The 66083-nt window shown below is 38.9% G+C and overlaps 5 protein-coding genes and 1 pseudogene across 8 annotated transcripts in view; 5 read left to right on the top strand and 1 right to left on the bottom strand.

Annotated features, from left to right (window-relative positions):
• The first annotated feature begins 5849 nt into the window (after window positions 1–5849).
• Window positions 5850–11960, top strand: LOC102194670 (cytochrome P450 2G1-like). Its single transcript, XM_005745052.1, has 9 exons — window positions 5850–6017; window positions 6191–6353; window positions 6495–6644; window positions 9491–9651; window positions 10489–10665; window positions 10865–11006; window positions 11151–11338; window positions 11465–11606; window positions 11779–11960. Exons 1-9 carry the CDS (start codon window positions 5850–5852, stop codon window positions 11958–11960), a joined length of 1473 nt encoding a protein of 490 aa, XP_005745109.1.
• Window positions 11961–13583: 1623 nt separating this feature from the next.
• LOC102194368 (cytochrome P450 2G1-like) lies at window positions 13584–17420 on the top strand (annotated as a pseudogene).
• Window positions 17421–20207: 2787 nt separating this feature from the next.
• Window positions 20208–24002, top strand: LOC102215576 (cytochrome P450 2F2-like). Its single transcript, XM_013913809.1, is given in 9 exon segments — window positions 20208–20378; window positions 20695–20857; window positions 20944–21093; window positions 21920–22080; window positions 22223–22399; window positions 22626–22761; window positions 23010–23194; window positions 23285–23426; window positions 23644–24002. Coding segments are annotated over 9 exon segments (1467 nt in total). The 3' UTR covers window positions 23826–24002.
• Window positions 24003–24924: 922 nt separating this feature from the next.
• Window positions 24925–29612, bottom strand: LOC102214921 (cyclin-dependent kinase-like 1). 4 transcript variants are annotated; one of them, XM_005745040.2, is made up of 12 exons: window positions 29477–29612; window positions 29289–29341; window positions 29116–29204; window positions 28762–28951; window positions 28451–28572; window positions 27641–27713; window positions 26634–26724; window positions 26114–26314; window positions 25700–25782; window positions 25562–25618; window positions 25231–25383; window positions 24925–25061 (listed from the first exon to the last, which is right to left on the bottom strand). In XM_005745040.2, the coding sequence occupies exons 4-12, from the start codon at window positions 28927–28929 to the stop codon at window positions 24966–24968; spliced, it is 1044 nt and encodes a 347-aa protein (XP_005745097.1). In that variant the 5' UTR covers window positions 28930–28951; window positions 29116–29204; window positions 29289–29341; window positions 29477–29612; the 3' UTR covers window positions 24925–24965. The 4 variants fall into 4 exon arrangements, with proteins under 4 accessions (XP_005745097.1, XP_013769261.1, XP_013769262.1 ...); XM_013913807.1 differs by having other exon boundaries at window positions 29289–29612; XM_013913808.1 differs by lacking the exon at window positions 29116–29204 and having other exon boundaries at window positions 29289–29612.
• A 3648-nt stretch (window positions 29613–33260) lies between these two features.
• Window positions 33261–43941, top strand: tgfb1a (transforming growth factor, beta 1a). The gene is made up of 7 exons (XM_005745039.1): window positions 33261–33641; window positions 34884–35302; window positions 40582–40866; window positions 41001–41232; window positions 41638–41788; window positions 42493–42603; window positions 42703–43941. Exons 2-7 carry the CDS (start codon window positions 34978–34980, stop codon window positions 42748–42750), a joined length of 1152 nt encoding a protein of 383 aa, XP_005745096.1. The 5' UTR covers window positions 33261–33641; window positions 34884–34977; the 3' UTR covers window positions 42751–43941.
• A 14496-nt stretch (window positions 43942–58437) lies between these two features.
• ppp5c (protein phosphatase 5, catalytic subunit) overlaps window positions 58438–66083 on the top strand; it is a 7660-nt gene continuing 14 nt past the window's right edge. The window contains exons 1-13 of the mRNA XM_005745036.1: window positions 58438–58554; window positions 60482–60723; window positions 61346–61493; window positions 61608–61729; window positions 61831–61896; window positions 62104–62202; window positions 62349–62454; window positions 63063–63205; window positions 63519–63606; window positions 63711–63751; window positions 63875–64053; window positions 64141–64222; window positions 64963–66083. The exon at window positions 64963–66083 is cut by the window's right edge and continues 14 nt beyond it. Coding sequence (XP_005745093.1) covers window positions 58458–58554; window positions 60482–60723; window positions 61346–61493; window positions 61608–61729; window positions 61831–61896; window positions 62104–62202; window positions 62349–62454; window positions 63063–63205; window positions 63519–63606; window positions 63711–63751; window positions 63875–64053; window positions 64141–64222; window positions 64963–65025 — 1476 coding nt within the window. The 5' untranslated portion in view covers window positions 58438–58457 and the 3' untranslated portion in view covers window positions 65026–66083. The remainder of the gene's footprint in view (window positions 58555–60481; window positions 60724–61345; window positions 61494–61607; window positions 61730–61830; window positions 61897–62103; window positions 62203–62348; window positions 62455–63062; window positions 63206–63518; window positions 63607–63710; window positions 63752–63874; window positions 64054–64140; window positions 64223–64962) is intronic.

Genomic DNA, 66083 nt, shown 5'->3' with positions numbered 1-66083 from the left:
TTTTTTTCCAAATATCTTGATATTTACAGTGAAAAGCAATTATTTTTAATCAGAGTCCTTTGTGTATCTCTACAGGGAAGAGAAACTGTGTTGGCGAGTCTCTGGCCCGTACGGAGCTTTTTATCTTTATAGTATCATTGCTGCAGGATTTCACTTTTTCCTGTGCTGGAGGCCCTGACAGTATAAACCTCATTCCTGAAAACAGCAGTTTTCTTAATGTGCCTTGCAGATACCATATCATGGCCACACCTCGTTAAAAGAGATGAATTTGTTCAGACAGAGTTATAGTCTGGTTGAAGCACTCCAACAAGGATGTCTTCATCAGCTTCTTGTGAAACAGTGATTAGATGTTTATTTTACAGTTAGTTTGCTAGTACCTCACTGATGTAGAACACAAGACCATCACATGTAAATCTTTTACCTCAACACAATTGCAATTTGTGTTTTTTTGGTCATGTATTCCTTTTCTTTAGTGAGTTATTTGTTCTTGTATTATTTTGATTTTATTTTCTCTATCCAATAAAGATTACTACTGATTTTAACCAATAATTACTTTAAAAAAAAATACACACCTATCAATGTTAGATTTGTATTGTTTATTGTCATTTATGCTTAGAAATATTTAACCATATATGCTTAGAGGTGTGATCCTTAATAGTCTTCAAAGGCTTTGTGTGCATTCCAGAGTGCTCTGGCTTTCACACCCACATTCTGGGAGCATGGGAGAGGTCGTACCTTGTCTTATTGTTTTATGGTAGGATAAACGTATCTATATCTGTTTTAGGCTAAGTGCCTTTTGTTTAGATGAACTGCTGGACTTCCAGACTAGCAGGTTTAGGGAAGTCATTTATGGGGTCACACTCTGACCCCCCCCACACACACACACACACACACATACATACATACTTACACAACGCACAGGCAAGGTACTCTTTGTTTGTATGTAGACGTCATATGTTAATGAACCTATGTATATTCATGTAACCTCAATAAAAGAGCAGTGTTACGGGGGAGCGGACGAGAGCGACTGGGGTCAAGCGAAGGAACGGCGCTTGTTGTGGTTCTCTCCCTCATGCATGCATTTATTTTAAGCTCTTATTAAAATTATACAATTATTATTAATGTTAAATAATTAATTAATTATTTATGTTATTATTGTATGTCTCAAACTTGCTTTTTAAACAATAATTGCATTTCTGTTGGCAGTTATCAAAATGACTGTCTCCTGCTTTTTTATATTTAGATTTTTTTTTAGGTTTTTTTTGTTTTAAATTTATTGGACTTAAATCTTTTACAGGTGGCATATAACAATAATTCCTAACAGTCCAGACACCCAAACTGTTTGCAGTGCATGGCTAACAAGCAGAAGCGTTAGCAGGGCTCCATAAAAAAATATAACTTTACTTTAATATTGCAAACCATGCCAACCTTGGAAATATAACACTGCACAGCCGTGGATCAGTATTCTGCTTAGATAATATATTTTTCAATTTCATGCAAGATTTATGAGATATGTGGAAGCAATTACATTACATTTTAATATTCTTATGATAACTTTTATTTTAATTTATTTACATTGATCGGTATCTTACACCAAATACAAATAAAATATATGTTACCTTTGTGAATTTAAATTCTCATCTAGTAAGTATTGGCAAATTTAACTTAAATAATCCTCTGGATATGTTAACAGTGTGTAGAATAAAAATAAATTTCCCAAGGAGCTTCTTGCAATTGCACACATTTTTTTGACAAAACAACTCACCTGCGTCATTATATATAAGAAAGGCAGGTTCAGGTTGAGTGGAGTCGGGTATGGGTAGTAGGACCCCTAAGCCTTAGCCATAGGTTTGATCTTCTTGGTCAGGCACCAGGTTGTCAGATACCTCTATATACAGTGACTTGCAAAAGTATTCAGCCCCCTTGAACTTTTCCACATTTTGTCGCATTACAGCCACAAACATGAATCAATTTTATTGGAATTCCACGTGAAAGACCAACACAAAGTGGTGCACACGTGAGACGTGGAATGAAAATCATACATGATTCCAAACATTTTTTACAAATAAATAACTACAAAGTGGGGTGTGTGTAATTCAATACTTTGTAGAACCACCTTTTGCTGCAATTACATCTGCCAGTTTTTTAGGGTATGTCTCTACCAGCTTTGCACATCTACAGACTGAAATCTTTGCGCATTCTTCTTTGCAAAACAGCTCCAGCTCAGTCAGATTAGATGGACAGCGTTTGTGAACAGCAGTTTTCAGATCTTGCCACAGACTCTTGATTGGATTTAGATCTGGACTTTGACTGGGCCGTTCTAACACATGGATATGTTTCGTTTTAAACCATTCCATTGTTGCGCTGGCTTTATGTTTAGGGTCGTTGTCCTGCTGGAAGGTGAAGCTCCACACCAGTCTCAAGTCTTTTGCAGACTCCAAGAGGTTTTCTTCCAAGATTGCCCTGTATTTGGCTCCATCCATCTTCCCATCAACTCTGACCAGCTTCCCTGTCCCTGCTGAAGAGAAGCACCCCCAGAGCATGATGCTGCCACCACCATATTTGACAGTGGGGATGGTGTGTTCAGAGTGATGTGCAGTGTTAGTTTTCCGCCACACATAGAGTTTTGCATTTTGGCCAAAAAGTTCCATTTTGGTCTCATCTGACCAGAGCAGCTTCTTCCACATGTTTGCTGTGTCCCCCACATGGCTTGTGGCAAACTGCAAACGGGACTTCTTATGGTTTTCTGTTAACAATGGCTTTCTTCTTGCCACTCTTCCATAAAGGCCAACTTTGTGCAGTGCACGACTAATAGTTGTCCTATGGACAGATTCCCCCACCTGAGCTGTAGATCTCTGCTGCTCGTCCAGAGTCACCATGGGCCTCTTGGCTGCATTTCCGATCAGCGCTCTCTTTGTTCGGCCTGTGAGTTTAGGTGGACGGCCTTGTCTTGGTAGGTTTACAGTTGTGCCATACTCCTTCCATTTCTGAATGATGGCTTGAACGGTGCTCCGTGGGATGTTCAAATCTTGGGAAATCTTTTTGTAGCCTAAGCCTGCTTTAAATTTCTCAATAACTTTATCTATCTATCTATCTATATTTGTTCGTGTTTTGGAGTTTGTAATTGCTTTGTCTCTAGGTGCCACCTTAAATATTAAACTTTTATTTATTCACTCCACATAAAATTTAATAAATAAATTATAAAATTCAAAAACCAATTATTTACATTTCAGTTTTTAACTATTTAAATTTTCAGCTTTTTCCTTTTAAACACTGCAAACCACAATACAATCAAATATAAATTAAAATATGCAAAACAAAATGAAGATGCACATTCTCTGTCATTTAGGCCTGGGATGATTTTTTGGGAGTGTTTTCCTGCTTGGAATTGCATAGGATTCACTGCATGAATAAACTTCCTGAATCCTTTATCATCCGCAACTGAAAATAGTTGTGGACGCATTCTGGGCGATGCGATGGGCAAGGCCACGAGTACTCGGACTGTGCTTATTGAACACAATATGGATAAGATCTTGGAGAAGCTCAAGACTCTGCAACAGGGAATCGATAGGTCTGGGGACCAGTGATGGACATTAGATCAGCTGCGAAATTGGATGCAGTTTGTTTGCACTAAACCTAACCCAAACAACCATTATCTTCATGTGGCTGCCCGGGGCCAGCCAGAAGGCTCCAAGGGCGAATGGCTCCAAGGCTGAATGGCTGGCTGGCACAACAATTTCTCCCAGATTACAAGACTGTGTTTTGACTCTCTGACCCTATCCTTCAAGGCTCAAGGCCACCTGCATCGGCTGGAGGACTGTTGACTTTTTGCTTAACCAGGTGAAAGGACGGTCTCTCTCAGTTGAACACGGGACACACACACACATGCATACATATGCATGTGCACTGAAACAGACACAAACTCACCCCCCTCCCTGCTTCCAAACACTTGCGATGCTTACTTCCACCCGATGAAGACGATGGGTCTGCGTCCCGCACTGGAGAATAGCTGCAGGATAGGCTGTTGTATACACAGGTTCACTCCATGAAATTAAATTCCTTGCCAGTGCTAGTACATCAACCTTCAGAAAACCGAGAAGCCTATTACATATTACTTGTGAACAAGAGCCCAAGATATTTAAACTCTTCCACTTGGCTGTAATGCATCCCTGACTTGGAGGGATTCCTTCTGAACGCAATAGTTTCAAACTTGAAGGTGTTTATTCTCAGAAAGTTATAAGGAGTAAAACAAAGACAGAGCTATATATACACAGGGGCCTGGGGAATAGGGATAAGATGGGAACATGTGGAACTAGTCACTGATAATGACAAAAGGAGGTAAAACAGCCACAAGACACAAAGAACAAAAGACTACCAAAATAAAACAGGAAGTAGCATGATAAGGAAAAATAAGAGACAGAGAAAAAGTCTTGACATAATTCATGAGAACACAGGAGAGGCACAAAACACTGAAAAACAAAGAATTAAATATGAACCACAAGCAGAAAGTAGATTCCAAAGGGTAACAAAACTATAAGACAGACTGAGAACATAATCATAAAGAAACCAACCAGACATTTTCTGCTGACTGCAAAGAATACAATACTGTAAATGTGGGCACAGAACACAGTGTCCATGACACAAACAGAAACTAAACATTATTCACTGTTAATAATTATAAATTGCAGTTGCAAGGATTTTATTTAATGATAATTTAGTTATACCTGTCTTTAACAGTCATAATGATTATATAACTTTATATGAATGTTTAATAAGAATGTTATAATCATTTCCACTTTAAAAAAACATATTTAAATCATTAATCAGTGTTATCCTTTCATATAAAATAGAACATCAGATTGTGTCATAATTTATATAAATACATTCTCTCTGCTCTCTGAACTTAATGGATTATTAATTAATTATCCATTTACTAAATTCAGGTAACTTGTTACTGGTTTCTAAATGGATACATAGTTCAACATTTACTATAGACACATTATGAGGGAATTTTTGACTCGGGTCAAAATTTAACCAAACCAATAAGCACAGGCATGAAATATAAACAGTATGTGTTCCAGTTATAAGTTAACTAACAGCTAGTACAAATTACTTTAGACGTGTCAACAAAGCATAAAGGTTTTATGAACATCAAATTGTAATTGCTGTTTAAACTAAGCAAAACTATGTTTCTCGTTAGTGCTGAGCAGGTAACCCCAGTTTCATATGAAAAAGAAAATAAACAATCCAAATAAAGTCTGAAAAAGACTTGATATTGAATAATTTTGTGAAATGCTGCTTTTAGATCATGAGTATTTGCTACTTTAACAGCATTCACTATTAGTTTATATGTGCCTATGCTGTTACAGACAGCATATAACTGTTCAAACAGGTGTCAGAGCAGTTTGTGGGTCAAATCTTGATTCCAGTAGAGGGCAGTGTAGACTGTCAAATAACTGTCGTTCATGTGAGATTTTATTATCAGTTGTTCTTATCAACAAGGTCTGGTTATATTTTGTGTTAGTTGGCATCATTATCAAGTTTGTTGTGTAGTGCAGCAAATTTACATTATTGCCAATTATTTTTATGGATATTTTACACCAATTTTCTATTTAAATCTAGCAAAGTTTTTATCTTTATTATTCAAATCAAGTATTGCAAAGGATTTTGTCAATGGGAATCATTAATGAGGTAAAAATGTGCTAAGGTGCACAAGATTACAGCATCATATTGGTCATGTGTGTCCAACCAGCCAAACCTCTGTTAAATATAAACTAGCTACAGGAGCCAATCACAGAGAGAAAGTAGGTATATAAGGAAGGACAAAAATACAAAAATGATACAACATTATGGAGTTTTTTGCCACAGTGATCTTGGCAGGGCTAATCTTAGCTCTGCTGTGGCTGTTTAGTGTAAAAAGAAGGAAGTATCGTCTGCCTCCAGGACCTGCTCCACTTCCTCTTCTAGGAAACCTGCCACAAATAGACAAAAATGTACCTTTTAAAAGCATACTTAAGGTGAGTTTGGAATTTTTATTTATTTATTTATTTATTAATTTTTAGCATTTTTCATATTGTTAAATTGTTCAGTAAGAATAAACAAGAGCACCCTCCATTACTGTTCTGGATTTTTATTTTAGCTGCATGCTGATGTTGCATAAATACAAACAAGGTTTTTCACTTTGTCTTAGTTCAGTGAAACCTATGGTCCTGTGATGACACTGTACATGGGCTGGCAGCGCACAGTGGTTCTGGTGGGGTATGATGCTGTGAAAGAAGCCTTGGTGGATCAGGCAGATGACTTCACAGGCAGAATGCCCATACCATTTCTGTTCAAAGCTACCAAGGGTTATGGTAACAAGACACCATATATCAGTTTTCAAGACCAGTGATTTCTTTGGCATGACTCTAAGTCAACTTTACATGAAAATAAAGAAATTTCAAACAACAGTTTGTGTAAAAGTTTTTCCTAATCCTGACATTTCATCTTCTCAGGTTTAGTAATCAGTAATGGGGAGCGCTGGCGCCAGCTGCGACGCTTCACACTCACAACCCTGAGAGACTTTGGGATGGGACGCAAGGGGATGGAAGAATGGATCCAAGAAGTCAGCGAACACTTGAGGGTTCACATACGTACATTTAAAGGTGCATTTTCAGCTATTGTGTGAGTACGTATTACATACAGGGTGGATTTGAAAAATCATTCATTGCTCAATCATTGCTTAAGTTTCTCTCTCTTTTTTCCAGTACAGTAGCTTGACTATGACAAAAAAGATTTCAATTCAATATTTACCTCAGAATTGACTGGCAGTTTAAGAAATAAAACATAATAACAAGAACATTTCTTGCAATAATTGCAAAACTCTTAATTTGTGCCTGCACAAGAAATAGGCTGTGGTAAGAAGCAAAAATAAATATGTACAAATACACATAAAAATGTTGATAAAATATGTCAAATAATTCAGTAACATTTGAAGTCTATCAGATTTTGCAATTAACATACAAATCCTGCTTTGTCTGAACTCTTTAAGGTTTGAACAGAAGACATGGAATATTGCATAACATGCTAAAACACTAAACTATCGTTTATAGCGTCTGCTTGCTGTGACATGAGTGATGCACTTGGAAAGGATAAACGTATCCATGCCAATTTACAGTTATATGTTTTAATAAAATTATTTACTTTCAATCGTCATATCCACCTGAAAACTGAGGAAAAATGGATCTTTCAGTCAAACTTTTTTTGTGATTTGTGTGTCAGCTGCAGAGGAGCTAACTGAATAGGCTAGGTCTCAGGAGAATATTATCAATAAAAGTTAATGATCTAACCACAAGTTTGGAGCAAAAGCAGTTTATACAGAGTGGCCTATATAACAGAGACTAAGTAGGAGTGAACACACAGATAATTTTGTGCCATGCCTAGGAACTATGCTGCTGTTAATACTTAAAGTGGAATTGCACTATAATGGAGTAATGCTGCTCTCTGGTCAGTCTGGGCCTTTATGTGAAGAGTTTGCAGCCTCAGAGTCCTCTCACAGTACAAACAAATGGGTTTCAGTGTATTTGTTCATCCTAACCTGGCTGTAGGTGTGTCTTTGTCTGCCTCTTTGTGTTAGCTTTGTGATAACCTCGTGACTACTGGGGTACACGCTAGAAACAAACAATCCAAAAAATACTTAAGTATTTACTCCATAGCAGACAGTGAAGTACAACAAAGTACAGCAAGTAGATTCCAATGAAGCAACATAGAAGGGTGGAAATAGGAGATAGCACATGCTGGTGGTAATAATAACACAGCTGGAGACTTGGATGAGCAACAATGATAAAGTGGACATGGCTGAGGGAGATTTTGAAAGGTAGAATGACAGAAAAACACTGAGATTTAAAGCACACAGAGCAGAGATTTTTTTGTTATGAAAATCAAATCAAATTAGAGAATCAGCGTGATGATGAAAGAATTCGATTTAAAAAGAGGAAAGCAGGAGTGAGAAAAAGAAAAGAATTGCAATCCAAAAGCCCAAAAATCTTCATGTTATCATCATATGATAATTAACCTTAGTGGACTTCAGTTGATTAATGTGAAGAACTTTTTTTATTTATCATAATGCTCTCTTTTGTCAGTTGTTGTGAAAGTGTAAACAGCCGAATGGCCAGTATATTTGTGGAGCAGACAAAGAAGCAGAATAACAAGAAACAAGACTGGAGTACAACAAAAAGCGAGTTGTTTATTTTGGCTGATGAAAACACAAAAGCAAAAGGCAAAGGCAAAAACTAAACTATAACCTAAACTGGGAAACACTAAGACTAGACAAGAAAAACATTAACATGAAAAAGAGCGTGCAAAAACTGAGACTAAAGACAACATTAAATCCATGGATCATAAGGCGAGGAAAACAGACGACCTGACAGTGAACAAAGGGAGACAGAGGAGTTAAATACACAGAAGGGTAAAGTGGAAACATATGGGGAACACAGCTGACACAAATCAACATGACACCAAAGGGCAAGCAAAACTAATACTGAACATGGAACACAAGACTGTCAAAATAAAGCAGGAAACGTGGAGAGATGTAAACTGGGAAGCACAAGCTTGACACAAGGTTCAAGAGAAAGCAAACATGAGAGACAGACAGAGGGACCGAGGGAAAACAAGAGTGAGGGAGCACTAGAGAGAGAGGGAGACTTAAACAAGGGGCACTTGAGAAAGAGGGAACGAGACATGACAGAAAGGACAGACATGGGACAGGAAGGGGAGACGAGACACCTGGACCAGACAACATGGAAGCAAATGTAACTAAGCATACTGCCAATGCTAAGAGTAAGTTAATACTAAATAATAGAAAACTACATCCATGAAGTTTTCTATTTTTCTTTTACTTAGTGCCAACCACCCATCCATGGTGCAGCACAGTTGCACGGTGGTCAGCTGATGCCACACAGCAGGAAGGTCAATTCCATCATCAGGCCGGGATCTTTCTGTGTGCAGTTTGCATAGTTCTTGCATGTGTTTGCGTGGGTTCCCTCCAGGTACTCTGGCTTCCTCCCACCATCCAAAGACATGCAGTTTGTGGGGATAGGTTAATTGATTAATCCAAATTGCCCAAAGGTGTGAATGCTGGAGTGAATGTGTGCGCGAATGGTTGCCTGTCTCTGTGTGCTAGCCCTGCGACAGACTGGTGACCTGTCCAGGGTGTACCCTGGACAGGTCACCCCATGACAGCTGGAATAGGCTCCTGCGACCCTGAAAAGGATAAGCGGAAGCGAATGGATGGATGCATCATTCCAAACAAAAAATTCACAAAAAGACCATAAACTCGAAAATGCTGGGTCACAGACCCAGCCAACTGACAGAAAGTTTCTTACTGTCAAATCTTTCTTCAAAAGAAACTAAACTAAATTAGATGATTTATTTAAATTAAAACCTAACATTTGCATTTTTAATTTGGAACTTTCATAGCCATTTTCAGCTGTCTTTTTCCTTTTTTCTCCAGGTAAACCATTTGACCCCCAATTTTTGTTAAGCAGCACTGTTTCTAATGTGATCTGCTGCCTGGTTTTCGGGGAACGCTTCAGTTTTGAAGACAAGCAGTTCCTGCACCTTCTGACCATCATATCTAAGATCTTAAAGTTCAACAGTAGTCCTCTTGGTCAGGTCAGTGGACATAATTACAAAAAAATTAACATATAAAAAAAAAAATACAACAAACATACTGATCAGATAGTTCTGCATTTTTTACCTCCAAACCAACAAACCTGAAGTGTCACAGTTAGCACTGGCCAACCGTGGGGATGTGAGGAAGGAGGACCCAAATGCTAGACTCTTTATGATAAACAGTGCCTTTATTTACAGTGGTGTAGAATAATACACAGAATAATAAATCCCAGTGTGTTCCCTTGACTCCCATGTCGTATCTTCCACCCACAAGTCTGTGCTCTTCTGCTCCTGTGTGTCCGCGCACCCAGTGCTTGCTGTTCTTGTCTTCCATGCTCCTTCCTGGAGAAAATAACAAAGAAGCAACTGTCAGGACACTCAACCACTGCAGGCATGCACTCACTTAACTTGGCTCACAAAGCCCACTAACATGGAGTCTCACACAACAATCCCACACCAAGACGCGCTCAGCCACACTCTTAAGTAGCTCCCCGACTAGGCTTCATTAGCTGCAGGTGTGTGTGATCATCTGCTTTAGGTGTGGCCAGTCTCCAGATGGGACACACCCACCAGGCCTGCCTGAAACCCAGTGCTCAATCACAGACACATCCACTTGCCTATACATACAAGCATGGAGAACACAAGAACAGCAGCACAGTGCAGCCAACATACATAATATATTATATCAGTCCATAGCTGCTCATGGACTCTGGGTCGCTCAGATCCACGTCCCTGACATGAAGTGTGTTGTCTAAAGAATTAATACTCAGTAATACTGATTGCATATTTTCATACGTCTTTAGACAAATAAAGCTGTTGTGTTTTTCCCTCCTGAAGATGCACAACATCTTTCCCTGGCTCATGGACCATCTTCCTGGCTACCACCAAACTGTTTTTGGGTATGCAGAGGAGGCCAGAGATTTTATCGAGAGGAAAATCCAAGAGCACAAACAGACACTGGACCCCAGCTCCCCCAGAGACTACATTGACTGCTTCCTCATCAGAATTAATCAGGTTGGAAAGAACTGAAGGATCAGTTGCTTTGTTTAGGGCACTTTGCATTGTGTCGTTCTTTTTTTCGTATTTGCATTAAACAGGTTGGAATTATTTAAACTATATTTCGAGCTGGTCTGTTATGTGCTGCTAAAAAGGCATTTAGTATTTTAAATTTGGTTTCTGTTGAGACAACAATGTTTCTAATTTGTCTCCTTAGGAAAAGGACAATCCCTCAAGTGAGTTCAATTATGACAACTTGGTTTCTACTGTACTGAATCTGTTTGTTGCTGGAACAGAGACCACCAGCTCCACCCTGAGATATGCTCTCACTGTGATGATTAAATACCCCAAAATACAGGGTAGGTGTACAGAAAAAAGTATTACCAACTTGCTTTTAGCCCTAAATATATTATAGTTAGGGATAAGTCTGTTTGTGAATCTAAAACTTAGCAGTCATTACAAACAGATCAGAGCGGTTATAGTTTTTGTTTTGCTTTTTCCAGAGAAAATGCAGCAAGAGATTGACACTGTAATTGGAAAAGATCGTTGTCCCAGGATGCACGACAGGAAGTCCCTCCCATTTTCAGATGCTGTCATCCATGAGGTCCAACGTTTTCTTGACATTGTGCCCTTCAGCGTTCCTCACTACGCACTGAATGACATATCCTTCAGGGGTTATACAATCCCAAAGGTATTCTTAATTCCAAGACATTACACGTATTACAGTCAGTATTAAGTCCATTGTGCATCATGTCAGGGGTTAATGTCAAAAGTATTAAAAGCATCAATAGACTAACAACATATTTGTTCTGAACAGGACACTGTAATTATTCCTTTCTTGCACTCTGTGCTGAAAGAGGAAAAGCAATGGGCCACTCCCAGGTTCTTCAATCCCCAGCACTTCCTGGACCATAACGGCAACTTCAAGAAAAATCCTGCATTCATGCCATTCTCTGCAGGTACATAAAGTCCTGACACAGTTGATAAATTATACAATTTTCAGCTGTAGCTCTATATAAATCAGCTAACCTGGCCTCAAGGCACTTATTATAGTAAGGTAGAAACCCTAAAATAATAAGAACAAGCAATTTTGGTTACCATAGAGTGATTTGTGATTGTGTGTCTTTACAGGGAAGAGAGCGTGTGTTGGCGAGTCTCTTGCTCGTATGGAGCTTTTTATCTTCGTAGTCTCACTGCTGCAGGATTTCACCTTTTCCTGTGAAGGAGGCCCTGACAGTGTAGACCTCGATCCAGAGTACAGCAGCTTTGCCAATTTACCTCGAAGTCATCAAATCATAGCTACAGCACGTTAAAATGAGAGCCACTCAGTCTGTCATCATTTGCAGCACTATCACTGACATGGATCTCTACAACATGCTGCATTGCGTTAATGTGGTGCAGTAACATTAAATGCACAATTAAAAGTAGAGTTAAATGAATGTGCAATAAATTTTTGCTGTTATGTCTGTGATATAGAAAAAAGACATGAAATAATAATAATATAAGTGAGATGTGGGGTTTTAGCTGGGAAGGCATAATTTCAAATAATGTGCTGAATCTAAGTTCTAAGAGTTTCTGTAGTGTTTTAAACTAAATAGTGAATTTACTGACAAATTGTTGTTGTTGTTGTTGTTGTTGTTTTTTTGTTTCTTTCTTTTTTTTTTTTTGTCAAAACACAAACACAGAAACACGATAAAGTTACTCATAGGTTTTATATAATAATTTCAACAAGTCTTCCAGAGTTGATGATAAAGAATATCGACGCCCTGAGTCATTCCTGTGAATCATTAACCTGCAATCTTGGTGAAGAGGACGGAGCTGTTTTACATGTTTTGATTATAGAAATCAGGTCAAATGTTGTAATAGCTGTTTGGCAATGAAATGAGAAATAGGTGTACTAAGGTGAACAGGAAGATCACATGGCTCACCTGTGCTCTAATGCGGTGCTCCTGCCAACTCTCTGTCAAACATAAACTAACTAGCAATGAGTATAAACAAACAAGTAACAGAATACAAAGGTTATCTAATAGATGACAGTTGGAATTTTGCTGTATTGCATAGCTCATGTATGAAACCTGCTTTGCCTGTACTCTTTATTCCTTATGTATATCTGGATGCAGTGGATTCAAAATAAAGATACTACATAACCTGCAAACGCATTACAGCTTCATGCATACCCTTGCTTTTCTAAGAAATCAAAAAAGATCTTTAAAACAAAATTTTTACTGTAACAAATAGCAGTTAATTGTTGCACCAGAGTGGATCAATATATTCATTGTAACCACACTATTACAACACCAACAGTCACAATATCAATAAATGTTAATGATTGAGGAGCTTTAAAAAGGTTACACTGAGTGACCTATGTGCCAGACAGCCAGTGGATGTCCAAGTAAACACATAGGCAACATTATGTCATGTCAGACAAAGCTAAAGACAATACTGTAAATACTGACAGCATTTACAAGTACTGACATGGTAGACCTAAAGTTAATCATTTGAAAACACAATATAATTTTTGGGTTTTTTTTATGTATATATTATTGCTGGGTCTGCCTTAAAATATAAAGCGTCTTGAGGTGATTGTTGTTGTGATTTGGGGCTGTATAAATAAAATTGAATTGAAAATTGAATTGAATTGAAAATGGTCAAAGCATACCATCAGAGCAGCCTGTTATTACTACTTGTAGAGTGCTCCAATAGAATCCCCATTAACTTAAGAAAAACTAGTCATCCTCTAGTATAGAATTGAAGGATATCCGTCTTCTTCCAGAAGCACATTGCTTTATTCTTTGAAGTCAACCTTCATGTCTGCTTGTTTTTGCATTGTCATCATGATGCTGAAGCACCATGTCTTTATTTTAGGGCTTTATGTTAATATACAACCGTTTTCTATCAATAATTACAAATGTCATGCTCATTGTTTGCAGTATGACATGACTAGTGGGTTTAATTTTTTTCAAAATAAATGATGTAAAATCTAAAAAATATATTATCTCTGTTTATGGTGTTGAAATTAATAAAAAAAAATGAACAGTGCATTTACTAATTTCAGGTAACTTGTTGCTGCTTTCTAAATTGATACATAGTTCAAAATTTGGTATAGACACATTATGAGGGATTCCTTGACTCGGTTCAAAATGGAACCAAACCAAATGCAAAAGCAATATAAACAGTATGTGTTGCACTTATAAGTTAACTAATAGCTTGTACAAATTACTTTAGGCCTGTCAACAAAGCATATGTTTTTATGTAAACATCTAGTCTTGAACATTAAATTGTAATCACTATGTTTCTCCTTAGTGCTGAGCAGGTAAACCCAGTTTCATATGAAAAAGAAAATAAACAATCCAAATAAAGTCTGACAAAGATTTTTGTGAAATGTTTCTTTCAAATTTAGATCATAAGTATTTACTACTTTAACAGCATTCACTGTAAACATATTTTATGTTTCTACGAGTGAAGCACAGTATTGGATTGCTTGGATTCATTTCACAGAGTTGATTGGTTTGGTAAGAGAGCAGATTTGTATTAGAAACTGAACCTTTTTTATAATAGTTACGTATGCTGTTGCAGACAGCGTGTAAATGTTCAAACAGGTGCCAGAGCAGCGTGTGGGCCAAATCTTGATTCCAGTAGAGGGCAGTGTAGACTGTCAAATGAGGATATCTTTGGCTTTTTTCTGTGTTCGTGTGAGATTTTATTATCAGTTGTCCTTATCCACAAGGTCTGGTTATATTTTGGTTTGACCTACTTCGTTATCAAGTTTGTAGTGAAATCATTGAGTTTGTAAAACTCAAGGAAAGCTTAGGATGAGCGATGGTTTACATGTTTTGACTTTATTATTCAAATCACATGTTGCAACATCTTTTTGTCAATGAGCATCATTAATGAGGTAAAAGTGTGCTAAGGTCCACAAGATTAAAACATCACATTGATCATGTGTGTCCAACCAGCCAAACCTCTGTTAAATATAAACTAGCTACAGAAGCCAATCACAGAGAGAAAGTAGGTATATAAGGAAGGACAAAAATACAAAATACAACGTTATGGAGTTTTCTGCCACAGTGATCTTGGCAGGGCTAATCTTAGCTCTGCTGTGGCTGTTTCTCAGGTTTAGCAATCAGTAATGGGGAGCGCTGGCGCCAGCTGCGACGCTTCACACTCACAACCCTGAGAGACTTTGGGATGGGACACAAGGGGATGGAAGAATGGATCCAAGAAGTGGTCGAACACTTGAGGGTTCACATACGTACATTTAAAGGTGCGTTTTCAACATGTTGAGGGTGGATTTGAAAAAGGACTGCTGCACAATATCTCAAGTTTTCTTTTTCCCTCAATCACTGCTCGAGTCTTTCACTCTTTTTCGAGTACAGTAGCTTGAATATGACCAAAAAATGTTCAATTCAATATTTACCGGAGAAGTTACTGTCACTTTGAAAAAAAGGAAACTTAATAACAAGAACATTTCATTGAAACACTACAAAACTCTTCATTTGTGCCTGCACAAGAAATAGGCTGTAGTAGTAAGAGAGGTTAGGGAAACAAAACTAAATATGTAACAAAATGCACCAAACACGCATTAACATTTTGATAAAATACATAAATAATTTAGTAACATATGGCGAAGTCTACAACTATCAGATTTTGTAATTCATGTACAAATCCTGTTTTGTCTGACCTCTTTAATCTTTGCATAGAAAACATAAAGTATTGCATATGCTGCCAAAACACTAAAGCATCATTTATAACGTCAGCTTGCTGTGACATGACTGATGCGCTTGGAAAAGATTAAATTACCCATGCTGATTTACAGTTATATACTTTATGTGAAGAGTTTGCAGCCTCAGAGTCCTCTCACAGTACAAACAAATGTGTGTCAGTGTATTTGTTGATCCTAACTGGGCTGTAGGTGTGTGTGTGGCTTTTTGTGTTAGATGTTCACCCTATTACTACAGGAGTACATTCTAGAAACAAACAATCCAAAACAAATATTAAGTATTTACTCCATAGCAGACAGTGAAGTACAACAACATGTTTGGCAAGTAGATTCTAATATAGAAGGGTGGAAATTCAGCAATGGCAGAAAATAGCACAATACCTATGGGCCTCGATGCTGGTGGAATAATAACACAGCTGGAGTCTTGGATGAGCAACAATGATAAAGTGGACATGGCTGAGGGGGAATTCGAAAGGTAAAATGACAGAAACACACTGTGATTTAAAGCACATTGAATAGAGAGGAAGTGAGAAAAAGAAAAGAGTTGCAGTCCAAAAGCCCAGAAATCCAGACAGATGACTTCATTATTGAACTTCATGTTATCATCATATGATAATTAGCTTTAGTTGACTTCAATTGATTAAGGTGGATATTTTTCTTTTGTTAATCATAATGCTGTCTTGTGTTGATGGTTGAGACTGTTTCTCATTGTCAAATCTTTCTTCAAAGAGAAACTATAAGCTAAATGAGATGATTTATTTAAATAAAGATTTCACATAGTTGTATTTGTAATTCGTAACTTTGCTAACTATTTCCAACTGTCGTTTTCCTTTTTTCTCCAGGTAAACCATTTGACCCCCAATTTGTGTTAAGCAGCACCATTTCTAATGTGATCTGCTGCCTGGTTTTTGGGGAACGCTTCAGTTTTGAAGACAAGCAGTTCCTGCACCTTCTGACCATCATGCCTAAGGTCACAAGGTTTAACAGTAGTCCTCTTGGTCAGGTCAGTGGGCATAATAAAAAAAAAAAGACAAACATACTGATTGAATAGTTCTGCATTATTACCTCCAAACCAACAAACCTGAAGTGTGTTGTCCAAAAAATTGATACACAATAAAATTTATTGCATGTTTCCACACGTCTTTAGACAAATAAAGCTGTTTGTACAACATCTTTCCCTGGATCATGGACCATCTTCCTGGCTACCACCAAACTATTTTTGGACATGTAAAGGAGGCCAGAGATTTTATCAAGAGGGAAATCCAAGAGCACAAAGAGACCCTGGACCCCAGCTCCCCCAGAGGCTTCACTGACTGCTTCCTCATCAGAATTAATCAGGTTGGAAAGAACTGAAGGATCAGTTGCTTTGTTAAGGGCACTTAGGACTTTTTCAGTAGAGATGATGCATTCAAATATGTATTATTTATTCAAACTATATTTCAAGTGGGTCTGTTGCCTGCTGCTGAAAAGGCATTTAGTTGTTTTTTTTGTAATTTCTTTTGAGACAAAAATATTCCTAATTTGTCTCCTTAGGAAAAGGACAATCCCTCAAGTGAGTTCAACTACGACAACTTGGTTTCTACTGTATTGAATCTGTTTGTTGCTGGAACAGAGACCACCAGCTACACCCTGAGCTCTCACTGTGCTGATTAAACACCCCAAAATACAGGGTAGGAATACACAAAAAATATTACCAACTTGTAGTGTTGGGAAGGTTACTTTTAAAATATATTCCACTACAGATTACAGAATACATGCCCCAAAATGTATTTTGTAACATATTCCGTTACGTTACTCAATGAGAGTAACGTATTCTGAATACTGTCAGTGCGCCCCAGGGTGGCTGTGGCTACAATGTAGCTTGCCATCACCAGTGTGCGAATGTGTGTGTGAATGGGTGGATGACTGGTTGTGTAAAGCGCTTTGGGGTCCTCATATGTGGATCTCCTTTTTCTCAGAAACAAAAATCATGTAAAAAAAATAAAAAAAAAATAAAATAAAATCTGGAAATTCTTTGTTTTTACATTCATCAGGTCCCAATCTGCCCAAATAGGAAAGAGAAATTAAAAACGCATGCCATGAAAGAGTTTGGGTCTTAGGAGGTTAATATAAGGTGGACATTAGGCAAGGCTGCACTTTCTGCAGCAATCTCATATAGAAAACTATTCCACGTGTATATAAAACAGGTCCACGGCTCCGAACTGTAGTAAAGGGACCTCTGGCTAATACGTCGGGTTCTGTGTCGGGCTCGTAGCCGAAAACTAGCTTTACTTTGTTGTCGATTAAGGCGAAACTCGGGCCGATCCCCAAAATGGTCAAACCTTCATTTCTGGTCTTCACCATGAAGACATTTTTCATTGTCATTGTCATCATGCTGCTGAAGCACCATGTCTGCAGTCTGCAGTTAACTTGTAATATGTAACTGTGTTATATCAATAATTACTTATTATTTGCTTAATAACAAGACTTTAATCAAAAAAAGTGAGTATTGTAGAAGCTTAATTCACAAAGCTTCTACAATACCTGTCATCTATTCTTCCATTTAAAGGTGCATTTCATGATCCAGTTGATACTTAACATTAGATATTAGATAAATATAACCCTTCAACTAGATGAACTGCAAACTGCTCAAATTAGACTCTTTCAGTCCCCTGGCTAACCACGTGACTTTAAAAAAATAATAATTTTGGACCATCTGACAAAGTAAGATAGGGAACAACAAAAGACACACTTAACAATTACAAAACTCTCATTTAACATAACATGGCAGAAACCTGACAATGGGAGACAGACAGGGAGAGGAACCAAAATCACAAAGGCCGAACAAAAATAAAAATTCAAAACACAACACCACAAAACTTGAGGAGAAAGATAAAGTGAGTATTTTGAATTTTGGCTTTATTTTGAGTGTCAAAGCAGTGTTACCAATTTGTCCTCTCAGGACATTATGACAGCTTGCTGTCTGCAAAGCCGGATCTTGGCTGGAAGAGAATCCACCAGTTCTAGCCTACAAAACAAGACAGTTCTAAGGAAGAAACAACTTTGGCATAGCTGAATAACTTTTAACTTTTCTGTTACGGTCATCAAAGAATTAAATATGTAACTTCTATGTTATCTAAATAAATCCATAATTGTGCAACACTGCAGTGACACTGCTTATGTATAAACACAACGTCCTCTACCACTTCCATAGAAGATATTTGTTCCAAAGGTTAATTCTTGGAGTAATGCTACTTGTTTGTATGGTTGTATGTTTGAACATACTATTAAACCCAGTAGAAATATTGTTAACCTGAACCCATATTATTCTTGCTCACTCTTGGCTTAAAAATACTGATAACCATAGCTTCATAGCAGACCTTGATTGAACATTCAGTAACTGATTCAAAAATTAAAAAAACAGGAAAAAAATATTGACAGATATCAATGACATCACTTGTATAAAGAAGAAAAAAGGATTTAAACTACTTGACCCTGTTCTTCCATTTATTTACTACAACTGTAATACTTAACTTTTGATGTACAAACTAAACCTGATAGAACTGGCTTCAGGTACAAACTACAAACCGCAGTCAGTCTAGATTCCTTTATTATGTGTTTTTGTAAATGGCCTGTATTTGTATAGCGCTTCACATAGTCCCTAAGAACCCCAAAGCACTTTACACGTTCAGTCATCCACACATTCACACACTGGTGATGGCAGCTACATTGTAGCCACAGCTGCCCTGGGGCGCACTGACAGAGGCGAGGCTGCCGGACACTGGCGCCACCGGGCCCTCTGACCACCACCAGTAGGCAACGGGTGAAGTGTCTTGCCCAAGGACACAACGACTGAGACTGTCCGAGCTGGGGCTCGAACTGGCAACCTTCTGATTACAAGACGACCTGCCAACTCTTGAGCCAAGGTCGCCCACGATTTTTAATGGAATCTTGTTTCTTGTTCTATTGTTTTTGTCTGCTGAATGTGTTCCTGTGAATGTTCTTGCTCTTGTGCATTTCCTTGTGAGAGGAAATTGTAATTTAAATAAGACAGCTCATGTATATAAATATTTAATACCACAAATTATATTTTCTTGCTGCCTCTTTGCTGATGCTCCACTCAATTTAATATGACTGGAAGTACTATGTCTAACAAAGAGGTGTTTGTTGTTAGCTCAATTATACGGTAAAGCGCTGACTTTTCATATGTCAACTGGGCCCATTTTTGTTGTTTACATTTTTTCACATTTCTTAATTATTCAATGAAAATGCTAACTCGTATTTTTACTAGTCTAAAAACAAAATTATTTTTTAAACACAAACCACAAAGTATTTAATACTTGTACTGAAACTCATTATTTGATCATTTGATTACGTCTGTATTTATTAATGTAACTTGTTCTTTTTTCTGTTTGTTTAACCTTTTCAAATAAACCCAGATGATATGACAGATTGGAGGCTAAACAAAAAGGTGCTTCGTACTATGGAATAATGCAAATGTTGCTGCCACTGTCTCTAAGACAAAGGTTATTCTTTGCAGTACAGTGGCATTTTCTGCAGAGCTGATTTCCTTTGCTCTCATGTGGGTGTTTAGTAACATAAGCATAAAAAAAGGGGTTTTCCTTCAGGACTTACTGTTCTCACACCAATCTGAAATTAAACATGTAACCGACAGATTCAAGTATGACTACAAGGCTCAGCATATTGCTCAACAGCATTCCGCAGCACAGCGTGAAATCCAGGCAAAAGGTTGACCAGCGCCTGACAAGCAGCGTAAATGGCTGCATTTCAATTAGTTCTCTTTTGATCTCTCAGCCATTTCAACTCCAGGGAACAGCAAGAGTTTCTGTCCTGGAAAATCATGGAGTTTTCTGGCACGTTGATTTTAATAGGGGCTGTCTTGACGTTACTGTAGCTTTTCAGCATCAAGAGTCATAGGCAACTTGCCTTACCTCTCGGACCCTCTGCCCTGCCTGTCATCGGAAATGTGCTACAAATGGACAAAAGGGCCCCATTCAAAACTATGCTAAAGGTGACTGAATTACTTCTTAACACATAAACCCCCACATAATGTTTAACACAATGTTCTGACTGTTTTGATTGCAGTGTGTATGTGCATGTTTTTGTGCATTCTTATGGAAAAACCACTAAGCTGATTGTTATTTTTATTGTGTAAGACAGCATTATAGTATACCAGTAAACCATTATTTATTTATTTACAGACATCAGCCTCAACTGATTGTCAAAATATTTCATTGCTTGTGGCATAGGATTATGCTTTGGTGTTAAAGATCCCAGGGATTGGTATGTCTGTATAAGCTCACTCATTTTTCCATTTAACCCTTCAGCTCAGTGATAAATATGGCTCGGTGATTACGATGTATCTGGGCCCCCAACGCACAGTGATTTTGTTGGGGTATGATGCTGTGAAGGAGGCGCTGCTGGACCAAGCAGATGACTTCTCTGGCCGAGGACCTATCCCGTTACTTTTCAAAGCTTCCAAAGGCTACGGTAATATAGAGGATTTAATGTTACAATGTGTCTTTTTTGTGAAGGTCATGTTTATGAAACTATGCGTTACTTCTACCTTTCAAAAGGTTTGGGTGTTAGCAATGGAGAGTGTTGGCAACAGCTACGAAGGTTTATCCTGACAACTTTGAGAGACTTTGGGATGGGATGTAAAGGAATGGAAGAGTGGATCCAGGAGGAGAGCAGTCATCTGGTGGGCTGCATTAAAAAGATGAATGGTTGGTATAGAATATGGAAAGGTGACTGTGCTTGTTTTGTGTGTTCAGTTTGTCATATACAGAGTTATAAACAAATATTCACACATTCAAAATAAACTAAACTAAATGATGTTGTACATTTGAGCTTTTGCACCATGTCCATTGTGACTTGCTGTTTGTTTTTTGACCAACACTAAGTGATTTGCAGTCACAAATCATATGATTATCAAGTTGTAAATAAATCAAAAGTTGCTCCAGAAACACCGTAATTTTTGGATCTGTTTTTGTACACATATAAGTAAATGTTGCCTATTTTACATCATCCTAAAAGCTCTCAGGTAAAACAGTGTCATATATTTTGATGCGATTTTGACTGCTGGTAAGCCCAATTCCCAGTAAATATCAGTAAATTTTAAAGTTCACAGTTTCTCATGGCTGTTGTACGTGTCAGTTGTCATGATGCTCTTTAGTTTTCTGCTGGATTACTGAGTAACAAAAGACAATTTCCTATCATCTGCAGGCGTTTTCTTACACAGGGACTTTTTGTAATGTCTCTGTTAGAATACTGATACTACAATTTTAATCTTTGCATGCCCTACTGCTTCAAATAAAATACACAATTAGTTATTAACATTTAAAAATGTACCTTAAACTTAAAAAAAGCATTTAACACAAATAAACATATATTTTTGATTGAGTGTCGTTGTTGCAACTGTTTTAAGTATTCATATAATTCTTGATAATAATAAAACAGGACTATAATGAAAATTGTTGACTCCTGACTAGTGTCCGTTTGTTGTTTCATGGGTGACATTGATGAATGTCGTTCTTTCTTTTCTTTTTTTAGCTAAACCCTTTGATCCAACCTTCTTCCTGAGCTGCACCGTGTCCAATGTTATCTGCTGTTTGGTGTTTGGCCAGCGCTTCAGTTATGATGATAAACACTTCCTATACCTTCTGCAGATCATCTCAGACACCTTGAAATTTGGCAGCAGTTCTCAGGGCCAGGTAAAAGCTAAAGTAACAATAACATGAAACTGGCATGGCGGGTGAGTGATTCAATTAAAAACCAAATGTGCCCAAATAATAGCTAGAGTTCAGCAACATTGCAACACAGCAATCGAGTCTTTTTTTTTTTCTCTCATCACAGCTCTATAATATCTTCCCACGGTTGATGGAGTGGTTGCCCGGTTCACATCACAATGTGTTTGCCAAACTTGAGGAGATGAGAGCATTTATTATGAATAAAATCCAAGAACGTCAGGACACACTGGACGCAAGTTCACCCAGAGATTACATTGACTGCTTCCTCCTAAGACTCAATAAGGTGTGACAGAACTACATTTAATAACCAGACTAAATCTTTGTGAATTACCTCACTTAGGCTTCTTTTATTTACTGCTGATAATTGCTCTTTTACAAATGTGCATGCCCCCTATTATAAGACAATTCCCTTGCATTGGTATTCCCCTGCAAGTGCATTTTAAAGTCTTTAATTTTAATCTTAGGTTGTATTGTTAAACTGATAAAATTGTTTTTACTTTCTGGAAAAGCACATTCCTACAAGCCAGTTCCACTATGACAACTTGGTGTCAACAGTGTTGAATCTTTATCTGGCAGGAACTGAAACCACCAGTTCAACTATCAGATATGCATTAAATGTTCTGATCAAATACCCCCAAATACAAGGTAGAAACAGAAAGCAAATGAAATTCTGCACACTTGCTCTGATGATTTTCTTCTCTTAAAAATAAATAAAACTTCAGACTGAATGACATTATAATTGGTAATTCGTGTTAATTGTTCACTCCAAAATTCTTTGTAAAGCAGCACTAAAATATTTGAAAGTCTTTATTTAATCTTATTTTTTGCTGATTTGCTACTGACTTTAGAGCTTTCTCCACTAATTATGTTGCAATTTTCTTCTCATTCCAAAGAGACCATTCAGCAGGAAATTGACACTGTAGTTGGACAGCGTTGCCCTTGTATGGAAGACAAGAAGTCCCTTCCATATACAGACGCAGTCCTCCATGAAATTCAACGTTTTCTAGATATTATCCCCTTGAGCATCCCTCACTATGCACTACATGACATTTCTTTCAGGGGTTACACAATTCCCAAGGTATTTTGATGTAATCTATTTTAGTGCTGTTTATGCAGAATGTTCCCAGATAAGAAATGTCCCATCTGATTGAACATCTTTTCTCAACAGGATACACTAATTATTCCCTTGTTGCACTCTGTGCTAAAAGATGAAAAACGGTGGGCAACTCCACGGTCTTTTAACCCCCAGCACTTTCTGGACAACAATGGGAACTTTAAGAAAAACCCTGCATTTCTGCCCTTCTCTGCAGGTAATGATGCACATTTCCTTCTATCCTCCACGCCTTTAGAAAATGTGCTCCTCATTGGATCTACCTTATTAACACATTTTTGTGGTATTATGCCCTTTCCTGGAATATTCTGAGTAAGATTTTTCTGTGAAGAGAAGAATCATAAAACAATCTTTTTTTCCATCACAGTTAGATGTATATTGTTTTTCTCATTGGCTTATTTATGCTCTTCTTCCAGGAAAGAGATCTTGCATTGGAGAGTCTCTTGCTTGCATGGAGATTTTCCTCTTCCTGGTGTCACTGCTGCAACATTTCACTTTCTCTTGCCCTGGCGGGCCTGACAGCATAGACCTCAGCCCTGAGTACAGTGGCTTTGCCAATTTGCCTCGCAGATACACAATTATTGCAACACCCCGTTAGTAATGCTGATTTAAACTATAGTCTGGGTTTTCAATCTTCTAAACTTTTAAGACTGATATCACTAGCTGTTACGATCAATTTTCATGCCCTGTGCTTCAGTGTGTTTTTCTGTCTATGTAAATTCTATCATCTTGTTTACAGCATATCCAATGTTGTTCGGTGTGGTATATTTTCTTTTCCCACCTATCTTTCCATGAAATCTCTTGTTTTTAAAGAAAGCATCCTAATCATACAATAAACCACGAGAAGAGATCCATATGAAGTAATTTCATTGATGAATGGGAAATTTTATTAATCATTATGTGAAAAGTTGCTTTGACCAGGAAAAAGAAAAGTAGGGCTGTTTATAGTGTACGGTAAACCCTGTCTGTCTACAGCACAGATCACTGAACTATATAACAAGGAGTTAAATCTGTAATTTGATAAGTTTGAGGTCAGGTGATGGATCAAGCCATGTGTCAGGATGCTGGTGTGCCGATGCGTACTCCAGTGGATGGCTGAGTAACAGTGGATGCCTGCATCTGACCTTAGGTATCGCCATTGAGACAGTGGCTGGAGTACATTAAGAACCCATCAAATTACTTAAAGTATTGGCTTTCATGGTGGGTTTTTATTAAACCTTAAGACTGTGTGAGGAAGTTAAACATCAAGTATACAGGCTAATATCCAGTACTAAATGCTCTTTTTTTGGTTTACATTAACAACATCAACAATGTTTACAGAATCTGAAGATAGATGCATTTGTTTCTCTTATATATGGTAAAATGCTCAACTATTTTAATGTATGATTAGTAATTACTGGATGTATCAGAAAACCGGTATAGTCTTGTAGCCAATTTGCAATGGCACAGTGGTGACTACAAGACATTTGTTTCAATCTTGTAGATGTATCTTTAGCTATGATACGAACAGATTGTGCATTCTTTGCCCTAATCTCAGCTCATAATATATAAACTATTGTTTTTTGTATGAAGAATATCGTTTATATCTATAAGTAATCACAGAATTAAAATCGTATTTTACTTACCACAACATTAACGTATGTTCCTTCAAATCAGCTTATTTAAATGACTGCGCAAAGCAGAACTTTACTCCATCGTTTACACATTTCAGCCACTAAACACTAGATGAATTTATTTATTATATGTTGGGCAGGTGATATTTTTGCTTCACTTGTTTCTTGACTTCTGGTGCAGGTGAGATGTTACTGTTTGGTAACTGAGGGAGGTACTGAGCCTAGAGAGTGAAAGAGAGAAGGAAACAATGTATTAGGATAATGTCTTGTCAGCCTGTGTAGAGTTGCATGCACCGGTTTAAGGACATTTGTAGCTGTAGCAGTGTGGACAATCTCTTTGGGCTTTGGATCATTTTCTTGCACGATTAAACCCCTGTGTGTCACACTGACCCCAGCCTGTCTGCGGCGGGAGCCTCTGTCATGTCGTCTTCCTAGGCGCTCCCCCTCACGGCCATAGTTGAGTCCTCCTTCCTCCTGGAAGTAAGGCAGCTCTAGCAGCTCTTCACAGGACAGGCGCAAAGAAGGATCCATCACCAGGGATGACTGTTAACACAGAGACTTAGCATGAAGCAAAGGCTTTTCAAAATATGTGGACAAAAACTGACTCGCTTATACTGGCTGGGCCTGAAGGACTGATTTGGTTAAAAATTGTCTTTGACAAATTGTCCAGTAGCATTAATCATGATGCTGTATCAGCCAGTCTGTATTACACTAAATATACCTTCATAACCTGAAGGGCATGGGGAGACACTCCATGGAAGCGCTTTTCCAAAGGTTCCTATAGCAAAAAAAAAAGTATATAACCCCATTCATTATGACTTCATTATGAACACAGATTTGGTTTTAATAGTTTTCATACCATTGTATCAGGCTCAGGGATGCTAACTCCACTGAAGAAAACATTGGAGCGGAAGACCTGCTGGTGATGGGGGATCAGGTCACCTACGGTCAGAAATTTGATTATTAACCCAGCCTGTCTGTGAAAAGTTTCTTGTTGTCTGAGGGTGTGTTTGGACCTAAACCAGTTTGGCTCAGTTCACACAAAATAGCAATTTGCATGCAATGGGTGCAATGAGCTAACAATACTGTGAAAAAATTTCAAGCAACTAAATAAGAGGAAACAGCTCCTATTTTGAGCAACTAGTTCAGTTTCTCTAGTTAAAAAAAAAAAGCTACCAGACTGTCTGACAGAAGACAGTTCTCCTGATTGTAGATGTAAATTTATGCTGATGTTACTGATGTCATTAGTGTTTTAAACAGCTCTTCAGTCTACCCAGAGTTTTCCTGATGAGGTAGAGCTGGTCAACGTCAGACTTCCCGGGCCAAAGTGGGTTCCCATTGAGGAGCTCGGCAAAGACACAGCCCAAAGCCCACACGTCAACAGGAGGCCCGTACTGAGTATCCCCGACCAGCAGCTCAGGAGCCCGGTACCAGCGGGTTGCTACATAGTCTGTATAGTCATCCTCTGGTCCCGCTAGTATACCAACACAAATACACATGGTGACAACTTATACACATAAACATTAATATACTGAATAATGCACACTAAATAACACATACATAATTGAGGGAGGGATTACAAGACATGGTGAAAGATTACATGTTAATGTATGGTAACATGACACTGAAACGTTACGCAGCAGGGGTAAAGAGAGACTGTACAGTGTCATTTCACTGTACAATGCATTCACTGGAACTCTAAAAGTGAGGTGGCCATGAGCAGGGCTGACATATAGGATCTGTGTTGAATAAGTCATTACAGACAAATTAACACTCTTCCTTGAATGACCTACTCAGAATACGGGCGAAGCCAAAGTCACAAAGCTTGATGACTCCGGTTTTAGTGAGGAGGATGTTCTCTGGCTTTACATCACGGTGAATGCACTGTGAGACAAACAGTCATTATCAGGGATTTAGGCAACATGATATACAGTCTCTTTGTGTCAGAGCCACAAGCTTATGTTAAGGCTGGCAAATTAAAAATGAATGGGGAAGAACAAGAGCAAGAGATTAGAAACCGTCACACTTTTAACTTAATACTGTATGGCTAAGAGTTTATTTTATTTTTTATTTACCAGATAGCCTGCCTATGCTTGTCTATCTCTCTCTCTCTCTATATATATATATATATGTTTGCTTATGTGTGCGTGTATAGGAGGGAGCAATAAGGCGAACTGCTCCCCCTACAGGCACCAACTAGTTTTACAGACTGACATTTCAGAAGGGAACCTATTATGACGTGTAACAAACATTGCAATAAAAGCTTTGAGAACATTAAAAATGACTATGAAATAGTATATTTGCTACAATGATGCACAAAAAGGTGCTTATATAGTCGGTAGTTAGATTTAGCTACAGAATTAAGCAGAACTGTGTATCATAAAGAGCAATATATAACATTTAAAAACAGATAAATGTTTGGGAAATAACAATCACTGAAAAAATATATTTAAAAAATGAATATGTTACGGATATCAGATAATTTAACTTATAAAATAACTATATACGTGAGATTTTGCTGAGTAAAAAACAAAAAACACAAAAAAACCCCCCAAAAACAACAAAACAGCATTTCTATATTAATCAAATCAATAAAGACTTGGTTTGATTAATATAAAAAGGAATGCGTCAACCATCCTCCACAGTAAGTCATTTGCCACTAAGTCAAATACCAGTACAGAGGAAAGGAAGTATTACAGCAATGAGTAATTTAACAAAAATAAGGCATGTGCTCACCTGCATCAGATAAATATATGCAAATCATTTAGATGAAGTGCAACATATAATAAAATATACTGACATTGTGTTTGTGGCAGAAGCTGACAGCCTGCAGAGTCTGCCATACTATACTTTTCAGCTGAGCCTCAGGTACCCTAGAGACCACAAGAGACAAAGGAAGGAAAAACAGACAAACTATTTACAAATTACAATGTCCTCATCTGTCATTCCAGTCATTTCAATAAAAGAAGTGGTGTTTTACTCGGCCCTGCGGTCACCCGGGTAATCCTAGGCCTGTCTTTAAAAGCAGCAGCGCCTTTGTTTTCAAGACCAGCTAGAGTTTCTGCTGCACAGTCTCGTGGGAAAAAGAAAAATGGTAAGACAACAGATAGCCATTGTGGTTTACGTGAGTTCACGTGACAAAAGCTAAACTGAAATCTTGGCTTGTGACCATACATTGCTCAAAGTGCAGAGAAAAGACAAGAGCTATTTTTTCCTACTTTTTGATCCTTCATGTTAAGACTGCCTATTACGCCCTCATTCTACTGCCAGCATTTTCTGTCACCAGAATTTCTTAGCTACAGTCTTGCTCCCTCTTTCTAATTCACCCTGTTCCTTTCTTCTGTCATTCTCCTGTTAGAAATACCAAATTCTTCTTTGGCAAACTATTTGCCAAATAGATGACTCCTTAAACCTAAATTCCTTAGTTATAATGTTACTTTATCAACACATCTGGAGGTTGAATGGAATGATTATTTGAATTTCCAAGTATGTTACCCTTCAGCAGCTCTACCACAACAAACATAACCACTAATCCCAAACTGGCAAAGAGTGAACAGATATTTTAAAAAGTTAATTTGTCACATGCTGTTCCTGTGCTGCTTTGACTTACCCTCGGGGATGTTTGTCAAGCTCATTTAGGACTGTCTGTTCACAGAACTCAAACACCAAGTGGAGCCGCCTTTTCCTCCTGAACACCTCAAGCAGGTTGACCAAATTCACGTGTTTGAGTTGCTAAAAGATGAGCACACATCACAGACACTTCAGTGTCAGTGCTTCACAGCCTGACAAGTTTGAAAAAGGGATTTTTTTTTTGTTAAACTCTTTCATCAATTCATGTAGCATGCACATGTGTGTGTGTGCAAGTGTACACGTGTGGTGTGACATGTGGAAAACTTGATACCAGAACTAATGTCTTCTCACCTTCAGCATACGTATTTCTCGCAATGCAATCTTCTTAATAACTGGATCATCTTCAGACTCCACAAACTTCTTGATGGCGACTATTTGGCCAGTATCTCTGTGCCTGCATTTGAACACCACACCGTAGGAACCCTCACCAATTTTGGACAGCTTTTCGTATTTCTCCATTATGGCAGCTGAAAACTGTCACCTGTCAAAAAATAAATGTTCCCCATTTTATTTAAAATCGCTATCGGTGCCATACTTCATCAGTTTTCACTGCAATCTTTCATTACTGGGGATATTTTTTTAAAGGTGGGCCCAAATAAAAGTCACAGGGCAAGATATGTGTGTTTGAGGACAAAATTAACTCACGGAGACGTAACCGTTTTCAACGTCTGAGAGGCACACAGGTCCAGAATCTGTCTTTATGTCAGTAGTGAGTCCATCAAACGTCCGCAAAGCTACAAAGAATAGCCATCTCTGGTATTACCTGTCAGGCTCCTTGGTCTTGAATTTACTAATGTCACACTAAAGAGGACTCTCACCTTCTCGCTTTCATTGCTATTTGCTGTTTCCTCTCCCGATGCGTCGTCACCACCTTGGTAACCCAACAGGTATTATTTCGAATCGGCACAGTCCACTAACTCAGTGCGAGTCATTTTTAACGCAGTGTCCCTTTAAAACGACGCCTCGGAAACGTGTCGACACAGAAATAATACTTCTATAAACTCACCTTTTACCTTACTTGTGGCAAAATGCACAAAAAGGGCAGAAATGCGTCCCAAACACAGAACATCAATTCACAAAGCCGCCTGCGTAAGACACGCACGTATACACTTTCGTTGTAACTATGGAGACAGGTGACACTAGCCTGAGAAGAAGCAAGTAGCAGCAAAAAGTTAATGAGTAGTTTAAATATGTATTATATGGCACATTTTTGATGCATATTGAAGATACAAAAAGGAACTTAACACCCCCCCCCCCCCCCCAAAAAAAAAAAAAACCCAACCCTCGGCCACTTTATTAGGCACACTTGTTCAGGTGCTTGCTCAAGTTTTAATGTGATTAGTAGCAATCCATTGCATTTAGGCATGGAGACATAAGTAAAATCTGATATGTTGAAGTTCAAATTGAGGATCAGAATGGAGAAGAAACGTTATTTAAGTGCCTTTGAACATAGCATGGTTGCTGGTGGCAGATGGCCTGATTTCAAAAAGTATTTCAAAAAGTGATAATTTGCTGGGATATTCCTACAAAACCATCCCCTGAGTTTACAAAGACTGGTCCAAAAAAAAAAAGAAGGTATCCAACATACTACAGTTCTCTGGGAAAGGCAACAGTAACTCAAATAACCACTTGTCACAACCAAGGTATGCATAAGAGCAAATCTGAATGCACAATGTCTTGAACCTTGAATCAGATGGGCTGCAGAAGACTACACTTAGAGCTAGTCCTGTAGGCTAAGAGCAGGAAAATGAGGGTACAATTTTCTGCAATTGGAAAGTTATAAAAACATTGCCTGTTCTCACCAGTCTTGATTTCTGCTGGAACATGCAGGTGGAAGGGTCAGAATTCTGCATATATAACATGAAAGCATGGTTCCATCCTGCCTTGTATCAGTGGGTCAGGCTGCTGATGTAAAAGTGCGTGGGGATTATTTCTTGTGACATGTTATGCCCCTTAGAAGAACTGAGCATAATTTAAACACCACATCCTACTTGACAATTGTTGCTTCAAGTAAGAACCTTCACCATGTCCATCCATCTATACCAGGGGTGGGCAACTTCAGGCCTTGAGGGCTGGTGTTCTGCAGGTTTTAGATCTCACCATGGGTCAACACACCTAAATCAAGTGATTAGTTCATTACCAGGCCTCTGGAGAACTTCTAGACATGTTTAAATCAGCTGTGTTGAATCAAGGACACATCTAAAACCTGCAGGACATCGGCCCTCGGGGCCTGGAGTTGCCCACCCCTGATCTATACCCACGTCCCAATCCAACAGTGCAGGTTTGGGATGTGATGGAACAGGAGATTTGCATCATGGATGTGCAGCCAACAAAGCTGCAGCAACTGTGTGATGTTATCATGTAAATATGGGCCAAAACCCTCTAAGGAATGCTTCCAGTACCTCGTTGAATCTGCGCAATAAAGAATTAAGGCAATTCAGAAAGCAAATGAGGTCCAACCCAGTGCTAGAAAAGTGTACAAAAATAACCCCAAGACTTGTGACAGCTAAAATTAATTTCCTCTAATTAAGTTTTAGATCACACAATCAACAACACCCAGTCAGCATCAATGATTTATTATAAAACATTTAGCATAAAAACGAATGACCTCAGCTTTGAGAGTAAAAGCTGTTATCCAAACCAAATCCCAGAGCAAACTTCATGCCAGTTCTCAATATTGTCATCAGTTGGAAAGACCTTTGTAAGACCTTACAACATCTGATGTGGTGATATGATTCATATACTATCTGTTCTCTCTGTTGACTGTGAATCTTTTACCTCACTTCTTTCAGAGACTTCAGTGTTTACCACAGCTGTGTGGGATCTTTAGCAGAATAACACAGAGAATCATTTAGCTCTTCAATGTGAATGATGGGAAAGCAGTCCAAGTTGCACTCTTGTGCTCAGAGACACACAGACACCTTGAGCTACTGCCATGCGGGCTATGTGGTGACAGGTATGAAATGCCCCATGGCAGACTGGTCAGACAGGATGGCTGTGCAGTGTCAGTAAGAGATGGATGCCATCTTCTTAAGCACTTATGTAACTGAGATTTCTTGCTACAGCAAACTTTCACACAACTTCTGTTCAGAGGTTTCCCAAAATACTCTATCCACTGTGACACTCTTAATTGTATTACAGAATACACATCCAGTTAAAAGCATGACGACATAAAAGGTCTTTTTTAGCCATTATAAAACAGTCTGTCTCGTTTGTCTTCAATCGCACTTCTTCTGGATTTGCGTGTTTATTAGGTCTGCTTCTTAAGGCTGTGTGTAAGATTTTTTCCTCTTGTAATTTTCAATCGTTACTCTTGCCTATCTTGTTTTCCTGTTGTTAAAACGGCAGTATACATTTGTAATGGATATTTTTGTAGGGGAAATAATTTGAAATATCCACACCAAATATCCATACCACCAAACTTACTATCGATAAGAAAGTCACTTCTATAACCGTTATACCATATTTGCCCACCAGATGGCAGTGTATGCCAATCAAAGTTTAGGTGTCGCAACACAAACGACATAGATCAGCAACAACATTAAAAACAGACACACAGGTAACAGTAAAAGCATAATCTGTTTACAGTGCTGGGAAACCTTGGGACCTAGGATTCATATGACTTTTACTTTGACATATACCACCTAACTAAATTCCAATGTAGATCCCCCAATGTCATAGGGACTCCATGATGGCAGGGGTCTCCCCCAGCAGGAGAACACACTGCCACACTGCAAAAACCTGCTCAGAAATGGATCAACAACACAGCCAAGATCCACAGGCTTTGGCTTTGTTTTCCATACTCCCAGTCAGACTGCGCAACCGCAGGATTCCATAGAACAAGCCCAGTCCGTGAAGGCCCAATGGACCCAAAGACCCTACTTGTGCCAGGCATCGGCGGACAGCCCCAGAGTTCCTGTCTCCATGCCCAGACAGTGTATGGAGGATTTAACAACACTAAATAAGATGCTGTTGATGTTGTGACTGACTGGTTTACAGTAATGACTGCTGACATTTGATCACCCTTTTTTGTTTTTTTCTCACTGTCTTATCATTAAGGGTAATCAGAGCCGTGGAAAAGCTGACACTTAAACAGCCTTTAGGTTCCTTGTTTAACTGACAACTGTTGTTATAGTACTGCTGAAATACAAGGGGATTTTGCCCTGACTTTCCCCAATGCTGAATGTCACTATTTATTCTCAGTTTGTAATGAACAGCTTATTCATGAGCACATTTGGCTAAACCTTAAAAATTTCCAAGAGTCTCCACTGTGCAACGATAGTTTGCTATCTTTACTTCTCTGTTGAATCATCCATCAGAATGAGACAAAAAGATTGAAATAATCTAAGTTTGTTTTAGTCTAGCCCTTCTTTTGAAAATATACAATCTAACCTCTAAAAAGCACCCAGACGCAGAACAGTGCACCACACAGCCCTGCCCTGTTGGCTCCCAATGCTTTGAAATTCACTTTTCTATTTTTAAACCAGCTTGTCTCAAGTGGCTCAGTTCTTTGACATGGTTTGGCTTACACCTTTTTATCCACCAGGTAAATGTGGTGGGCATTCGGTGAAAAATTTGTATAAGACTTTATTGACATATCATCACTGCCTCGGTTGCAGACATCGCAGTGTGACAGAGGTAATGCTTCTAAAGTCAGTTATTAAGCATGTTCAGTTCCTGGCTTCCTGATGTGGACAGAAGTCAGCTCTGTTAAACAGCAGATGTTTTACACTGCGGCCGTTACCCTCATTTCCTGGGCGGAGAGCTGCTCGCTCTAATAGAGTAACAGGAACAAGAGAAAGAGAAGAGCTAGAGGGGGGGGAGAGAAAGAGGCAGAGCAAGGCAAAAGAAGTTATCTAAGCGCAGAGCTCCCACAAATCACTTTGTCACCAGCAAGCTCTGACAAGCAGGAGGAGAGAGAAAGAGTACGAGCAGAGACTCCGAGTTAAACAGAGGTGCGAATAGGGAGTCTTGTCGCTGGAGCCTCGAAGGAAGAAGGTGTGAAGAAACTGTGGAGGAAAATAACGAGGCGATACTGCTGGATGGACAGAGGGAAGATAGAAGAGAGACGAGACTAAAATCCAGTTCCCAAAACAGCATAAGTTAAGAGGGACGGCTACTGCTGTTGTTACTGCCGCTGTGTCTGGATGGTACATCACCATTTAAAGAAGGTGTGTCAAACTTAAAATCTGTTACCGGAGGACACTGTTTCATTGAGACTGACATTTTAATCTTCTGATAGCAAACGCGCTTGAGACATTTAATCTCACAAGTGGAACCCAGAGAGCATACACTATCGTATTATCATGTTTGAGAGAGAGGAGAGGGATAGAGAGACAGCTGCTCTGTCTGTGAAGTAGGCATGAGACAGAGGCGTTGAAAGCAATTTCTGGTGTAGTGCAGCTGTACACAGATCACATGTTGTTACTAGTAAAAAGAGGTAGTTAGAGCCAAGAGCAGTACATGTTTGTGAAATGTTTTTCTATAGGGGCATGTGCAGGTTTGTGACTGGTATTGAATAAGTTGATGAAAGTAACTTCTTTGAGAACAATTTCTTTCTTTTAACCATTGATATTTGATTAGCTCCGGACTGACTAAAAGCGCCTGAGAGTTTTATCTGGACTGTAAAGGCTGAGGTCATCTCACCAAACCTAAAAAAAAATAGGAAGATCATTTTCAAACTTTTTAAGCAGAGACTATTATTAATATTTTCTCTTTATTACAGAACATTACTGGGGAAATATTTGTCATTAGCACTAATAAGAAATTGTGCCAATTTAAATGTCTTAGTCTTAGATAACAAGTAACTTGGGCTCTGTAAACACCTGTCTTCATTTTGCTGAGTGCCATACTACTCTTTTCACATTCACTTAGGTTGCCTCTGTAAGAAAGACTGTGGTGACATGTGGAGGATGATATGCTAGCTCTAAAATAGACAGGATTCAGTTTATATAATAACATAATATAATCTTGGATTTGGAGGTTTGAAAACATATGAGTCAAACATTGGTCTGTGAGCACAGAAACAAATCTGCTGAATCCTTGATGGGTAGTAGTTTGTTTTGGACCTAGAGGTGTTGTAGAAACTTACAAAAGGGCACTGACTGTGTGCATGGGCTCTTTTAGCATTTGACAGCTCTGTTCTGGACTTGCTTCATCCTGTGGGACGTAACTGGGTTACCTGTTTGGCTGAGTCAGAGGCTGGGTCATCACTGGATGTCTGTCTGCTCACTGGGATTCTTTCCACCTGTTTCTATGCAAATAAGACAGATGTGTTAGGTACTTTTTACAGCAGCAGTGACAGCCGTGGTGGTGAATTTTCAGGACTCTCCACACTGCTGTAATTGTTTTGTCGTGTGTAAACACTTTGCGTCAGTGACACCTCTCCACTGAGTGATTCACTGTTCCCAAAGGATCCCCGGTTGGACGAAGGCATTGAAAGGGAAGTCGGAGGAGCTTTTACTAAGAACCAAAGAACACAAGTGACTGCACAGACAGGCTGTCAACATGAAATTGTGGTTCTTGATATTGCTGGTCGTGTACATGGTGGGCAGTGTACACAATCTGTCTACATGTAACACTGTGGACTTGGAGATGGTGAAGAAAAAACGCATCGAGGCCATTAGGAGCCAGATCCTCACCAAACTGCGTTTGCAAAAGGCGCCAGAAGAGGCTGGGGAGAAGGAAGAGATCCCTGCCAACTTGCTATCACTCTACAACAGCACCAGTGAGATTCTGAAGGAGCAGCAGGTTCTGGAAGAGGAAAACATCCCCACAGAACAAAAGGAGGAGGAATACTTTGCCAAGGTGGTTAACAGGTTCATCATGAAAGGTGAGTATAAAATTACCCTTAGCAGCAATATATAAATCTTGAATCTGTGAATCCTGATTGAATATTAAGAAAGGGGGCAATTCCTGATGGCTTAACTATAGTTGAATGTCAAGTAATGACTGTTATTTATGCTACTACATTTACAAGCTGAGACATAATTCAAGGTGAACACTAGCATTGCACTGACACTTTCCACTCTGAAAAAATAGTTATTGTCCAGATGTCACTGGAAGTGCTGCTGTTAATCCCTCCACTACAGCAATACTGCGGTAATAATGTTGTTATTACTAGCAGAAACACAACAATAGCATTGTTTACAGTCCCCCTGTACAGTCCTTACTGCTCTTTGTCTGGTTGATCAACACTAATATTAAATATAGTGCACACAGTGCTGTCCAGAAGTTTCAAGCTGCACTCCCAAGCATTCACTGTATGCCTTATGGCTGGTGTCAGTTCCAATCTTGACCATAAATTCCCTCAACACGTGTAACCCTTATGATCTCCACCAAAGATCCTGAGGCAGTTTCAGGGGTTCAGAGATCACAGGCATTACAAGTTAGCAGAACTCTGTGCAGCATCTGGTCTGATGCTGTGTTGCTTACATGATATCTATGGCATTTTTACTGCTTTATTACTGCTCTTTGTCTGGCAAGGCTGCATATGATGTTTGTTCAGCCAAATGGTTTCTGGCTGTAATTGCCTAATGATTCCCAAACTATTACGATAAACATATTTTCTAGTTTTGCTTCTATGCTCCATTGTTCTCTGCATGTCTATACTCATCACCCTATCAGGCAGCCATCCACACTATCCCCCTTTTATCCACCACTTCAAACAGCACACTTTAGTGGATGGACCATGCTCAGGAGTGTGTAGACCAAAGAGAGAACAAAGCAACCTTCAAAATGAAGAGCACAATTTTGTTCTGCTTAGGTAACAACCAAAGAACAGGATGAAAAGTAGAAAAGCAATAGGAAGAGACATGAAATGAACTCCTTCACTCATGCTTGCTCTTTTTCTCTTTCATTTTCTCTTTTTTCTTTCTCTCTGACTTTGACCCTCAGGGATTGGGGTTTTCCTGTAACTTGAGCATTGAGTTCTCCCTTGCTTAACCTGTCACTTGTTCTCCATCACTTTTGCTTCTCTTTGTCACTGACTAGTTTCAGTGTGTCCCTTGAACCATGATTATCCATATTGCGCGCTCTCTCTCTCTCTCACTTCTTTCCTTTGCACTCCTCTATCTGCGGGTTTCCTGAGCTTATTATATCAATGTGTTTGCAGTGTGTTTGTGACAGGGCAGCTTGACAGGAAGGAAGACAGGCTGATGGCCACTGAGATCTTGAATGACTCAGGTCCGGTACAAGCGGTGCCCATGGGGAGCATGTGTTTTCTATAGCTCTGGAATGCCACAGAACACCCATCCACTGCCTTATCTATCCGCTGCCTTGTTTTGAATCAGCTAATAAGGGAACAGCTGAAAGTAGCTGCCCCCTTACTCACGAGGGGTCACAACAGCATGTAGCACCACGTATTTGATTTGGCAGGTTTTTATGTCGGATGACTTTCTGGGAGGAGACACAAGGGATTTGTCTCCTCCTGGGATCAAGCTAGGGATTTTGCTGTTTCAATCCTGGGAGGTTCGCTTGCTAGGGGAATGTGTAAACCATTACACTATGGAGCCACTGTTGAGTCAACCTCTGCACACTGAAAAAGGAGAATGACAAATGTATGAGGATAAATGTTAAGGCCATCAAGTACTGCTTTGCAATTGTGAATTTAAAAAAAGCCACACATACACACACGCAAGGATTTTATCCAGCTTTTCTGTAATAAGTGGTTTGAACGAAACAACAGAAATAGAATACAGGGGGAAAAATATTTTTATTTCCATTAACAATTCTTTTCTACATTTAAATTTTATTGGGCAGCAGACACTTTCCTGACTCTCAAAATCATTCTACGGGGGAAACATATTTGTGTGCAGAGCATTTAGAACATAATAGGTTTAGTCTTCATTGTGGTAATTGTGTGGTAGATTAAGCTAAATTCCTTTTGCTGTTTAGCACTCATATATCTCCCTTGAAGCCCACACAAGTTATCCTCCTATTAAAAGGAGTTTTGGTCCAATTTACACGAGGGAACGCTTTTCTCATTTGGAAGCTAGCCACTTTGTGCTATTCTGGGATGAAATTAGTTCACTTCTGTGAAGTAATTATTGTAGTTACAAGTAAATGAACTTAAAGCTGTATTGTAGAAAGGAGTAGCAACAAGGGACCAAAGTCAAGTGTGAAATAGGGTGAAGTGGGGAAACAAGACATTGATGAGGAGGCTGTGAGAAGGTGGAGCTGAGAGGGAAGAAGGCCAATATTTAGTCAGTTGCTGGAATCTGGTTCCTCCTACTGGTAATTATAGAGCTGTTACTCAACCTGTCACAACAGCTGTCCCTGGCTTACCTGTGGATAGGCCTTGATTCAACACACAAATCCCCCCACACCCACATTTATATGCAGGCTAGGATGCTATCTCTACCCCGTCTAGCAGAGAGAGAGATTTTTTTTAGCTGAACATGGAGCTCATTTCTTACACTTTCTACTCTAAATGATTAATTTTGATCACAGAGCCATTTCAGCGAAAGGACCCTAGAGACAATGCAAACTCTGTTAATTGGAAAGTAGAAGTGAAGATAAAGCGTCAACGTAATTATGGTGCAGCAGCCAATATGCTTCTTAGGGGAAGTGACTTAATTTCCTGTTTTGCAAACACTTCTCTAACCCTTAACACATTTATCTCACTTTTCTCAAACTAAATGGAGACTCTGACTTTCCGTGCATGCGTTTGCCTGGCACACCAATTCCACTTGACATACTGTACGTTGTTGTGACCGTCTGTGTTTCCATTCATATGCTTCAAACCAAATATTTGACTGCTCTGGGTGGTACCAGTAAACTGTCATCTCATTTCCCGTTACACTCCACATCAGTTCTTTTTGGTTTCAGTTCGGCCTCACTGCAAGGGGTGAAACACTACCTCAGCCACAATGCAGATGGTAGATGATATACAAGCAGCCGTGACATGGAGTATCCTGGTACAGCCTGGGCTGAATATGTAGCACAAGTATGCAAGGCTGGGTTGCAATTCCTATCAGAGAGTAATTCCCGGACTTGAGAGCAGAGAACCCTTGCTTTGGCAGGCTGAGACATAGTAGAGGGTTTGGGTCCCGGCCAGTACTTGCGCTCCATTGATACACATCTCCAATTTCTCCACACCCCCACTCACACCCTCTCACCCCTCACAACTGTGAGTTATATTCAAGAGTGCATTCTTCCCTGTGCTGTTTCCTTACCATTGTGTTTAACAGTTACATTGCCCCTCTCTGAGCCTCTCACTCGCTTTCTATAGTGTTTCACTCTTGATCTTCTGCCTTCCTGTGCTTATCTTTGCATGTCACTGTTCGACGTAATCTTTTCGATCGTAACACTCATACATTTATGGTGTTAAAGCCTCTAGTAGCTTGTCTCTGTTTTTTATCAAGCCCTCTAGGCATCTTCATGCTATGATTAAAGTTGCGCATATGGGCAGCAAAACTGTAAAAGAACTAAATATTCATGTTGGTCAACTTTAGCAACAGCTGGAAGAGATGAACACTTGGCTGCAGTTATGATTATTGAGTAACACTGAGCTCAGCCATTTTATCTGATTAATGTGTAATCCTGACAAGCACTTATGAAAGAAGCCTTTCATTTACTTTATTCATAAAAAACATTGATATACATCTAAGTGTTGTAATGTTTACTAAATATCAGTGTTGTTAACAGTTTAGAAGTTAAAAGTTGTAATTAACTTGGCTTGATTTGAAAAATCTGAACCCGCTAATTCGAGAGTCCTGTTTTTGAGCCATATGTCCATTAATTCTAACCTTACAATGCCCAGTCATCCCTTTAAAAATCATAGTTCTTTTCTTTGTGTTTACAGATATTACACTAAAGACCATTTACATTAAATACCATTTACCAAATACAGTAACGATAGGATGACTTACCAAATAAGCTCTAGGAGTGGTCTCACAAAAAAAAACAAGTAAAGATTCATGATTAAAAATAACCAAAACGTGTAATGAAAAATGAGTAAATTCTAAACACGAATAGAATGTTTTAATGCCAAAACTTGTTGCCTTTGCCTAATGTTAATGAATTCAGAGGAAAATGGCAAAATGAGGGAGAGCAGAGAAACAGCAGAGGTGTAGAGTGAAGGTTTTTTGGGACTAGCTCACATCTAAGCATTTAAATATACTAGTGCAGTGCCTTTTAAAGTAGGTCATAAACCATCATAACATTACTGTATTAAAAAGAGATCAGCTATAAGGTTCGAACGTGTTTGAATGATTGCATACGTTTAAATGTGGTAGACAGGCAGATTGTGGGTTGCAGCTTTCTTGAGAACTGCACATTTAAGTACCAAGAAGTTGTCTGTCACAGGAAACCACAGACAATACTCATCATATAAAGTTAAATTGAAAATTGAAAAAAGGTATTTTGTGAGAGCCTTTTTAGTTTTAAACTAGGCGTGATGACATTTAGTAACATTGTGGCTTATTCTTATTTTATCACATCCTACAAAAAGGCACTTTGAGGGTTCATTCCTGGCTTTATGCTTAAAGTTATAATTAAATTCATGTTAGGGTAAACTTGGCCTAGTTGGAATGGTTCAACGGAGAGGTCAAAGGGTTGGCAAAGTTAGCCAAAGAAACATGCCTCTTTTGTACATATGTGCCCCTCCCCCTAAATACAGAGTGGAGCAGCAGTAACTGTAGGAGAAAGACTGTTAGCAGAGAACAAAGCACAGAGAACCCCTCATCTGAACAACATCAAGTTTAACACTGCACCCACTTGGGTCTGCAGCAATACAAATGCCATGTTTAAAGCAAGTTTGATACGGAGTTATTGAGACAGTCAAAGAAAAGATTTCTTGGAAGTTCTATGTTGTGCTGACTGACATTTGGTCCTGGTCCAACATTTAAACTGTTCCACATTAGCTTTCTTTACATTTTTCAATATAATAATAACTCCTAAAAGACTAAAAACACATTACAACTAGCTTTTAATAAAAGACAGTTTAAAGTACATCTACCATGAAAGTTGGTTCCCTTCGTGATGGATGAAGTTCTTTTGAAATATTGTACCACAAGATATACATGAGATGTACATCTGCCCATTAAATGCACTTAGATGGGTTGTTTGTCAAAATATCAAAACATAATTTCCTCTTCTTACATCATACAGTAAAAAACAACTCAAACACCAACTACAAGCCCACGGTCATCTCAATGAGCTTCAACATCGCTCAGATACGGAGTAACGTCGGGGGCAATCTGCTACTCACCAGAGCAGAGCTACGGATGCTCATTAAGGAGCCCATGATTTTGTCTGAGGAGAGAGTGGAGCTATACTATAGCCAGGGGACCTCGACTCGTTACCATGCGTCTCGCTTTGTCACAAACATGCTGAAGGACAAATGGCTGTCCTTTGATGTCACTGAACCTCTGCGGACCTGGCTCCAAGGGAATGGTGAGATAAGCATTTATTTTTATTTCATCATCATGTATTTGTCAATCTTTCCATTTATTTAGTTCAGCCCATGTGTGATATCATATAATTTCTAGGTAATATTTCCCTCCTCCATGATTTTTTTCTGTTACTAGAGAATGAACAGAAGTTTGAACTTCGGCGGTACTGTGAATGCGGCATGCCGCATGACGATGGTACTTTAAATTTTATCATCTCTGGGACTACGAGCAAGAGGGGAGACACTAAAGAATTAGAGAAGCTGAACCAGCAGCTACCCTACATCTTTACCATGTCCATCCCTAAAACCAACCACTCTAAGAGTTTACGCACAAAACGTTCCACTGACACGGCGGACAGCTGCAACACGTAAGCAATTCTGACCTTAATGATTTATTCCACTCCATTTCTGCTTTAAAGCTGCAATAGTAACCTACTAAACCACGAGCAGCTTCAAAATACAGACCACTGAAACAACAAACATCAACTATCCCTGTTTATCCATGCTGTAATTCTGTGGTCATTTTAGTGGCTGTATAATAAATGGACTGTAGCTTTAAAATGTTTTATAATCTTAGACAGATTACAGTGTGCCTCTCATTTACCCCCACACATATACACAAGATGGAGTTTACCTCCAAGGCCCAGCCATAGGGTTAAATGGAGTGTAATGTTGTCTCCCAACATAACAGTTATCCTCCTACAGCTTTAAAACTGACTTGATTTCAATACTCTTTGCACCATCTCATCTTCACACTGTTTTCTCTTTTGCAGCCAATCACACAACTGCTGTTTGAAGAAACTGTACATTGACTTCAGGAAAGATCTAGGATGGAAGTGGATCCATAAGCCAACGGGTTACTATGCCAACTACTGCATGGGGTCCTGCACCTATATCTGGGATGCAGAAAACAAATATTCTCAGGTACTGTGTGCATTTTCATGAGTGTTATTTCTCCCGAATCCCAGGAGGCAATTTCTTAAAGTCTGGAAAAAATGTTAATGGAAATGTTGTATTTATATGTTGCCATAATAATTCTTGATGATTTAAATAAACCAAAATGCAAAGACTACTTGCATTATTTTAGCTCTAAGCACTACGGCACTAGGACTATCTGAATTTAACTGGTTATATAAAATTCTGGTAGAGACAAATCCCACTCAGAAGGAAAACCAATGGTTTTATGAGAAAAACAAAAACACAAATCCCTTGCAGGTTGCAGGAAGGGGATGTAGTGTGAAAAATCCGCCAAAAATCAGTATACACAGAGCTACCTCATGCGTTGCCCCCTCGTCAGTAAAGGAGCAGGAGCTTTGTTTGTGCCAAACCTGATTAGGTTAGGGCTGAAATGATGACAAAAACTTTGTCTCTGGTTGTTTTTACTCTTTTAAAAAGCTAAATATCCTTTTTATGGCCCTTAATACTTTTAACACTTTCCACTCATTGAGGAAACTCTGGGACTTTCAAAAATTTGTGCAAAAATGTCTTTAAAAAGTAAAGTATTGTAGTTTGTATTAAGATTTTTCTAAAATCACACTGAAAATTCTTAGAAATGTTGTACTTATGTATTACATTTGCTTCGGACCATGTTGTCTTGGTGAGTAAATTCTCATAAATCTTGCCTACAGATTCTGGCACTGTACAAACATCATAACCCCGGAGCTTCTGCCCAGCCCTGCTGTGCGCCACAGACACTAGAGCCACTGCCAATCATCTACTATGTGGGGAGGCAATACAAGGTATCTATACTGCAGTCACTTTCAGGTCAAATGTTTGCAGAACATTTTATGTGAAAACAATATATAATTGATCACATCACTGTTATTTTCTACTTGCAGGTGGAGCAGCTGTCCAATATGATCGTGAAGTCCTGCAAGTGTAGCTAAAAATATAGTATGGCACACAGCTCTGCCTCCTCCTCTCAAAACACAGAGGGAAAGAAGATGTTGTGTTGGAGACTACAGATAAGAGCAAGTGACAGAGAATTTGAGATAATGTGGACATGGGGAACAAAATATTTTAAAGCTTTTCTCCCACAATCCTTCAGTTGTCACATTTGATGCACATTAAGCCATGGACCTCTTTTTTTTTCTTCTACATATTAACGATTATAGTTTTTATACGTACATTTATAAATTGTCGTAGTAAAATTGTCGGTCTTGAAATGAATTAATTTATTTGTTGCACTGACAGGTGTCTAAAGAATAATAATGTACATAAAAGAAGTGTGTGAGACAATAAAATTTGGACAAAAAAGCACGAGGACAATAATGAACGTTCATGGAAGAATATCCATATTCAGGGATGAAAACGTGGGACATTTCAGATGACCACATCATCGTCCAAAACAGGTCCTGGTGAAAGGTGCTGAATTACAGGTGGAAAACCAGGGATGTTGGGGTTTTCCTCAAAGATAAGGCTGTAGGTGTTTTTGCATGGCTACATCATAAAGGACAGAAAAAGACACAGGGAGAGTCCAACCTGGGGAAAATCCCTTTTGACTGAAAGGCTGGACTTTCATTTTACAAGAACCGTCCATTAGTTTTATTTTCTTTTTTCAACCCACGTGACTTCTAATATGCATTTTATCAGTATGTTTCTGTTCATAATGTTCATAACTGAATGTCAGATTGTCCTTTAACCCCACTGGTTTTTCAAAGCCAGAGGCACTATCAGCTGAGAGTGATGACATCATGTTTTTAATCCCTCTGGGGACTTACCGCCATACATGTTCTCTATTAATGGACACATGGTGGTAGTGCTGATATGAGTAAGGCTATTAATACTTATTGTTTTATTTTATTTTGTTTTAAAATCATGGTAAATTATTTTAATTTCAGGAAGTTTCACAAGGATGTTTTTTCTTTCAAACTCATGAACTGGTCTGGCTTCTATGACTCGCATTAGGAATAAAACCAACACATGATTTCAGCTTTCTATGTTTTTCTGGTGCACCTGCTTTTATAATGTCTATTTGTAAATATTCAAACAAAAAAAAAGAAATAAACATGTTAAATTATGTTGTGATGGTGGAAGATTTTATGAGCAAAATAAACCACAGGAGATGTTTCCACTTGGCGGAGAGTTGCCTTGATTAGGTGTGTGCGTGTGTGGGTTTGCGTTGCACTTGTCAGTGCATGTATGCGTCTGTTTTAACTGTAAGCCGACTTGACGAAAGCATAAACTGAAACACACCTAAAGTGATGTAGACGTGAATTTCATCATCTTGTCTTTGTCATCACAAAAACAGTTCAAAAGAGTCGTGTTGTTAGACGTGGTTTTCCTCAAAAAACTGTAACTAAAACATTTTTAGAGTACAGTCATGTTAGGTAAAAAAAATAAGATGAAAATGTAACGCTAGTTGAGATAAAACTGTGACTTCAATTTGAAACTAAGAGTGATTTGAAGTTCAGGGTCGTTGCCGTACTTGACAGACTGGGACCCCACCCCTTGCACCTCCTTTTCCTTCTACACTTCAGTGTGTGACTACTTCTCTTTCTTGATGTCTTTCACAATCAGTTTTTTTAAAACACTACTTGTACTTGTGTACTTGTACAATGACTTTCCAGTGTCGGGGAACAGATCGGCCGATGGAAAAGCTTGGCTTATGGCACCATGTGGACTATTTCAGGCCAACTGCAGGGCAATTATGGGATGACTGAAGAACAGCAGCAAAAAGTCCTATTTGGCTTCACCAGTGGCAAAGAATGCTCGGATGTACAGGTTCTTTAGTTGCACTGTCTTAACCTGAAGGGATGGATGCCTTTCCAGTTTTTATGCTATCTCTGTACACCACACCCCCACCGTCCCAACCCCACCCCTCTCACTCTGTACTCAAGGGATTATTGTCAGCCCATGAGGCTGAATTGGGAATGAGGAGAGCAGGTCCAGACCCGTTGGTAAGTCCCAGACTTAAGGGCAGTGACTACATGGAAAATTAAACACACATACTGTGCACATGCATATGAAAACACTGAACCCACTGACACACAGACACAGCTCAAGCACACCAACATCAAATGCCTTACATAAGCTTTGTGCTAGTGACTCGTGTGGGGGATGCTTGTGCTGTTAACAAAGTGACAGTGATCAGTGCTATCTTGTTCCAAGGCTGGTCATGTTACCCAGAAAGCACAGCAATTTTCCCCCAATGAAAGAACACACAAAGCGCCTGTTTGGAAAGGCAGCTAAACAAAGTATAATGAAACATCATCAAAATAATTGAATCCTCTTCAGTCTCACCTCTCAAAATGATTCTGAGTGATCTGTTGCCAGGTCATAATCTTGCCAAAGTACAATGTGTACCGTGTTATCGTGACAGGGGAAATGTAATTGGAATGTTAATGGGGCTTTTTTTTCACCAAGAAAACAGGATCATTGCCCAACCTAAACAAGGAAAACCCAAGATCTGATGCAGGAGACAAGATCATTAACATTAGACACTAAAGGTGCTTGAACTTGAATTTTGCTTTTTTCACTTTCCCTCCTAAAGATGAAACAAAGAGTAAGAATGTCAAGAGACTCATAAATCTATCTGTGGTGCTAATGGAACAGCCCTATGGGGGAAGTAAAACTTAAGTAGCCTTGTTCCTCCAAGTGATGTTCATTTCTCAGCAGCTGCTTCCTCTCAAGCCCTCTGGCTTTTCATGGGACTGAATTAAACTGCTGACACCTCCTGCTAAAAATGAAGCACATCGCAGAATACGGCCCACCCGAAGAAAAATAAAGGATTGAACTGAACACAATTCAACCCAACAGAGAAGATTTAAGACAGATGGCGGCAGCTTTTGAAGGTCAAGCAGGTGTTCTTTTACAGCTAAGTCCATGTGTTGAGTTTATACAACTGCATGAGTAACAAGAAAATTGTTCTGTTGTTGCTATTCATCAATTTTGACACAACTGGTCCTTTAATTACATCCAAGTGCAGTGTTTAACCCTTTTATATCTGTTGATGTGATGACTTTCGAAGCATTCTACCTGTATGCTACTTATCTAGGTTCATAATGCAGTCATGCTAAATGTGAGCTCATTCGTCATGCCGCTTGAAATGTTATTTTGGGTTCGCGTCTTATTACAACATCCATGAAATGTGCGATTATACGTCCACCAGTCTTCCAGCACAACTGCTCATTAAAAGTGGAGCAGGAAAGCGACCTGGTATAATTCCTGTGAACTCAGACGGAGCTGACTGCGACCTTAATAACAGACGCTGATGTCCTGCTGCAGCTCAGCTCTGCCTTGCAAACACACAGCTGTGCAAATCCATTGTTGCTCCAGGTGCTGAATCTGTGTGCAAACACACACAAATACACAAACATCAACAAACATGCCTTTCTGTTTAAAGACGCAGTTTTGCAGTTTAAGATTTTGGTTTTATTTTCGCATCAGTTTTACACAAGTCTAATTAAATTAGAGATTTCTCTCTTAAAATAACAGGGTAATTATGTTACCATACTTACTGATATAAGGGGTCAGGCTGAACAAATTTACCACAGTACTGACTTTAATTTTGTACATGTTTAACTTACTTTTATGCCTAACTTCTTTTTTGCTTCGCTGTACAGGCAAGATTTGAAATAACTTTAGTGTAGATATATATGTTACTGCTCTACCTGTATTTTTATTAAATAAAATGTTTCTGATACATATAAATTAAACTTTGATTTATAAGTCCCCAGAATACCTGGGTGTACAGATCAACAGAATATTGACAAGTTTACTGGAACATGTTAGACATGAGCTGACAGCGATTTCCTTCTCCACCTGTCAGGCTTTTATTGCCATCTTTTTCCTTCACACCTGCAGTAGATGTTCATCACAGTCTGAGTCAGCCGCCCATATCGCTCGCTTCGCCTCCTCTTTTCTCTCCTTTTCTCTCTGATCTTTTTGTTAGCCGCTGCCAGCTCTTTGAAGATTCCCTGAAAGTTTTGTGTTATCACCTGCACGACACAAAGCAAGTGATAGGGGATGAAAAAAGATGAGTGACTAAATGAGGGACAGAGACAGAATAAAATACCACACACGTTTTTCTTTCTAGCTTTTTTTCCCTACAAGCTAAAAAGAAACTAGGGTAGAACAAACATTTTTAAAAGAGAGTAGTTAATTTCCACTTCACCAGATGGCCGCTGTGCTCCTTTGTCATGTAAATAACCAGTAGCTAGCGTCATAGCTTAAAATTCTAAGGATCAAAGACTGAGGAAAAACAAAACAAAAAAAGCCTCTTCAAAGTGAAGCACACAAAGGGAAAGTATGATAAACCATATGACAGTGAGTGTGGTTATAAAGCACGCTGGGCCCTGACTCATTTGCTGGACCTCTGTAAGTAAGAAATGTTTTCTAAAAAAGGAAAGGTACCAATTACATCTCTGGACTGGCTCCTTCTCGTGGCACCGCCCCTCCGTTTCCTTCCTTCCTCCTCTCTCTCTCCCTCTGTGTGTGTGTGTGTGTGTCCCTGGACACACAGGGACAGATATGCCGCTATAAACAGCTACCATGTCCCTGGGTAATAAACAGAGGAGAGGACCTGGCTCATGGCTCTGAAAAAACAACAATGTCCGAGCAGGATCTACACCCAGAGGAGAGGCAGTCTCTAAATAGCAGTTTAATCATACAATCCCAACTGAAGAACATACCCCAGTGGGTGATGGTGACGGCAATGGGGAAGACGAATTGGTGAGGGGTGGTGTTTGAGGGAACCTTAATTCCCCTGGTGAATCACTATCAAGCATTTATTGCAATAGCATCTGTTGCTCAATGACTTTATAATTGAAAAACTCCAAACATCATTCTGGGCTCTATAAAAACTAAACGCTTCTAATCTAGATCTAGATATCCTGCTGTATTGGGCTGGCTTGTAAAGTCCGAACACAGCAGTAATTTTAATTGTATATCAGTTGTTGTTGTTGTTGTTGTTTTGGTTGCTTGGGAAAAGAATAATTCTCAAACAAGCTGTTGACCAGATGGCCTTGATATAGTCTAAATGTTTATTTCTAACAATAATTTAGGTCTAACACTCAGTCTTCTGCTAGCTCTGTATTGTTCACCACCATCTGCTGTATAAAAATCTAGCTTTTGCAAGACGTTTGACTTACTAGTCTAGCGGCATAAATACTGCAGTCTTTTTATTTTGGTAAACAGCTGCCTGCTGTTGTTGGACATAAGGTTGATTGAAAGCAAAGCAATGTTTTGGCCACTATTTTCAGGGGATTTTCCACTCTGAATGACACTTTTCCCATGAACCACTAGTTTAGTTCATTCACTGAATAGCTCAACTGTCCTGATATAGTTTTTAAATAAAAACACTTGTCCCAGTTCCAGTACTTCTTTTGGAGTTTTTTTTTTTAACCATTTTGCCTTATGACCACCTTTTAGTTGGAGAAAACAGTCACTATGAAAACACACCTGTGTAAAGTAAAAAGTTAATGATTTTAGGCAGATGCAGCCATGCGGCTTCAGAATCCAGTGGAATAGAGGCATGCTGGGAAAGCGTACAGACCCCATAGTAAGCTTGGCCGAACCAAGGCTGTGACCCATACCTTGGGCGTAAAAGTTCATTCACACACTATTACTCATCCTACTACTTCACTTCATCCACGCACCCCCACGTCCACACACACACACACATGCACACACACTAAAACACGGGCAAGGCTGCTGACTCCTATTAAGTGAGGTGTGACTGAACTCACAAATCACACATTGGTGTTAAACTGACATGGTGGACAGAAAGAAATATCATCCCGAGAACATGCACACACAAATTTGGGTTAAATCACACAGTAATATGACTCTTCTTATTGGATAAATGGGAGGTTAGGGAGGTGTGAGGTTTTCAAGGTTAGCTCTGCACAGGGTCTGTTTTAGATTAGTCTGCCATAGTCTGTGGCCTACTGTGTCAGTGGAGCTCTCAGCTGTATTGATGGGTGCAAGGGTTATGACAGCAGAGAGAAAAACTTGGCAGCCTGTTCCTCCATTGCCTTCCCTCAGAGGGATACTGGTCAGCACGCTCCCACCCCTCCTTTCTCTCCCCACTAGCTCTGAATTCCCCAATGAACAACACATTCCTCCTTCCCAGTACCACTGTTTATGACACGGTATCCTTTGAAGCAACATGTGAGTGTTTGTGTACGTGTAAGGAGATGGGTGTGCAAGTGTGTGTGTGTGTGTGTGTGTGTGTGTGTGCGCGCGCACAGCCTTGAGCAACTGAGCCTTGGTAAATGCATAAATGTTCCAGCATGACAATAACAAAGTTGGACTGTGAGTTTAATAAAGGTCTAAGTGTTCTGTGGAACACCTGAGCAGGTATGATAAGGGCATACATCTGTGTGACAGCTGTTTCCTTGCATCCCTCAAGTGATGGCAAAATCTAGAATCTAGGCCAATTGAATTACACATTGAGATGGAGAGTCCATGAGAGCAATGGGTGGAGGAAAAAGCTGTGAGTCATCACCAAACTTGGGATGCGCTCATTTTAAAAGGCAGAGAGAGAGGGGGGAAAACTGGGTGTTGAGACAAAGAAAAACAAACGAGTTGCTTTTCTAATTAAAGCAGCCCTAAAGGAGAGGGTGGGGGTGTTAGGGAGCTGGGGGGGGGGGGGGGGCAGAGGTCAAAGCTAGCTGAGTCATTTCTAAAAACACCCATTTCCTGTGATTGGGGCGCTTCAGGAGCGGGCAGAAATTACTTGTGGTTTATGCAAACCCTCCTCACATTTCCTCCCAATCAATGCACTCTGACACGCAACGGTAATACGCATTTACCATGTTTTATTCAGGCACACATTGATGAGTAGACCTGGAAAATGTATAGAAGGTGCATCCGAAAATGCAAAAAAATGCCTTTTTTTTCCTCTCTCTCTTTTTTTTTTAGATCTTTACACTTTTTATAACAAGTCTTCTTCATAAAAGTTTTATTCCACTATTTTATAGCAGCTTTGTAATATTGTTATATAGAGTTCTAACCTTACAAAGTATCAGTCAAAAGTTTGTCCCAAACCTTTGATGTATGTTTGAATATGTGTATAAAATAGTAAATGTTATTAGCTGCATGATTAAACATAACTAAAAAAAAGTCAGTGTTTCTAGAAGATCAGCAATGGAACAGATATATTAAAAAATACCAATTTTTTATAGATCATATTTGTTTTTATATTTTTTATTAATAACAACATTCCACATCTTAAAGCATGGCAAAACCTTTTGTGTTTTAATAGTTTTATAGAGTTCAACTTAAATATGTCATTATAACTAAACAAGATTCTGAAATTGGATTACATTTTTGTTCTTGATATTTTTGCAAATTAGTACAAATTTAACAAGATATATTAACTTAGTTGAATATAAAATATTGAACAAAAGCCTTGAGCCATTCCTCGTTTCTTTTTCCTTATATTTTGCTTTTCAGAGGTTAGAACTCTTGTAATGCTCTAGGATCGTTTTTGTTTTTTTTTTGTTGTTGTCATTTTCAGTCTAATTCTTGCACCTAATCATTTTCAGAGCACTGTTTATTTGATATGTTAAGCCAGATGATGTGCATCATTCAATCATAAAAAAGACTCAAACTAGACTTGTATCTGCACATAACACACAACTTGGCAAAGAAACTATTTTAAACTCTATATTAGACACTTTGTTACTAGCAACCACAAAAGCATATAACTTGTTCACATTTCTTTTGCCCAATCTATAAAAAATGCTAAACAACACAAAACAACAAAAAACAGGGAGATTCCCAAAGAGCTATTGGCAAAAAAAAAAAAAGAAAGAAAAAAAAAAAAAGCAGAGGGCAGAAGAAGAAGTCTGAAAGCAGTACCTGAAAGTCATGTTCTTGAAAAATAAGAAAAAAATATCCAGCAAAGAGGACATGAGAGATACAAATGGCCCTTCGGCTGAGCTACTGTTTGCTGGAGTGTCGTGAGAAATGACTTCAGGGGAATGGTGGCTGTCAAGAAACCATTCTTAAGGAAGGGAAACAGGGAGAAATGACACAATAATTGTACTGAAAATTATTAGCAACGCATCTTACACTGCGATGAATCAAAACTAGAAATCCTTAATTAAAATTGCCATCTTATATAGACTAAATCAGAAAAAGGGTGCAACACATTGGAGGCTCTGGAGGTCTGAAGCTGTATTTAAGTTAGTGGTGTTGGGGATTTTTGGATGGAAATGAACGCTGAAAAGTACGGTCAGATTTTGATGCACTGTGCAATATCACCTGGAAGGCTTTAGACAGAAAACAGAACAAAAGGCAGCCAACATCAAAATAAGAGCTTTTAATGTTCTTCAAGAAGCCTGGAAAACTATTCCTGAAGACTGCTTAAATATTATAAGAAAGCTTGTCTAGCAGAGTTCAGGCAGTGTTGAACAATGGAAGTAGTCAGTTGGTGACGTTCCCTGTCCAGTCTGAGTAAAAAAAAAAAGAAATGTTGAAAAGATGCTTTCATTTTTAAAATAATTCATAACTAAAGGAGTTAATGAAGGGTTTTCCATAACATGATTTTGCTGCTTTTTTTTAAGTAAAGCTTTTTCTTCTGTTTTTGTTCTTTTGGTTTGGTCCTTTCTTTTTAGCCTGTAACAACCAAGATTTCTCCTCTCACAGGCCCGACAACAGCTTTGGCATCCTCACATATACACACGTGCTCAACACACAACCAGGGGGGAAAAAAGGCATTTTGTCAGAGAGGTATAACAGAACCCAGACTGTGAAAGAAGGCCCTAATTCAAGCCAGTCTATCCTAGCATCAGCACCACAGTCCCGCCCCTCTGGCACTGCTGAATCATCAAGACTCACCCTTAATGCACTGGAATGGCCGAGAGTTTCACACACACCGTGCCTTCTATAGTAGTATTTGTGACTAAATTAATTTGGAAGGCCGACTACTTGATGATAAAGGCAAAGATCATAAAGTCTGACTCATTCTACTGAGGTCCAGTGAGAAATTGGAAGATGATATAGTATAGTATAGTATTTATTTATTGTCATTGTCAAGAACAATGAAATTGCGTTTGGGGCTTCCATACAACCCAAGTGGTTGGTGGATTTTTGGTTCACAGCACCTGATGAACACATGTGACTAAACGACTGAGTGTGGTCCTCATTTTCCTTTCGATACACCCGCTGGTCTGCACTGCAAATAGGTAGAAAGGGAGGGCCATCTGGTGCAAAAGGCACCTACATCTAATGCTGCCTCCTCTGACTGGCCACCCAAGAGTTCAGGATGTGAACTAATACTTTGCTGTAATGAATTACTCCCTAGAGATATAAAAATAAAGTTAAGGGATGAGTCTGGAAGGCTCCCAAAGTGCTGTCAGTAGTCAATGCTAACTGACAGGAAAGTCCAACAGTAAGAGCAACAGGAAGAGGAAACTCTCCCCCACAACATCCTGGATGGCCTGCCCATGTGTGACTGAATATTTTCAGATATTGTTCAGGGTCTTTGTTTGTGCCTCATAGCTGGTATTGTCATGGCAAAGTTATAATGTCTAATTAGTGATTTGCAAACATCTGTGTGTACACTATAATGCTGTGGTTGGCAAAGTAATGTTATTCTACTGACAGATATTTACAGCTTGTTTTGAATACTTCTAACTGTCTGCTCCGCTGCTTGTTTGTTACAGCTATTCTAGTCTCTTGAGATAATTCCACCACATTAGAAGAAGTCTGGGGCAGATTTTTCAACAACTCGTCCCTCTTTCCACCTTATTTGCAGAGTTCTGTTGAAGTCTTCCTTTCCTTTCAAGTCCCATAGTCATCTAATGGTCAGAATGTGTGTACCCAGACATCCTGAGTCACTTATGATGCCGGTTCCTTTCTGTGGGAAAGCGTGACCATGTGTGCTGTGCTCAGTCGCTCATTGCTCATAAACAGTAGGAGCACAGCCTGCAATGTAAAATAAACTAGCTGCCACAACATGCTGTCACTACCGCTAACTAGCGTGAAAACAACAACCACAGAGCCAGATCAAAGGGGTGCAGCCGGTCACACAACTCCTCGGCTTACGTGCCACTCTCGCTTTGATAGATTATCCTCTTGCTCTTTCTCGCTTTACGATAGAAGGTTATTGTGAGATTTAAGATGTAAGTCTGTCAAAGAGTTGGCGTCACATCCAAGTGAAATGGGCGAGCTGGTAATGAACTCTAAAAAGGTGAAAGCCTGCGTGTGTTAGATGAAAACTTGCCAAGTTCACCATGATGGTTGATATCACAAGGCAATGAAGAGCAGCGTCATGGGTGGTCACTGTGTATAAATACTTTTTACTGAGGATGTTCCTCTCCTTGCCTTTCTTCATGCTCACATACAGACTATAACAAACTTTTCACCTCAAACATTCATAGCATGTTGATTCAGCATGTCTATTTCACATCCTCCGCTGTCTGCTATGCTCTATCTATGTGCATTCCTCCACATGAGCTTCTGTCTTTCTCTCTGAGGCGCAGAGTCATTGCCCTATTTGCTTGAATTTCTCATTTCCTGTTTGGGGTGTGTATCCGATCCCTTGTTCTCGTGCCCAGCACACATCAAACACTCAAAGCGAGAAAAAGAGACCGAAAGAAGGGCACACAGAAAGTATATAAGTGAGGGAATTGTGGCAAAATTTGAGGTGAATGGGAGAGGTTGACTTTGAAAGGAATCGGGCTGAAGATGTCAGGACAATGGAAAGGAAAAATCTTGACCACTGTCAGAGAAAGCAAATGGAAAACCAAAAAGGAGTAGGAAACACAAAGCGGTTAATTATAATATCCACAGATATGCCTCAAAAAAGGTCAGGCTCATGTCAAAGGCGTTGTTCATTCTGTAAGATCACGTTTCATCTTTATCTAATTTATAAGGAATCTAGGCTGATTTCACTTCCCTGTGCAATTTGTTTTTATTTACTCAAATTATCTGTTTAGTCAGTCATTTTCTAAATTTCCTTTAACAAGGCTGTGGTGCCAGTCAAACAGGAGGGGGTTGCTGAGCTATAGCCATTAAAAATACAGCTTCCCATAGTCTGCTTCACATTTCCATCATAAAGGACTGATTCCACTCAGGCTGTGTGTGGGCTTACACTCAGGTATGGAGTAGTGGTTTCAGTGGCTAAAGCAACTAACTGTAGTGTATTTGTTTCATGAGACAAAACTGCTTGTTTTACTGGAAAATATGCTGTCATTCGTTGTAGCACCAAATCTGATATTAAACTTATAAACCAGCTTTTAAAAACTGAAGTGAAGAAATAAAGCGAATGGAATCCTGATGCAAAGTTAAAGAGTTTCCATTTATTCTGCTATTCGTTTTCATTTTTCATGGCCGGGTTTTTTGCAAAAAACAAAACAAAACATAGATTTTCTTTGTCTATGTATCAGAAAATGATTTTTAAAAAAAAGTCAACAAAAACAACTTAAAAAACAAATCAAAACTAAACATAAACTCAGCTACAACCGTTGTGTGTTTATATATCTTCAAGGTAAGGAAAGAACAATAATTACCAGTAAATGTTTGCCCTTTTGAATGACTTCATACTTAAAATCTGTGTTTGAATGGAAGAGTTACAAATTAAGAAATAAAACAAGCAATAAAAACCATCATCAACATGAAATCAGATGCTCATTTAAGGATTTCTAGTCATCAAAATTCAAACTGTAGCCGAAAGGTAAAATTTGTATTTTATACTTAGAAGAGCACTGCAAGAAATGCAAACAGACGCTCAACAGAATATAAACACTAACGATTTCTATACCCTCCTTCAGTCTCCACCCTAACCACTGTGGTTACAAGTCCAAGAAACACAGGAGAAAAACAGAAGAGGATTTTAATGTGGAAAGGTAAAGCAGCAGTGTTTTTTAAGCAGGTATGCATCACGTTTCTTTTCCATTTACATAAAATTTCCAACACTTTTCCTGAGGCACAAGTGAACATGCAATTTGTCATTTGGGGATGTTGGTTGACACACTAGCTGATGGCTACACCAATCAACAGGAGACTTTGTAATGCTGCTGTACAATGTGGGCAATCCCTGCAATTTATGACTCACACACTGTCAGAAAAAAGCAGCAGGTTACAGTCAAAGCCAATGTCTAAACTAACCATGACGGAAATGAGAACTAGGATGGTAACTGAAGCTCATGGGGTTTTTTTTTTTATCACAACTTATCTTCAATTTGGCTTTAAGTCCTGTGCCCTGCCTACTAGAAAAACATGTGGTTCAAATAAACGTGACCCCCCACCGACTCCCTGAAGTCAAGCGCTCATTAGTGAATTATTTTCACAGAGTAGAGCAGAAGAAACTGTTGTTGTCTCAACTTATACATAATACTCGCCGGGTCTGATAAGATGGTTAAAGGGATATAGTAAAAGAGTTGGGGGGTAGGGCACAATCACACAATCGCTACTACTATGCGCTACAAAACAATAAATACTAAGAAGGTCTGGAACAAGCCTATGTAACAATATACTCCAAGCACTCTGAGACCTCATCATTTATTGGCTTGTGGACCTGGAATGTCACTCACATTCCCACTGACCTTCATCAGTGTCTGTCTCTGGTTGCTCGTATATCTCTGTGCTCCTCCGTTTGTGTTTGTTTTAACTTTCTCAGGACCCCCCCACCACCAAAACGCCCATGCATCGTGCACCCGAGAGGACAGCAATTTCCCTCTTCCCTCCTCCCACCAAGCCAGACTTTCTCTACCTCTCTCCCTCCCACACTGTCTCTCCCACTCACTGTCTGCATTTACTCTCATGTGTGGCTGACGCTATAACGTCAGCTCATGCTCAGTCAATCTTGACGTGGTTTTTTTTTTTGGTTTTTTTTTCCATCCCTGAAGCGCTACTAGTAAAACCATCACAGACACGCCATGGCTCAGAAAGGCGGGCGAGTCATTGGTAATCTTCTAAGAGAAAGTGAACTCACACTGAGGTTAGTAAGTGTATGGTAGAGGTCACGGACAGTGAGTCACCCAAGTACTTGGCCTCTTATTCTTCATGGTGGGATGTCGCTTGTGAGTCACTGCAACAGACTGGACTGGGTTGTATACTCTGTGTCATATGCTTTTCTTCACCATGTCAAGTTCTGTTGAACTTCTAACCCTAACCAGTTAAAACCCAAATACACCAAACTGCAAAGCTATATCTGAAAGGGCTGATGTTCTGGTACACAAGACATATGTGACTATGTACATTGCTACTAGAAAAGGAAAGGAGTTTCTATTTAAATTTAGGTTCATGTGACATTTTACAAGCCAATTATATGAGACTGAGGTGCATCAGATGTCATGTGTGAGTGAAAACATTGTGGAGCTATGCACCTGTGCCTTGTCCCCTCATTAGTGTGTCTTGTTGCGTGCATACAACAGTGACAGAGAGAAATGTAAACCCCACATAGCCTGGAGGCATATGTAACATAAACAAAGTAACTGTGCCAGAGGCTGTACTTTTTTGTTATTGAGCCAACAATTTATTAAATGGGGAATTTTCTGTAGCTTAGTCAGGTGCATATTTAAAGACAGGGTATTTAAAGCAGTTAATCCAGACAGACCACGGCAAATTGTCCCACATATGAATCATTAAGTCAGTCTTTCACTAATTATTCTTTTGAAACAAATTACTCATCATCTTAAAATTTCAATGGTTAACCTCACGCGAGGCTTAAGGCTGCCTACAAAACAAACCGGTTTTATGTCTATATCAGTGAATGTATTTACTGACCCCTGCTGGCTGATAACCTAAAATAACTCAAACGTGGATACAATTTGACATTGAAATTCGATTTGCAAGTCAAATGAAGAGCTGAACCAATATCAGCAAACACACAGTTTATGTGCAGTTTGTTACATAATGTGTCTCAGCTGAGTTAAATACAGCTGCAGAATTAACTTTAATATGTGAAACTCAGAAATTGAGAAATATGTAAGAAAGAGAGGAAGGGAGAGTGAGAAAGGGTTATTTTCAAAGGTAAGGATTGTCCAGGAAGTAGATCTTTTAAAGGGGAAACTTAAAGCATAAAATCCTCATTTATTTTAGAGTTGTTGTTTGTTTTGTTTTTTAAATCAGTTATTGGATATTGAATCTATTCATTACTGCGGAAATTTTGCTTTTGCACAACATTTTGGAAAACAAATTGAAGCCAAATTTTGCTTGCCTAAAGTTTATGGTGAAATTTAGGTTACACTGAGGGTAGCAAACCAATTTAAATAGAAGGTGATGATACTGATTACATTCACTCAGGGGAATTCTACCTGTCACATTAGCTTTAAAGTGTCTAAAGGATGAAAAGAATCTGTGACAGCTTATGTAACATCTGATTATCTCATTATTTTTTAAGGGAATACTGGAGTAGCAGCACAAGACAGCTGATCACAGCCTGCACACATATAAAAATCTCCTTGAATTGACAAAACAATTCACTATGCGACTTATTTCCAGGTGACTATTCTCTCACAGTTTCCCCAGCTACCAAATCCTACTTTAAATACTGTAGAAGGGAGAACAAACACTAGAGGGGCTTTTTATTTATTTATTTTTTATCACGGATGTGAACCTCAATTACAAAACCATACTTTCACTATTTACTGATAGGACACCAAAGGAAGTTATTAGTGGACACTGAAAAACACAAAAAACCCAACTAGCAAAATATTAATGTAACAATGAAATGCATTTACTTTTTTAGGCACTCAAAGCACAAAACGTGCTTATTGCAAACTAGTCTAAAGCAGTGGTAGGAAACCATGTGTGTATGGGATTTGCATGTGTTTTCCACACTCACTGAAATCACTGCTCAGGTAACTAATCTTATAACCCCACAAGTTCCTCTTTTGATTTTTATTGGAATCTCAGCTAACTCTAAATTATATTAATTTCAGATAAATCAGAATAATTGGAATATAATTTGGTTGTTATGGGATCTTTTAAATTGTGGGTATTTTTGCTTTCATTTGCAAAGCACAAATATATATAGCACTTACATATTTATAATGCACTTATAACATGCATGTCTTCGGACCCTGGCAGAAAGACAGAGTACTAAGAGGAAATCACTACAGGTACTTTAGAGTGAGTCAAACATGCAAACTCCACACAACGAGCCCCCTGCCAGGATTTGAACCAGAAGCCTTCGTAACTAAGGACAGCATTAACCACTCCACCACTATGCTAACCTGTTTCAGATCTCCCGGCACCCTCTCAGCTCGGTTCCTTGGGTGCACCATATATGATAACGACTATGCTGTTTTAGTATTTTACTGTTTAGAAATTCTTCCACGATCAGTCAAACCAGATGGTGTCTGTCCCTGCAGAAACCTGGGCAAATGTGATGAGAACACAGATATCGCTCATGACAGTGTCAAGCTCTACCACTTGTCACCACTATCCCATAGAAATACACATGTAACTCATAATAAATCCAGAATTATTTATTCCAGAAATAATTTAACCCACACTGGTGAATCTGAAATTGGGTATAACATCAATGTTATTAACTTTGACCCGAACAGTGTGCAAGGGTTACATGTTGTAGTTTCGTAATGTCACACGTATGCTCACCCCGTAAAATTACTTTCAATATGACAAATGGTAAAAACTACACCTAACTTTGCGACCTTTACGACAGTCCATCCCAATGGCGCACATATCGGAAAACGGCAGTGAGAAGAAGATGGCGGAGGGAGGTAATGATGCCGAGCTACTCAAGGAGAAGGCGAATAAGTACTTTAAAGGTAATTTCTAAAACCTGTCAAGTCAGTGTGTTTTTTCAGTATTTTTTTATAATTTGACACTGTGACCATTGGTTAGCAGCGGCGTGATTGTGTTGCAGTACACCTCAAGCAAAGCCGGTCGCAAATACTAAGCTAGTGTTGCTCAGAGAGCATGCTAATGGTAAACCCCATTCATTGGGATCCGCGGCACTGATGGGTAACAGCAGCTAGCTAGTAGCCACTACACTCAGCAGCGACAGCACCGACGTTAACCCATGCCGTCACTCGTGTCGTGTATATTACACCACCAACTTCCCTATTTATCCAATGTCTCGAAGTTATAAGGTTTATGACCATGCGCTGTGTTTAACAGTCACTGATTTGTTTCCATTTAGCCGCCGCAGCGGGTTAATATTGTAGTTTAAGGTGAGGTTCACATAGAACTAGAATTTTCTGTTAGCCGGCGGCTGCTTGAACAGGAAGAGCAGTGAGGCAGAGCTCCCTAAACTCATGGCAGCAGTTACAAAATCTTCAATGTAACTCAACTCTTATTCGTTTATCTGAAATGCAGTTAGATTTCAAGTCACTGAAGAGGCGCTTTTAATATCGTACGATTAGCATTGAAACGTGGTAGTCACGTTGCGCCCCCATTCAAAACACATAGATAATGAAAGTGTCTGTTATGCAACCGGCGCTAGCGTTTCTAGTTCATTTAGGTAGATTCCTTAGTAAATCAAAGCATATAAAATCCAGCTTGGACACAGTGGTGATCTGTGAAACATGCATATGAGGTTATCAGCCGTCATTCACATTTTGTATTAAGTACATTGTCCAGGATGTATTTTTCACGCCCACGACAGGTCTGTCTGTCGCTGGTTAATTGGGAAACTTCTGCGGGGTTGATACTGATGAGTCAGAGTAGGTGCAAAGAAAAGACTGTTATGTGAGGGACGGGGTGGTATTTTTCTGCTTTATAATTCATATAACCATGTTAGACATGCACTCCCAGAGGTTACAGTCCCATTACCTTTCCTAATATAAGACATATTTTTTCCTGGTGTCAGATTCTTGAATAGAATAGAATTGTCATTTTACATGTACAATGAAATTGTGGGTGCTCCACACAAACTGCTGGAATGAAATATAAATGGTAGATTTGGTAGACTTGTATTTTTATTTTTATTCCTATTTATTCTATTTATCCCCTTCGTATATTTTCTTTATATATGTCTCTGTATTTATATGTGTGTGTGTGTGTGTATAATATTCTGTAACTGTAACTTCTGTCGGTGCTGTGCTTTTGGAAACCGAATTTCCCAGAGGAACCCACCCGAGGGATTAATAAAGTTTTATCTTATCTTATCTAGATAGCAGGAATAAATAGCCAACAGGAGAAGTATATACAATCAAGAGGGATATATATAAACAAAAGAAATATATGGCACACATTAGAAAACAAATATGGTCTAGAACTAGTACGTTTTGGCAGTTTTATTTTCTTAGTTGTATATAGTGCAAAACTTGTAAAACCTGATTTAGTTTGTTGTCTGTTTGTAAAGGTGGGGATATGATTTCTTCATAAACAATGCTGAATTAAAAAAAATCTTAATATGTTTGGTGACTGGTCTGCATATAGTTTATGCCCTTCAAAATAAACCCATTAAATATATATGTGTATATATTATGTTTGTGTGTGTGTCTGTGTATAAATAGTTATCATGTTAAATAATCGTGATTGACCAAAATGATCAACAATTTATTTTTGCTATAATTCAACAGTCCTATGATTAAGAAAACCATGTATCATGGCAGTGATATACACAGCTAAACACACACCATTGTAGTTTTTACAATTTCTTTCACTAGTGGGTAACTCATTACGTTATGTTTGAGTGTATGATCAAGGTCCAGTTAAACTCCAACTTTGTTTTTTCTTTTCCTTATTCAGAAAAAGACTATGAAAATGCAATCAAGTACTACTCAGAAGCCTTGGAACTCAATCCATCCAATGCCATATACTACAGCAACCGAAGCCTGGCATACCTACGCACAGAGTGCTATGGTTATGCCCTGGCGGATGCCACAAAGGCCCTGGAAGTAGACAAAAACTACATTAAGGGATATTACCGCCGTGCCACCTCCAACATGGCACTGGGCAAATTTAAAGCTGCACTAAAAGACTACGAAACGGTAAGAAGCAATAGCATTTTTTATTATTAGAAGACACATCATGTACACTTGCCATCCAGTCTAACCTTGAAATAGAACAAAGTACAGAGCTCTCCACTTCCATCTGTTGCTCTGTCACCACCAGTTAGGCTCTTTGTGTTGCCTTAACAGCACAAAGTGGGGATTATCCTGTAATCCTGTCATGATGCCAATTAGATCCAGTTTGAAGGCTCTCATACCACAGTTAATGGGGTTGTGCCTTCCTCATAATAAGCAATATAATTTAAATATAACGATAGACCTTAGAGATCTCTGAAGTTCTGTCTTAGTCTCTAGTTTAGTGCACAAACCAGACCACTAACCATGATATTTCAAAAAGCATATTCAACGCTTCTGTAAGCAAAGAAGGGTTGGGGCTAGATTTAAATGTGTATAACTCTTAAGAGATATGGGACAGAACATCATGTGACTAAAACCATTGTTCATTTTACATATGTTAATTGAGAGATTTTATCCTTTATGTTTCTGTTTCTATTTACATTCTCAGCTTTGCATCTATACAAAGACCTTGTCCCTATGTATGCTTTAATGCCAGTTAAAGGTTAACCAGGGTGTTTATTTCATGTCTCTGTCCTGATAATAGGTAGTGAGGGTTCGACCGAATGACAAGGATGCAAGGATGAAGTATCAAGAATGTAACAAGATTGTGAAACAGAAGGCTTTTGAGAGAGCCATTGCCAGCGACGAGACAAAGAAATCTGTTGTTGACTCTTTGGACATTGAAAACATGAGTATGTTTGCTTTCTTATTTGAGGAATATACATTAGTGTCATATAATAATATTTAATTCAGAAGGTATTAAGGTGAAAGATGTGATGTGAACCATATTAATCTTGACTGTGCAGCGATTGAGGATGACTATACAGGCCCAAAACTTGAAGACGGGAAGGTAACATTGAAGTTCATGAAGGAGATGATGGATTGGTTCAAAGATCAGAAGAAACTGCACAGAAAGTGTGCTTATCAGGTAACCATAGTTATTTATATGACATATAGTAGAGTGAGACAAGGAAATGGAAATATGTGTATGCTTCAAATTAAACTGGTATGTATTTCTTTTTTTCCCAGATTTTGGTGCAAGTTAAAGATGTTCTGTCAAAACTGCCAAGTCTTGTTGAAATCACGTTAAAAGAGGTGAGGATTTTTCTTCATATACTCAAGAATGAAGTGAAGTTTTTTAGTTCACAAGTAATGAGTACAAAATTAGAGCGTGGTCATATTCTCTAAGTGCTAACACTAACAAAACCCATAATGGGAGTACAGGTAGTAGATGATTGTACATGGCCATTTTTTAAAGTTCTCCATTCTTTGTTAAAGATGTTCTGTTTCTCTTTGTCACAGACAGAAAAAATAACTATTTGTGGGGACACTCATGGCCAATACTACGATCTCCTCAACATCTTCAAGTTGAACGGCTTACCTTCTGACACCAACCCTTATGTATCCTTTGTTTTTGCTGACGCTCACACACATTGGTTTTAAATTTGTGTTCACTGGAGTACTTTTCTGTGTCTAAAATTGTAACAGTCAGATGCCACAAACTTGTCCAGAACTTGTGCGTCATAATGCTTAACCACAGCATTCAGCTGTTCAATGGTGACTTTGTGGATCGTGGCTCTTTCTCTGTTGAGGTCATTCTTACCCTTTTTGGCTTCAAGCTGCTCTACCCCAACAACTTCCACTTGCTTAGAGGTGAGAGCGCTCAAGAGTGTTGTGCATGGATCTCAGGCTGCTATAACGTGCCATATTGTACATCATGATAACTACATATCTCTGTTGGCATTGGGTTTAAAGGCATCTACTGCAAAGTCCTATAATTTATCAGTAATTTAACATCTTTCATGATTAACTGAACATATTGATAGAATATCAAACAACAACTGCTATGGCATTATGTTCAAATAGTCTATGTATTGTAAAAATATTGTTTTGAAGAATAGTCAACTAAACAAGAAAGGTTCATGTTTTACTTTAATGGAATACAGACCACTAACCACACAAATTTGTACCATTAGATGGTGCAACATGTCAGTGCAACATTTATTTAACCACACAAGAAACTGGGAGTAAATTCTAGTTCATAGCAGCAATGTGGTGAATGGCAGAGGTTGTTAAATAGGGGGTGAAATGCTGCCACCTGGTGGTGAAAGTTTAAATTCTGCAGAAGGTAATCGCAAACAACTCTTCTAAAGAGCGATACCCAGAAGTCATTTGCTGGATAATTGATCCTCCATAGTAATGACTGATTAAAATATTTAAGTGTCCTGTGTAATCCGCAGTAACCACTTTTAAATCTGCAGGTAACCATGAGACGGACAACATGAACCAGATGTATGGATTTGAAGGGGAGGTCAAAGCCAAGTACACAGCCCAGATGTTTCAGCTTTTCAGCGAGGTCTTCCAGTGGCTTCCTCTTGCACAGTGTATCAACAATAAAGTACTGGTAAGCTTTGAGAATGTGAACTAAAAGGTGACACTGGCGAGTAATTTATTTGTGCTTAAGTTGTGAATATGTATGGATTTAATTCTTATGGTTGTCATTTAAGTGGAAGTTAATTCAAAATGATGAGATATAAAGTATATAGGAGTATGCTAATGTATGTAATTTCTGTCACCTCAGTTATGCTTCTGAAATAGTATGTGTTGTTAAGATAACTTACTGATTACTATTTTTTTTTATTCATCACTTTTCTTGCACAATGTTTCATGTGTTTTTATTGCTGTACTCACAGTTCTAATTAAATTCTCCATGTCAGGTTATGCACGGTGGGCTGTTCAGTGAAGATGGTGTCACATTGGAAGACTTAAGGAAGATTGACAGGAATAGACAGCCTCCAGACTCAGGTGGGGCCAGACTCTTAAGTCATTATCAGTTTAAATTGCTATAAGAAATAACCTTTAAAAGGGATGACAAGTATAATTTAACACTTTTCCCCATGCGTTCACAGGTCCTATGTGTGACCTCCTCTGGTCAGATCCACAGCCACAGGTGAGTTCTCACCCACAGGTTTATACTGAAGCATAATTCAGTGCTTCCTACAGATCTGGATGCAATTTGTGGCAGTACCTGCTTTATAGTTTGTGTCTCTCTCTCTCTCTCCCTCTTACACAGAATGGCCGGTCGATCAGTAAACGAGGGGTGAGTTGCCAGTTTGGGCCCGATGTGACGGAGCGCTTCCTGGAGCAGAACAAGCTGGATTTCATTGTGCGTAGTCATGAGGTCAAAGCTGAGGGGTACGAGGTCACTCACTCAGGGAAGTGCATCACCGTGTTCTCAGCACCCAACTACTGGTAAGTAATCAAGTTACCTAACTTAAGTGTTGACTGTTAAAAAAGTGGAACATTTTAACTGTTGTATTCTCCTTTTTTTTTTCTCAGTGATCAGATGGGAAACAAAGGAGCATATATCCACCTCAGGGGATCAGACCTCAAACCAGAATTTCACCAGTTCACAGCTGTGGTTAGTGTCCTGTTATGTTGAGTTTAATAAAATCAATATAATAGTAGTAGTAGTAATAATAATAATAATAATAATGATAATAATAATGATGATGATATAGAAATAAATAGTTATTTAATAAATAAAGCAGTGCAGGCAGTGTCTCCTAAAAGATTAAAAATTTACCCGTAATACATAAAGTGCATGTTGAGGTTTAGTCAGTAAGGTACATCACTTTCACGTCCTTAATTAAAAGAAGCGATATCTCAGATGTTTCTACATGAAACAGGGATTGAATTGCGCTAATGGAAAAGTGGTTGAAGTGTAACAAAAACTTAAAAGTACTTCATTCTCATTAACAAAAATTTTAAAGATAAGAAACTTAGAAACAACATTGATATTATATCACTTAAGTGGATATTTTAATGAAGATCATCACTATACAAATTTTGAATATGTGGTTAGCTTAATGCACAGTGTTACAGTGACATCTGCTGGACTACTGAGATGAACTTCTCCCTCATGTTTAGGCCATTTTTTTCCCTATTCCTAATTTATAAGTAATCTGACAATTTGTGAAAATGATGCATTAGCAATCATAACACCCTGAGATGAGCAGTGGAGTCATATATTATCCTAACCAAGTGGAATAAAGCCGAAAACATTAAACTACTATTAACTGCTAAAAGTTTAGCTAGTAGTGTCTTAAGAGTTTTAAAAATCTTCTTAAATTTGAATCTAATTCTCATCTCCTTTTACAGCCTCATCCGAATGTCAAGCCCATGGCATATGCCAACACGCTAATGCAGTTGGGGATGATGTAGAGACCCATCTAATCTGTCTGTGACACTGATGACCTCTCATCGGATCCGAACCATCCCAGCCACCTCGTTCCTTCCAGCGCTCGGACATGCTGTTGTTCATGCTTAGCCTAAGGGATCCCTCTCCCTAAAAAACTTCAGCTAGTTGTACGCATAAAGTGTGTGGTTTAGTTCGGATGGGAAGAGATCACTTAGACCAGCCCAGTCCAGGCCTGGATATACTCCTTCACATTACCGGCTAAAACTGAAAAATTACAATTTCCGTTGTCCCTTTGCCTGCTTTTGTGTTCCATCAGTGGGTACAAAAACAACCACAACATTTTCTGACGAGTTTCCTTCAAGCTGCTTTGTTTCTAAATATGTGAGCTCATCAGATGGCATCATATAGCTGGTATTTACCAAAGATCTGTAATGAAAATGATTGTTCAGTTTTTGCAAGGTGCATCTTGTGACTCTGAAACCTAACATTGTATACTGTTGGCCTGCATACACAGAGATTAGAGCTTTGGAAACTGGTTGAAAAGCAGCATGTCTATCAGTGTTTCTCAAACCACTCTGGAGTATGTCGGTTTATTTCTCACAAATCCAAAATCTTATTACATGTATGATTCCAGTCTAAAAAACAGGTATTAAGTCTCTGGGTACACACTGAAAGGTGCTGTTTGCCATTAGTGGTGTATTTAGCTGGTTCGGTCACGTGCACTGCTTCCCAGTAAGGAAGATACTGCTGCTCTCCATGTGTTCATCTCCTCGGTCGTCATTGTGCCACTGACCCAGCGGTTCCCGCACAGTCCACTCTCTCCAAACTAGCTTGTAAAGCAAACACTGTTGGCACTCTAGTCTCCAATACATGTTCAATTACCAGTGACTTATTAACCCCGTATGTGAATTTCTTCAGTACACAAACATCAGAAATGCAATCCTGTCTTGAAACGCACAGCTGCATTGTCCAGTGGCCCTCAACTTTTTAGATAAAGAAATACACTGATGTGTATGTATATAACTGTATCATTTAAAGATTCTGTGTAATGTTTGGAGAAAAATATTGAATAAAAAAGCCA

This window comes from Pundamilia nyererei, unplaced genomic scaffold, assembly GCF_000239375.1.
Source record: "Pundamilia nyererei isolate P.nyererei 1_Seehausen unplaced genomic scaffold, PunNye1.0 scaffold00152, whole genome shotgun sequence".
Taxonomy (NCBI): Eukaryota; Metazoa; Chordata; class Actinopteri; order Cichliformes; family Cichlidae; genus Pundamilia; species Pundamilia nyererei.
The sequence above is the reverse complement of the archived record's forward strand: the minus strand, read 5'-3'. Positions and strand labels throughout refer to the sequence as shown.

Bases quoted from the DNA above. Each gene is read 5' to 3' on its own strand.
- LOC102194670 (XM_005745052.1), top strand. From the start codon at position 5,850: ATGGAGTTTTTTGCCACAGTGATCTTGGCAGGGCTAATCTTAGCTCTG. The intron at 6,354-6,494 runs GTAACAAGACAC...TCATCTTCTCAG, and splicing joins CAAAGCTACCAAGGGTTATG to GTTTAGTAATCAGTAATGGG. The intron at 11,607-11,778 runs GTACATAAAGTC...GTGTCTTTACAG, and splicing joins ATTCATGCCATTCTCTGCAG to GGAAGAGAGCGTGTGTTGGC.
- LOC102214921 (XM_013913807.1), bottom strand. From the start codon at position 28,929: ATGGAGAAATACGAAAAGCTGTCCAAAATTGGTGAGGGTTCCTACGGT. The intron at 27,714-28,450 runs GTAAGTCAAAGC...TGTGGTCTCTAG, and splicing joins CTTGACAAACATCCCCGAGG to GGTACCTGAGGCTCAGCTGA. The intron at 25,384-25,561 runs GTATATTTAGTG...CTGTGTTAACAG, and splicing joins ATGCCCTTCAGGTTATGAAG to TCATCCCTGGTGATGGATCC.
- tgfb1a (XM_005745039.1), top strand. From the start codon at position 34,978: ATGAAATTGTGGTTCTTGATATTGCTGGTCGTGTACATGGTGGGCAGT. The intron at 35,303-40,581 runs GTGAGTATAAAA...TACATCATACAG, and splicing joins TAACAGGTTCATCATGAAAG to TAAAAAACAACTCAAACACC. The intron at 40,867-41,000 runs GTGAGATAAGCA...TTCTGTTACTAG, and splicing joins GACCTGGCTCCAAGGGAATG to AGAATGAACAGAAGTTTGAA.